Here is a 72089-nt window from a genome sequence, read left to right on the forward strand (position 1 = left end):
ATTAATTAAATTCAATTAAACTCGTATTATTATTTTAAAACAATTGTTTTCTACTGTGATAGCAAAGCTGAATTTTCAGTGTCTTCAGTGTAACATGATACAAAAATCTGATTTGGTGCTCAAGAAATGTTTCTTTTTATCATCAATGTTAAAGGAACCGTATGTAAAAAATGTATTTCAATTAATCATAAAATGGCCCTGATATGTCACTAGACATTAAGAAATCATGTTCATTTCAAAAACTTATATCACTGACAACAGTAGTCCGGCCAGGATATTGTCATTTAAAAGTGAAGTTGCAGCCCTCAACTGATGTTGATGTTGTCATGTTGTGTTTTGGCCTGATGCCCCACCCTCCACCTATCTACTAATCACAAAGTCAGTAGTGTTTCTGTGTATCGAGGTTGCCAGCTAGTTACCACAGCTGCTACAAACGTGTCGGATAAAAAATGTCTAACGTTACGAAACCTAAAAGACCTCGTTATGAATCCGAAATACGCAAAACATCTCTCATAAAGCATAAACATAATTAACAGAGAAAAAAAACTTGCCATTGGAAGCTCCTTGTAGCAGCCTACGTTCCTGCTGGATCCTGCAGCCTAACTGGCAACCTCGAGTCAGGGGGGAGGGGATACACCGCTCTACAGTAATTTGAAAGTGATTGCAGTACCAGTTTTGGCCACAATCTTACATACGGTTCCTTTAAAAACAATTGACCGTTCGCAAAACCCCGCCCTCGAACGGTCCTCGTCCAATCCTAGCTCAACATCTGTAACTAAAGAGAAGGACCCCCGTCAAACATTGCGATTTCAGCAACATGGTGAAACGATGCGCCTATGGCACCTGCAAGTCTGACACCAGGTACCCCAAAAATTTAGAGGGATGGGTTGTTTTTTTTGCCCAAGCGGAAAGATGCCGACAATGGATTAAGCAGTGTGGGAGACCTCACTCACAGCTAAATGCCTTGAAGATTAATAAGCATACATATGTCAGCGTATATAACATATACTGTATAAGCATCAGTCACGCCCGTTTCACATATACTCCGTAGTCCGTTTACAGTGCGTATGCGGTGCGTATTTTTTTTCCGCACCCATGTTAACAGGTAAAGCTTTCACACTGCAAGCGGATGCTGCAATCGTTAGGCTACTTTCCGTACCGAGTCTATTTTTGCTGTTCTGCACGCACTGAATTAAAGTGACATGAAAATATAATAATCTCACCATAAATGCATTTAATAAAATAAAATGTAGAAAACTCACCATAGCCTAAATTTATTTTTGGACTTGCAGACTTGGAGGAGTTCCTTTTGCACACAAGCACGCACACACACACACACACACACACACACACACACACGACTTGTTTAAATACATTTATATTGTTAATAAATAACAATAAATTGTTGTTGTACCAGCAATATCTCCAAGTTTTCTTTTTCACTGTAGAAATCTCAAATGTCATGATTTGCCAATGCAAGAGAGTAGCCAACCGGCACCTTTTTCCCCCCACTTCAAGCACTGGCCTCGATTGTTGTAATATTCCTGTCTTTGCTTATTTGAACATTTTGAACATATCCCTCCACTGCATATTGCAGCCCTTTTTCGTGCCCTGGAGGATATGTCTGCTGCATTACTCCAAAACCAATCACTTATACCAATAGGTATGGAGCTCAACCCAGCCATGGCTATGTGTCTGGTTCTCAATTGTTTGACGGGCGTAGTAACAATAACTAGGGGGCGTGGCTTTTGCGAACGGTCAATTGTGCTGCTTAAATATTTTTGTAGAAACTGTGATTTTCTTTTTTAAGGAATAGTCGAGGAATAGAAAGTTCAAAAGAACAGCATTTATTTGAAATAGAAAATATAAATGCCTTTACTGTTACTTTTGATTAAGTTAATACATGCTTGCCTAATAAAACTACTAATTTCAAAGAAAAGAAAAAATCATATTGACCCCAAACTTTTGAACGGTTGTGTATCAGCTTTATGAAATATTTAATTGTGCATACTCATTTCCCCTATTTTTATATTTAATTACCTTTGCAATCACGTAGCATAATTATAATAATAATTATAGATAATGTTATACTGTTAAATTTAATCTTAAGTAAATCTCAAAATTAATTTATTTTTCATACAGCACATTAATGTGCCTAAATTCACTTGATGCATCTGATTAAACAACTGATTATAGTTATTGTTTTACTTCAAATGTATTTAGTTATTATGTAAATAGCCATAACATACAAATAATTATCAGCTTTTTGGTATCGGCCAGAATTTTAATATCAGTGCATCCTTAAAATAAACATTAAATTCTTAAAAGCACAATCTAAAAGTTCTGCTATTTAACATTCAAGGCTATCAAAGGGGACTGACATTCTGATATCTGCCTGCTCTTGGGCGTATAAAATAATTTGAGTCACACCTATTAGTAAATAAAGTTGTCAATCAGTGTAAACAATAGAATAGAGTAGAATAGAACATGTACATATCGTCACCAACCTCCCCCCCAGTAGGATAATGAAAGATCTCATTGACCTCTGAAAGATATGCAATGCACATTGAAGAAACAGGTGTGTGTGTGTGTGTGTGTGTGTGTGTGTGTGTGTGTGTGTGTGTGTGTGTGTGTGTGTGTGTGTGTGTGTGTGTGTGTGTGTGTGTGTGTGTGTGTGTGTGTGTGTGTGTGTGTGTGTGTGTGTGTGTGTGTGTGTGTGTGTGTGTGTGTGTGTGTGTGTGTGTGTGTGTGTGTGTGTTATTCCCCCCCATCCGTGTGTAGAGAGATGATCTGAGGCTCTCAGGATGAAATTTTTAATGATTTGAGTCATTCACGCTTCAGCACGTCTGCTATGGGGGCAAGTGTAGTCTGTTTCATGTGTGTGTGTGTGTGTGTGTGTGTGTGTGTGTGTTTGTGTGTGTGTGTGTGATTCACGCAAATACCTTAGTAGACTGAATCTGCATTAGCGGCCGAATGTAAGGAATCCAATAATGCGTATATAAGAATACGTATATGAAAGAGAAAGAAAGAGAGCCAATGCCTAAGAGTGAGTCACAGCGTTTCTAAATGTGGCCACATATGCATATTGAAGGAAGTTTTTAAGCCCTGCTAGAATGCCTTATGTTGTCTCGTGGGAGTTAGCATGAGCTAACTCATACATGCATTTAGATCGAACTAAAGACTCTCTTTTTTCAGTTTTTTTTTAACAAGACTTGGGAAAATCTTTGTGTTTTGTTTATCAAAATACTCCATTAAATTTTTTATTGCATTATCAGAGGAGAGACTTGTTGCTGCTAGCATGAATAATTGATTATAGCTTGCGTGAACACAAGCCTTCTGTGTACCAATAGCAGTCACAGTGCTTCTTACGACGCATGGATTTTAGCACCTCAGACGGGGCGAAACACAGGCACGTGGGCAGCAGGTGACGTGGGGGAAAAAAACACATCTGACACTGATTTGAGTTCATCAGCAAAAAAGATGCTGGTGCCCCAGTTTTGTGAGGAAACCTCTCAAGTCTCTCTCTTTCTCTCCCCAGACACTAGCTAAGCAGACACGGGCCACACAGCAACCCTCGACCGACACCGACTTCTGCTCCACATCCTCAGCGTGAGATAACCTCAAAGAGCCTCTCCCCTCTTCCACCTCCATGATCACGAACAACCTCTTCCTCCCTCCCTTCAGTCAGGAGTGTGCCATCAATTATGGGCACCAGAGTGCTGCCACAATAGTAGCTGCTGCCAGTTAGCATCTGCCAGGTAGCTGCTGTTTTTCCAAGAGCTGAAAGAAACGGTTTGTTTGTTGTTGTGTTTGAGAAATTCAGTTTTCCCTCACTTTGAAACACATTCACAGATTTCACATTCACAATATGTTTCCCAAGGTCAGCTTGTTGCCGTTCTGATCCTGTGAGCACACCTCAGCTGCCGCCTAGCAAGCTCTCATTGAAACCATATCACTTGCATTCTGCCATGTGTCAAACTTAACCAGTCGACCAGACTGACCAATTGGCTCACAGGGGAAGTGTATGAGGAGCCCCGGGCTAGTGGCCATTTCGAATTAAAGATGTCGGTGTGTAAAAAAGGGGTTATGACCTTAGGCGTATTGATTCCGTTAATGCTATCTTTCTAGCTAGCTAGGGAAAGTTGGAAAGGCAGATATGAGATTGTTCGCATCTTGTGAGCTCATTGGTGGGTATCTATGGAAGACAGATGTGCAAGGTACTATATATGATGATGATGTTATTTGTGAGTTTCATAAAAAGAAAAAAAATGCAGTCTGTCACAGTGTTTTAAGGAATGCTGCAGGTTCAAACAACAGCCTCTATCAGAAACATCTGTGATGCTGGTGATTACCACAGACAATCATATTGACTTGGTAAAACTGGGTCGTTTTGTGTGTGACAATGTATGATTTTGATGCCCCCAAAAACTCGATTTTTAAAAAGTGGCTTTGTTTTGTAAAAACAAGCAAAAATTATGTTTCATAATGTTCTTTTAGTACAACGGAAGTCATGGGGGAAAGCATTCTGGAAAGCTTAAAAGCAGAAAAGTGCAGCATATATTTTTGTTAAAGCTCTTATATGAATTCATCTGTAAAAAAAACGTCTGCTATTTGTGCTGTAATATTGCCCAAATCATTTTAGTAGTGTCATCATCATTCTAGGCGGGTGAACTTCTGTTGTGCATAACCAATATAATTCCTGTGGGTGCATTTGTCTGTAAACAAGTCCCTTTCCTTGTATATTATGCAAAAGTTACAGAGTTTACTGGCTTTACATGTTGATGACTTGGAAAAATTTGGATATAACTAGGTTGGCAAGTGATCTGGTCATGCTAGTCATGTTAGCAGCAAGCCAAGTACAATGTGCCCTATAAACTTCCATTAAAAGTGAGATACTATACATTTTTACACATTCTCAAAATTACCTTGTGCAGTAATCAACAGCATCTTTTGCAATAAACCCTAGAAATAATACATAACATGACGTAAATGCTATTTGAAAAAACTTTGTCTTTTATGCAAATTGTCGTCATTTCATCCGCCACGTGGATAAATTAATGTCACAAATTAAAGTTAAATTATGACATAAACATACTTGCACAGACTACTATGTTTGTTCGCAATTACCTGTCACACTCATTTAAATAAAATACTTCATCATTAAGAAATTCATCAAAACCACGTTTACAGTCAAGAAAACAAGAGATATTCTAACGGGCGACTGACTCTCACTTGCAGTGTGGGCAGCAGTGCTTTCAGCTAACATCTGTTCTCATCTACTAGACATTTAACTATTTTTACACCAAAAATACTCCAGAAATTGCCAGTTTACAGATCCACAAGTACAGACCAGAGGAAGACATGTGCATTACTGCATTAAAAAAGATTATTGAACTTATGTTTTAATTTTTGTTGAACTCTCCAGTCATTTATCACTGATTTTTGTTTGTCTAACCAATCACGACACACCAAACTCAAATATGCACATGTTCAAATCTCACAAATGACATTTGATAGATTCAGCGGAAAGCAGAACATGTTCAATGTCTTATTTTGCATTCTACAGAGGAAAGAACGTTATACAGGTTTGGAATGACATGAGCGTGAGTAAATGATGACAATTTTAGAGTAAACTATCATTTTCCATTTGTGCAGAAGGAAGAACTCATCAGACACACTGTAAAAAGTAAATCACCCTGCCCCTACATAAACACATCTTGCATGTATACTCACACATGCACAGATATAGGGTATGACCTGCTGGCATAAACTGTCATACCCTCACCTTTATATAAGCTCCTAACACACACACTCATAATAGAAATCCACAGCAGGGGTTCAAGACTACAAGTTGTCAATCAATCTGCAGAGTTAGCTGCCAAACAGACATGGCAGCTGTGCAGTAAAAATGACAGATCTGGACCAAACAGAGAAAAAATATCAACATCTTACGGCCAAATGCTTTAGAAAACAACCTCAATTTAAACTTGATGTTTTCATGATAAACAAGCAAAGATATCACTTGGTTGTTTATGTCATATGATTATTTCACAGATGTTGTTCTATTCTATAACACAAGTGAACATGTTAAAGGGGTGGTTGAATATGATTTCACTTTTCTAACTTTAGTCAGTGTGTAATGTTGCTGTTTGAGCATAAACAACATCTGCAAAGTTACAATGCTCAAAGTTCAAAGCAAAGGGAGATATTTTCTATTTTTTTCTAAAAATCACTTTTTAAGGACTACAACAAATGGCTGGTAGGGACTACACGACATTCCTCCCGGGTTAGTGACATCACCAACCCTAAAATTTACATAAACCCAGCCCCGGAACACGATTTATAAATTATAATGACAGAATATGCTAATCAATAACTAGAAGATAACTACACATAAGCTACATGAATTCATCAACTAACCATTCAGAAATGTTGTCTACATGTTGTCACTTCTTCTTGAGTCTCTCAATCTTTCTGACTCCGGTTTGAACATAAAAGGCAAACATTTTTTGAAATTTCCAGTGCATGTTGGTGTGAGGCATAAGGACACAAGCTCTTGAACCTCCGCCCCTGTGCTGGGAGCAGCAGCTCATTTGCATTTAAAGGAACAGACACAAAAACGATGTCTAACCCTAACCCTCAAAAAGTCACAAATTTAACATGCTATATAAAAATATCTGTAGGGTATTTTGAGATAAAACTTCACATACACACTCTGGGGACATCAAAGACTTATTTTACATCTTGTGAAAGGGGCATTATACTACCACTTTAATGGAAAATTTCATACAAAAGTAAAAAGTCTGTCATAATTTACTAACCCTCATGTCATTCCAAAGCTGCTTTGTGGGACACAAAAAAAGATTTTAGAAAGAATGACAGCCATCAGTCAGCATTCATTTTTACTGAGGAAATGAAGTCAAACCAGTGAAAGGACATGAGGGCAAGTAAACAATTACAGATTATATTTTATGTCTCTTGTGTAGTTTTTAACCACTGTAGACTATTATGGCTGTTAAATGAGCAGATGCTAATAATATCGGCCTACATGTGTATGTGTTCAGCTTTTTTAAGTATGCCATATTTATTACATTTTTGGTTGGTGTTATATTTGTGTTGTTTATGAATGTTTACCAAGTGTGTATTATATTTGTGTGTACCTGTTTTCCATCAGCAAAAGCAGTAGAATGTCTCACACCGCAGTATTTTTGTGGCTCAGTCAACAGCTGAACTTCAAAAACCGAGACATGTGTCCCAATACAGCAATAATAATTAATCTGAAAAGTACAAAGGAAAAAAATAAACATTGTGAAAGTGCGTCGTCCTGGTAAACCCTACATTATGGGGACACAATGTCCCCACAAAGATGGCAAGATCCGAAATCCTTGTCCTTGTGTGGACATGTTTTGGTCCTCATGAAGAAATGGCTTATAAATCACATACAGTAAGTGATGTTTTTTGAAAATGTAAAATGCAGAAAGCTCTCTGCGGGTTAGGGTTAGTGGGTTGTGTGTGTGTGTGTGTGTGTGTGTGTGTGTGTGTGTGTGTGTGTGTGTGTGTGTGTGTGTGTGTGTGTGTGTGTGTGTGTGTGTGTGTGTGTGTGTGTGTGTGTGTGTGTGTGTGTGTGTGTGTGTGTGTGTGTGTGTGTGTGTGTGTGTGTGTGTGTGTGTGTGTGTGTGTGTGTGTGTGTGTGTGTGTGTGTGTGTGTGTGTGTGTGTGTGTGTGTGTGTGTGTGTGTGTGTGTGTGTGTGTGTGTGTGTGTGTGAAAGGGGGGGGGCGTCACTAAATAACTATTAAATAACTATTAGCCTAGATTAACAACATTTCATAATTGCGAGTTGATAGCATAGCTATTTTTTAAATCACGTGATTAAAAGTAAAAAAGAAAAGAAAGCTATTTTATGAAGTAGCCTAGTATAGGCTACAGTTGATAAAATGTCCAGCCTTATCTTACATTTTCCTAACAACCCGTGTTTTAAAATAGGTGGTTCCGGTTTGATGAACTGCCACTCAAAAGGACTGAAAAAAATAATTTCAAACAATAAGGTTGAGCTACAAATATCCCTTATCTATCAGTTTGACCAAATGAGCATTGGTCTTTGGATTGTGGGGGAAACTGGAGCACTGAGGGAACCCACGCCAACAAGGAACAAGCTACTGTTGTTGAATCACTGATTCAACCGATTCGTTCAAAATCTTCAAAGACTTGAAAAGTAGTAGCCTAGGCTACATCGTACAGCACAAAAATCTTTGTTTTGTTTGTTTAGAGGGTGAGATTGAGAAATGTAATGTAACTTGAAAAGTGTAAACACTAAAGCAATTGTTTATTTAATTTTATAAATATGGATCTCAGCCACATAACTGATGACTTGCATAGAGACGATCAAATATACATATTTTCACTGTAAAATAAAAATAAAAATCTATATTTTTCTTAATAACTTTATTTATTTGTTTATTTATACCAAACTGCATGACATCAGGGACTATGTCTTATTTTTATTTTTAATAAAAAGGATAGTTTTCTACCGGCCAATGATAATTCTGCAATATAGGCAAACATTAGCCTACTCCCATAATGCGCGCAAACCGTCATTAAGCGTATGAAAAATGTATAGCCTATATTTCAGCAATGGCAATGAAAAGCAATTTTCAGTGTTGTCATGGCAAGTGAGTCAGTACTAGCAATGCTGATTCGCAAATGAACAACTCTTTTGACACTCTTCTTAAACTGAATCACTGAATCCTTGAATCATTTTCTGCTCATTCATTCGTTTGAAGCGGTTTCTTACTCCGTAAAATGAGATAATTTAACACAAAGAACAAACATAGCGCTGGATTATGTGGATCTTTTTCTACAATCCATTGAAACCAAACATGCAAATTCATCTGATCGTTTGGCAGTGATGAAGATCGAAGGTTTTCATCGAGTTCAACACCTGCACGTCAAACGGCCCTCTTCCACAGGTAAAGACATTTCCGAACCAAAAAAAAGAATAGGCCTACATTTCCGAACCAAAAGAGAATCGAAACACTAACACTTTGCCAACACAAAAACCCCTAAAGTAAAATGGCATTACCATTGTTTTTGTAAATGTCCCTTGTATTCCTTTAAATACTTTGAAGTACCACATACCTAAGTTTATTTTCAGGTAGTGAACCACTTCCCTCCAATGTCGTCACAAGTGGGCTTTCAGCATGTATTGTTATATTTGTGTGAGGACAGTTGTAGTTTTTTTGCCACCACAAGTAGGCAAACATGAGCACACGCTTACAATAACTGCCAATATGGAGTTGTTGTTTTGATAAATAGCCACTAAGCATGTACAGTATTTGATTAAATGGGAAATATTCAATATGTAGAATACATAAATCTTAAATATAATTAGCTGCTCTTCATAAATAAGTTTCTGCTGGGCTTTTCTGTTGTTGTACTTTTGATTTTTGGAGTTTGTTGCTCAGCCCAACATTGGGTAATAGTGTGTATATATGTCATTTCTGAAAACAATAGTTTGTCCTTGTGTCTTGTAACACTGAGCATTGTCTTCTAAAACAATGTCTTACAAGCTTTCAGCTGTTAAACAAACTTTTTCATTTTTCTTCTCTCACACACAAACACCATCTCTTTTTCTCTGTCTTTTTCTCATAGGAATACATCAAATTTTTTAAATCTTAGCCAGTTTTGTTGTTGCAAAACTGCAAAACATTTTTTATCCTTGGCAGTTTTGTTATTGCACCATTAGAGTAATGATTATTGAAAGACAGAGAGAGAGAGGTTCAACAACATTCTGTTCTTCTAGATGTGTGTCGCTTCGTGAGCTTAACAAATTCTCAACCCTCAGCACAGGCACACTCTCTCATGAAGAGAGAATGTCATGCTGCACTCAGCCCCTCACTGAGATCCTATTCAATGAAGTCTCTAAACGCATGTTTCATAAGCAGGGATTTTATACAGACAGTTATATAAGACTCGCACACATCCACACTCGCTCTCTCTCGCGCTATTATAACAATAGGCATTGAGACTGTTTCCCATAGCAACGTGGCACAGACGTGAGAATAGTCTGAACTCTTTAGGGACTGACATACTCTACCTCGCACACACTCGTACATTAACCACCAAATATGTGCATGCTATCTGGATTAGCTTTATATACACACTCTTTCACACAATAACTCGCTTTGTCTGTCTCTTTCTCATTCTGTCCTTTACTGTCTGCCTCTGGTTTTCTCTCTCTGCCCTTCTCTCTCTCCCTCGGTCTCGCTGTGGCCATGTTCACACTGCAGCTTAAAACGGTTGTCACTCCTCTTTAGAGCGCTTAATCTGCTTCTGTTCATGCAGAACGTAGCAACGTCCAATGTACTGTACGTCCTCTTCTCTTATATTGAAATTCTTTAACATTTTTCTTTAAAACTTCTCGTTTTAGACTTCTAATTCGTGACTAGCGTTTTGTTTTGCTCTATCCTCTGCATCCCTGCGTCTGTCAGTTCTTAACCTAAGCTTACACTATGCCTACGTCAGGTCAAAGGTCACCCTGCCGAATCTCTCTTGAACATGCATACGGCCGGAGTGATTATAGTTTTATAACAAAATGTTTTTTTAACAAAATGTACATATTTTTGCTTCGCTTCAGAAGGGATTTATTAACCCACTGGAGCCACATGAATGAACATCAGAAGGTATGTTGAAAGATATAGAACAACTTATGGAAATGGATCATATCTCATGTAATCGCTTAATCAGTGTTTCAGCAATGGAAATATGTAAATAAAACAGCTTGTAAATAATGTCGTAATATTTACATCAGAAAATCCATTCGATTATCATAGCGTGATAGTTAGCTAGAAAAAGTAACACACTGTTTCAATAAACCTGATAACAATGGCATAAATTGTGCTTCTTTAGCTTAAATCATAATAAAAACTTTTAAATAGGTGCTGTAACCTAAACGTCAAAACTTTCATTACCAGTACAGCTGCCATATTGAGTCTCCTCCCCCTTATACAGTACTGTCTCTCTACAGTATATTACACCAAGGCTTTTTTTGATTAAAAAATCAATGTCAGTCATTACCCTGACTCTTTTCTGCTGTTAGGACAGTCTCAGAGACAGATGTGATTTCTCACGACACCTATCTCAGTGATATCTGTCAGGTAGTTGGGACGTGTGTGTGGTGATCCAAACAAATATCGCTTACAGCACCTTTAATTATCATTGAAGCTCAACTAGTTTGAAATATCACTACAAGCAAAACACAATGTCGATTGTATAAACATGGATGAGAAGGGCTTCAGAGAATTGCAGTGACTAAATAATCTGTGCAAACATAATAATTTAAGAGAGTTTAACATAATTTGACTTATTTAAAGGGGTCAAATAATGCCATTTTTGTACAAGCTAATGTGATTCTTTAGGGTCTAAATTAAAAGTTTGTAATATACTTGAATTAAAAATTCTCATTAGTATTGTAAGAAAACACTCATTTTACCTGGTCAAAAACAGCTCTGTTTTCAGCACGCTGTTTAAGTGCATGTGTCTTTAAATGATAACGAGCTTTGCTCACCCCGCTCCTCTGTTCTGTGCGTACACCGTTTGTAACACAATAACACAATAACCATAACGCGTTGTTCATTATAAACGTGGGATTATGAATTACATTGAGAACGTCCTACATAGAAAACATGCCGTAATGTACCCTGAGTGTAAACCTTAGACGCATTCATCGTGAAGCGTGCAAGCGATTTGCAAAGATTAATATAAAGATTAATATAAAGGTTAATAAAACATTACACTCACTTCTTCTTCTGGAGGTGCAGCAGGAACACGAATAGTTGGTACCGATCCTTTTTTCAGGAGCAGCTTCTTAGCAAAACCAGCTTTATACTGACCCTCGTTTGTAAAGCAGTCTGGTGTGTGAAATGATTCGCGCAAACATGAAAGCATTGACGTTGATCGTGGGGAATATTCCCTTCGAAAACAAAACTCAGCCACTGCATCTTCAGCGGTTCGGATTTAGGAACATCAAAATGACTGCTGTGTTCCTTATTGCACCCAAGAACAGAACACCACAATCGCTTAGACGGGTCTGTGTTGAAACGCTGCTGTCAATCAACAATCGTGGGAGGACATGATTTGAACGGCTTGATTTGAGAAAGGGGAAAACATATAAGAAGATTTAAAAAAAAAACATTGGATGGATTTTTATAATTTTATGATGGTTGTGTACAGGCACTGCCAACACACATTTCAGTTCAATTAACTTGTAAAAGTGCATACATATATGACCCCTTTAAATAAAAGTTTTAAATAGGCAACAGTTTGAAGGTCTTTCATGATTCAAATATTCATGAAAGTTATTCGGGCAAGAGCAGTAAGTGATTCTCTCTTTTTCTTTAGTTGTTTGATTAACTCTTTCCCCACCATTGACTGTTTTTTTTTTTGGGGGGGGGGGATTTCTGTATTTTCACTGTTATACAGTTGTAGGTGCTCTTACACATCTCTGTATCAAAACACAGGCAATAAAAAGGAGCAGAAATTCTCAGCTTCTCTCATGAAACTATTTTTTTTTATAAAGCAGAGGCTCTGTTCTTTCTTTTGATATATTACATGTTTAGATATTCATACAACAGAATATTTTAGGAGCATGAAATTTGTGAAAATGATCAAAAACGCTTTTGATGCTGAAAAAAAATGCTGGCAGGGAAGGAGTTAACAATAAAGGTATAGTTCACCAAAAAAAATTATAATTCTGCCATAATTTTCTCACGCTCCTGTCATCCCAAACCTGCAGGACTTTCTTTCGTCTGCAGAACTTAAAAAAAAACACACCTTTTTTAAGATTTTTAAGAACGTAGGTAACCAAATCGTTTTGGTGACCATTGACGTTCATGTGGATAAAAAACACTTGGCCATTTCTTAAATTATATTTCTTTATTTTCCAGATTTGCAATGAAATGAAGGTAAGTAAATGATGACGGATTTTGACAGATGACGGAGTGTCTCCTATAGTAGTGGCCAAAAGTGATGGAGGGGATATTTGCCAGCCCAGGCTCATTAGAAAAACGTACCTGTGGCTATATTTCTGCACAACGATATTACGTTGCGTTGTGCATGTTTCGCTGCAGTTTAAAAGTGAAATGTCCAGTGATTGGTGTCAAAAGCGTGTTTAGTTTTATCTGAAACAGATGAACATAAATCTGGCAACATTTTATTAGGTTTTTGTATGTATCACCGCAGTTCTGAATTGAAATGTCCAGTGAGTGGTGCTAAATGGTTAACACTAAACACTAAACCTACCCAAAAGTTAATCACATATATAACATAACAATATATACAATATACAATATAATCACAAAAGCAAGTGTGACATGAAAACGCAATTGCTGAAGCAACTATGCCATTTTAGCTTGTTTCAAGTCTTTGAGCTCTTTTGTTGTAACTCGTGTTTCACGGGACTTGTACCCAAGCGCCCCACATCACAATACAATTCTGTACCAGCTGAGCTACCGCGCAAGCTTAGTGTGTCAGAAAAGCCAAACCTATGGAGCTGGTTATGTGATACAAACTCCAAAATGTATTCGTTTACAAATCATGCACTATGGGGAAAAGTGTTTTGAGGTCATAATATAATATTTTGCATGGAACAGCGTGAAAAGTCTAACCCTGTAATTTAGTTTGAAAAGGATTAAAAGTGCTTTTTACTAGTGTTCATTTCTGTTGAAAACTGCAGTGATACAGTATGCCACAGTTATGTTTTTACAATGAGCCTGTGTTGATATTTGCAGAATATTTGCTTTTAATCATACTTCAGCTTCTATTAAGCAATCAAAATATGAGGAGTATGTTATATTGCAAAGAAGATACACTAAACATGGTTAAGGTATTAAAATGACAACATTATTTGGCATGAAAGGCAAACTCCAGCATATAATTAAATATGGGATTTATTTTATTACTATGCAAAAAAAGCACAGAAAAACAAAAAGCTCACATGAAATAAAGCATACATTGACTACAATGTAATCAGTTATTGTTGGTTCTCCCTTGTTTTTGATTACAGCAGCCATTCTTCTGTGCTTTGTCTCTGTACATAACTTTGTGCATGTGTCATGCTTAACTTCTTTCCAATCCTCCCCAAGTTCTTCTCTAAGTTGAGCTTCATTGGAAGACCTGCATGACTTATCACAATTCAGGTTTCTAATTTCCCAAAGGTTTTCAATGGCTTAAAAAAGGGTTAGTTCACCCAAAAAATGACAATTTTGTCAATCGTACATTGGGTAGGCTCACTATTGGCCAGCATCACACCAGCGTCGGCCAATAGTGAGCCTACGTTCTGATGTACAACAACCCAGAAGCGCTGCGCTGTTACACTACGTGAACTCACTCAGAGGCCCACAGAAGAAAATGAATAGTTGAATAAAGTCGATATTTTTGGGCGGTTTTGCACACAAAAAGTATTTTCGTCGCTTGATAAACTTATGGTTGAGTCACTGTAGTCACTTGGACTATTTTAAACATTGTCTTTTAACTTTCTGGGCCGGCAAGTTTCAATTACAGAGAAGCCTATGGAGGAGAAGCCTATGGAGACAGCTCTCAGATTTAATCAGAAATATCTTAATTTGTGTTCCGAAGATGAACGGAAGTCTTACGGGGTGGTACACATTTGATCTCCAAACATATCTTCCATACTTGGCAACATTGTGTTCAGCAAGATTCCCAAGTATTGGTCCGTTTTCAAAGTGCCAGCAACTTTGTAAATCCTTTCAACACCTGCTGCAGACATGCGTCCCCAACACCATTATGTTTCCTTTGCTGTGCTTAATGGCACCATGCACGCATTTGGTATTAAAACACTCCTTGAAAAGGTTGTTAAATTTTGACTTGTTGGACTGCAGTACACGGCTCTAATCGTCCACACAGTCCTTATTTTCTTTGGCAAATGCAAGGTGATATTTGCAGTAGATAAAACTATAAATGGTTTCTTTACTGGTACACAACCTCTCAACCCAGTCTTCGAGCCGTTGGCTTAGAATTCAAGATGAAATTGGAGGTTGTTTAGAAGCGGTTTTGAGGAGGTCCCACATTCAGGTGATTTTAATTCTCCTGTCACCAATGCTCACCACTCTTCCTTGACAAACCACAGCACTTTACATTGTCCATGGTAGTGGTCTCACTGTGCTTTTAAATAATTTTGTGGACATTGTTACCATTCACATCCAGCACATGAGCAATATCCAAAACCAACTGACCAGATTTAGCTATTTTAACAATATCCTTTTTGGTTGCAGAGGACAGCTCCTTCCATCTGGCCATTTTCACAATTCCTCAAAATAACATCTAATAATACAGCTAAGGCTTGCCACATATGGTCATTTGTTGAATTTTAGGCTGGGAATAATGAAGCTTGGTATAACCATTTAGCCAAAAAATGACATCCACACAATTCGGTATGTTTCATTGTGTCAATGGCAAATGATTCAATTGAAACGTGGAATGCATAAATTAATTTTACACTCCAGGCACAACTTCACTACATGCATATTAAATATTTAATAAAAAGTTTGAATAAAGTGTGAAGAAGCCAACTTTAAAAAAACATACTTTAACATAACCAGACATAACTATAAAGATTATTCACAATTCAATGCCGAAGTGAGTTGCGTATTCACCTAGATTTTAAGACTATTTAACTCAACAAATGATAAAATCTTGATCAAGAGATCTTTATTTTATTTGTCATTAAAATGTGACTGTTTTGTAAGAATATTTCTAAAGGCTATAAAAAATGGCAAATATTGTTAGTTATGGGTCCAATGCGTCACCCATCTAACAGTTTTACTCATTAAAATTGGACCTCACTATGCTAAACAATGTCCAATAATATTGTTTTTGTAAAATATTTGATTTTTTTTTTAGAATACCAATTATTATTTGTTTTTGTTTTTGTTTTTTTTGAATACCAATTATTATTACCAATTATTATTACATCTTTGTTGTGAATACATTTATTTATTTGCAACCATATTAGTAGCAGTCTGGATTTCTGTACAGTATATTCTGTATACACATAGAACAATCATTTAAGAGATTCACGTATGCATTTAAATCTAGTCGTCACTCCCAAAACTTTGCAAGTTTGTATGTCTGGAGTGAAAGTAGTTCTGTGTCTTTTTGCTGTTCCTTCTGTGAGACCAAACTGTGTGTGTGTAAGAGAGACAGAGTGTCAGATTTTATCTGCATCAGTCTGGGCATGTTAACATAAAACAGCACATCTCTAACTCAAATGAAAGAGGGGAACCCTCCATCCCTCCTTCCGACGAGAGGGGTGTAGATAAAGGCGAAGGACAGATGAAAGAGTTCAGCTGACAGAAGGGATCAGAGAGGACGAGAAACGGTGGAAGGAGAAGAATGGGGCGGTGGTGCGTGGGCCATTAAAAGGAAGGACAGACAGATTGAGGTATTTTGTGGAAGAGTTTCTGTGCAGAGAGAGAGAGAGAGAGAGAGAGAGAGAGAGAGAGAGAGAGAGAGAGAGAGAGAGAGAGAGAGAGAGAGAGAGAGAGAGAGAGAGAGAGACAAGACTAGAGAAAAGAAAAATCTCTCTAGTGAAAGAAATCATTGCAAAAGTGGAGAGAATTCCCAAGGCGGAGGGCAGAAAGAGAGGAGGTATGTTGTGAAATAAAGATGAGTAATTTAAAGAAAGATAGATGGATTCATTCAAGGCATAAGAGGATCCTCTCGGGTAAACAGGCTCCATTACTGTGGTTAATATGAGACACACACCCATATAACTACAAATGCTGATCATTTGTGGATTAAAAAGTGATAAACATTAGCTCTTATTGAATCATTCCTACAAACACACACACACAATTATAGACACTAATCACTCAGGAACACACACGAGAAGCTAGCCAAAACCTGCATTTAACTGCCAGCGCTCCTGTATTAAGTCTGTAACCACAGTAACCCAAGCATATGTTTGGCCACACCTGTGCTGTGTTTGCTGTTTACTGTTTATGTGTTTGTGTTGTTCCGCGCCATTGCAGGTGAAACTGATCTCTGTCCAAATGGAAGGCAAAATACACACATTTACACACGGCAGGGTGTGCTGCATAGACACACACTAATAGACATGCGTTGGCTCACAGATCACTGGAGCATGTCCAGCGTGGCCCTCATTATGACAGGTGTTCCAGAGTCGCTGGAGCGCGGCCACTGGAGTGGGACACGCTAACTTTTCTGCATTCCCTCTCTCTCTCTCTGTCTAAAAATCTGACTAAAAGGCTGTAGCAGCTGTTAGCAGAGAGCAACCACGTGGAGAGTGTGTGGTTTTCTATGAGAGACAAAGAATAACACAGTGGCTGCATCCCAACTGGCACTACTTATGCTAGGTGCCACTTTCCCTTTGTGTGATATTAAAATGTGTACTACCTCTGATAGCTAACACTAAAAGGATATTTCTGATGATCAAGAAAACCCTTGGCAAATGTGAGCAAATCAGGCCATGGAAAAGTGTCTTTGGTGTTTATCCTCTTTGTCGGTCATTCAAAATATTCACAAAAATGTATTCAACAATTACACCCCTTCATTTAATACTTTCTTCAACCCCTTTTGCCAAAATGAGTTGTCTCCTATAATGTGTAATAAGGTTGATAAATGTATGACAAGAGATCTGAGCCCAATGTTTTGGATTGTTGGTGACGGCGTGCCAATCATTGTTGCATACATATTTTAGAGAAAAACACATTTGTTTAATTTATGCCACTTTTTTCTCCGAATACTTTGGCATATAGATATCTTTTTCTTCAGGTAAAGCTTAGATATTTGAAAGGAAAAGGTAAAAACTATTTTTTTCACTTGTCTGTTTAGCTCATATTTACCAAGGTTGCCAATATTATATATATAATACTAAGAATGTATTACTAGATACTCACTATCTGGATGAATTGCATGTTATTTATAGTAACAATGTGTAAGTAAATGTAAAACTGGCTGGATATTGTATCTCAATGACAAGACAGCATGAAAATTTTATGGCTCATGAATATTAATTTCACATGAAAGAATACATAGCAATGTCGCTGCTAATTCATATTCATGAGACCAGTCTTCTTCATATAGTAACATAAGCACCCCATACTCTAAAACTTGTTACGATGCCGCTGCTAAAATTATATACTTCGCTGGTGAAGGTAAAGTGCGTACACTGGAGCGTTTAATAAAATCATAAAATTTCATCTTGGCTACCTCGGCTAAGAACCTCATCACATAAGTGTTTGCAGCTAACTAAATTAATTATGTGAAAATTCAAGTAAACTTACCTTTTAGGTTCTTTTTAAGAATGGATTTGGCCGTCGGCGCCGATGGCCTCGTGGTCAGCGCGCCGACATGTAGCGCCGTTGCGCTCGGGCGGCCCGAGTTCGAGTCCCAGCTCGTGGACCGTCCTCTGTCTCTATCCCACCTCGCTTCCTGTCCACTCTATACTGTCCTGTCAAAATAAAAAGGCAACAAACAAAAAAAAAATCACCAAAAAAACAATATACAGAAAAAATAAATAAACTCTGCTTTGTTCTTTGACTGGAAAAGTTGAATTCATTCCGTAAGTAGGTTACTTGCATGACTAAAAAATCACTGCCAGAATAGACGCTGACTGGAATGACCTTTGATATTAGCCAACATAGCATGCACATATGCATACTTTGAAGAATTATTTTATCTTACATTGAGATACAACCATTCTTATATCATATAAGTATTTAGGTATGAGTATTTAGCATAGAAATCCATGTGAATTGGACCTAGGGCATATCAATGCAAGTGCGCAGCTCAACCTGTGTTTCTTACTCTAGACATGGAGTGAGAATAAAAAGAATTATACTTTTTCACAAACTGAAGCTTGATAAAGACCCTTACTTTGTATGCAAAGATCAGCTCCTCACAAAGGTATAGTAACCAGTTTAATTACCCTAATGACTTGAACGATCTCATGGGTGAACGAGGTCAGAAAGACCTGTTTAACGGAGCAGATATAGTGCTGATCAGGCGCTGTTATAAAAACCCTAATCAGAGCGGCTCTTTAAGAAGTGAAATAAAACGTGATATTACAGATCTTATGAAAACTTTGTGTTGGTTAATAATTCGTAGCGTCGTGCTTGTGTAGGTTTGCACTACTTTCTCTAATGTCAAAGCAATATAAAGACGCTGTACATTCAGCATGAAAGATGCATTAAATTGATCAAAAGTAACAGTAAAGACATTTATAATGTTACTAAAGATTTCTATTTCAAATAAACGCTGTTCTTACCGACGTTCTGTTAATCAAAGAATCCTAAAAAAAATTTTTATCACAATTTCCACAAAAATATTAAACGGCACAAAAATATTAAACAGCACAACTGTTTTGAAATGATTCCTGAAAACAAATCAGCATATTAGAATGATTTCTGACATTGACGACTAGAGTAATGTTTTCAAAATGTTAAAGGTTTAGTTCATCCAAAAAATGTAATTCTGTCATCATTTACTCACCCTCGTGTTGTCCCAAACCCCCAAAACTTTTGTTAATTTTCAGAACACAAATGAAGATCTTTTTGATGAAATCTGAGAGCTTTCTGCCCTTCCATTGACAGCTACAACTAACACTTTGATGCATCAAAAAGTTCATAAAGAGATCGTAAAACTAACTTATGTGACTTGAGCGGTTTAGTCCAAATTTTCTAAAGAGACTCGATCATTTTACATGACGAACAGATTTAATTAAGGCTTTTTTTAAACAACTTTTAAATGGTAGTGTATAGGCCTACTATTTTTTATACATTATATTATCATTTACAACTTAAGTGCATATACAGAAATTGACTTTCAGAAACTGAAGTAAATGTGTGTCAACTACAATAGCCCCAGAATTCCCTATTCCACTTTGCTGCGTTTAAATCAGGCCAGTGACAAAACGCTTTTCAGATTAATTCACTCGTTAGAACTGCACTTTCGAAAGGAGTGTCAGCTCATCAAATGAAAAGGAGAAGAGGGAATCACTTTCAGTTCATTTTACTTCTCTTTTTTCCCTCCTCCTCTCCTTTCCAGTTTTTCTTTTCTGTCGGTGAGGTCATAATGGCAGTGTTTCCTCTAGAGTTATGTCATCACAGCAGGTCTAACTCTCTTTCATTCACACATTACTTCCATTTGTCTATCCATCCATCTTCCTCCTTCACTTGCAATACTTTCACTCATTCATCTCTTTTCAGTCTCTCGATCTGTGTTTCTCTCTCTCCCTCTAATTCGCTCAATAGAGAGAAAGAGAGAGACTTTGCTGATGCTTCAAGAACACTCTTCATCTTATTCCCTCCAATTCTTTTTGGCTCTTCTCTTTTTTATGCTCTCTGTCCTTTCATTTGCCCTTATCCTCTTGTTTTTTTTTTTCTTTCTTCTTAACATGCTTTAACCCCAATTCTCTCTCTCTCTCTCTCTCTCTCTCTCTCCCATTCTGTAGTTGTTCTTTATGCTAAGCTGAGCATATTTAAGTAGAGTGAGTTAATAGTCTGTGACTCTGGGGTTTAGATTTGGTAATATAAGCTCTAAGGATGACTGAGAATAGAGGATGAGTCTTTTAAAGAGACAGAGACCTCTGTAAAGCAAAAACCGGATTGAGCACCATTCTGAAATGAGAATGCCTTTAGATTCCTGAAATTGAATTGTAATTTGAAATAAGGGAAGTAAAATTGAAATGGAATGAAATTCAAATAAATTCAACATATGTGGCATTTCCATTTATTCAAAATATTGTAGTAATTCATTTAGACTAATTATGTATTTCTCGATGTGCAAGAATAGTTTTCCCCTCAAAAGAATAGATGTATATCTCCCTGTCCAATACAAAACAATTACAGCCATCCATTTTTAATTGTACAATGCAGGCTGCAGCAACACAAATTGATAAAAAGTGTCAGTGAAGACATTAACAAAATATTTATATTTCAAATAAATTTTCTTAAAAAATATTTTGTTTATCAAAATATTGCGACTATTGCCAGTGTGTGGAGTCAGAGCGTGTACCTGAGACGACTGACATCTCTATCTTTTCCTACAGATTATAAACAGAAAATATTTGTTTTCGTATCGAATTAGATCATTTAATAGCAGACACATAAATGTTTATAAAGATATTGCTTATGCCTGTGTGACTAGTATTCGCTGAGTTTTGTTTAAGTTTATAGACGTGCTCCAGAAAAAAAGTTCACGGAGACGCAGAGGCAGAAAGCACACCCTGTTTATTTTCTTTATTTTACAAAAGCACAATGTTTTGTTTTGATTGTAAGTGGACACATAAAAAAATAGATATTTAACAGTTTATTTTTTCATATTCCTGAAGTCTGTATTGACCATTAATGACAGAGTATTGTAAGTCTATTTTGCTGCTAAGTGAAAAAAATCCAGAAAAATGCGCCGGCGCGTTTGTCGACATTTGTTTGTTGTTCGTAGCCTTATAGGAAGGAACATAAATTGTGACTAAAAATATATGCTCACTAACATCAAGACGCCGCTGCAGTGATGGAGTCCATGCAGGAGGAGAAGTTTGGTACTGCGTCGCTTTTCAGCGCGAGCTGTACTTGAGCTGTTTGGAGAAGCTAAATAACTATATAAATGCTATGCTAACTAGATGCTAATATACGCTATCCTGATCATTTTCAATACTCGCAATTCCAACTCCTGACTCGCTACAGTGAGTTTGTCGAAACATGATGTTTTTATACCAGGGGCTCCAAAGGGCGTGGTGAGCTCGTACCTGCTTTCGTCACGCAGTACCACAACATCCAATGGGAAAATTCTACTACAATAGCTATTGTTGAAGCTGAAGATGGCAGCACTCGGACGTTTTTACACCATATATTGTAGAATTAAAACACTTTATATCCAAATGTCAAAAAATGTACTCGAATCAATGAACAGCACTAATAAAGCCCAAGTCTTACAAATCATTAACTAAAAAAAGTTGTTTTAGGGTTTAATTACCCTTTAATGGTCTAACTCCACAATTCAGTACTTCACAGTTCACAGTATTTGTAATGTTTTAGAAATACATTTCTAACATTTATAATGTTTTTTTTTTTTTTTTAATTGCCTTTACAGGGACTTTAAAGGAGAACTCCGGTTAATTTTAACATTGAGCTCATTTTATTGTACATTTGGAGTGCTGTCAATACAGAGAACAACGACAAAAATCGGTGTTGCCTACACCGAGTTATTCTATTTTTAAAATTTGCACCCTGTTGACTTCAATAGGGCAAGTACTAAACCTGCTTTTAGCCTCTTAACATCCTTGATGTGTCATTACAAGTGCACAGAAAATGTGAGTGATTCCTTCTGAGTGAACACGAGTGGATCTGACTGCAGTAGATGTGAAAGATATGTATAAAAATGATGTTATTTAAGCCAGCGCAAATACCTGTTTACATCCTGTTTTTCGGTTGAAGTCCAAAGTAGGCTAGTCGATTGCCGAGTTCACGCGCGTGATCATTGGTAACTAAACCTATGCGCGTGAACTCGGCAATCGACTAAAAAAGTAATATTTATAGTGGACATTTTGTGTTGCTGTTGAAAAATTCAAAAATGTTTGGAGAATTATGTAAATATATAATTATTAAAAATTAATGTTGATTACTGTTACATTGCTTGTGTTAGACTAATGAAATTCCTCTGTTTAGTGACTGCTGGATTTCTTGAAATTCCAGATCAGTAAATACCAGTTTATGTCATTCCAGTTACAATTAGAATTTAGCTGTCTTTGAGGAGTGGCCAAGTCAATTTAAATTCCAATTCATTCATTGAAATCCATTCTTATTCGGTATTCTACCTCATGTCCAGAAACTGTGTGTGTGTGTGTGTGTGTGTGTGTGTGTGTGTGTGTGTGTGTGTGTGTGTGTGTGTGTGTGTGTGTGTGTGTGTGTGTGTGTGTGTGTGTGTGTGTGTGTGTGTGTGTGTGTGTATGAATAAATGTACTGATAAAGTCAGAGATAATTTTGTCGATGTGGGCAGTGACAGTCGATACATAATTTTATCACATCTTTAACCTTTGTTTGTGTGTGTGTCAGTGTGCAAACATGTTAATCTGCCCTTGAATTATCTCTGGCAATACAATAGGGAACACAAAAGATTTCGAAAACATAGAAGAGCAGCGAGAAAGAGATGCATTCAGGAGGAGCAGAGCGCTGATGATGAATTCTGATGGAAGTCTTTGGCTGTAAGTCTGCGCATTTCCATTTCCATTTATTTTGTTGCAGACAGCTTCTTACCACAGCATCTTAAAAGGAACCGCATATATTGTGAAGTCACGATATTCCAGCAGGTCACAAAGGGCAGGAAACCGAGCTCCAAGAAACCATACAATAGCTCTAGGAAACCTGTACCAATTTTACTGCTATCAGTAGAATAAGGGCAGAGTTTGGTTGCAACAGTTAAAGGTTCGTGCATTGTTTTTCAACACTCACAATTTCACTGCCTTGTATATACAGATATATTTCACATCCGTTTCAAAAATCCTGGTTCCAGCGAAAAGGTCAGGACACACGGCGGGCGGGCTGCATCACCTGGCAACAGGAAATAACAATCATCAGACTGGTGCCGACACAGGTAGTCACGAACACAACAGCACTGCGCTGTAGAAAAGATTTGAGTTGAAAGCTTATACCATCGAGACTGAAAAGGATCTGTAATTGATTTTGCTGAATCAATGTTGATTTAGTTGCTGCATCAGTTTGGCCGCAAACTAGATTTGGCTGCAAAGTAGCGCTTGTTTGTGTAGCCATGACAAATCAGATGAGGACGGATTTGTGACTGTTATTGTTACTTCTACATAAATGACAATGAGACTTAAAGGGATAGTGCACCGACAAATGAAAACACTCTGATCATTTACTCGTTTATTGTTCCATCGTCCTGAAGGATTTTCGTTATCTTGCGAAACACAAAAGCAGACATTTCACATTTTATTCTGAATATTTTGCTGGCTTGCTGACTGGGTGATTGAGAAGCACCATCGTTCTTTTATCTTCTTTTGTTTTCTAGCTTGAAGTTTTAGTAAATTTTCAGTGAGAAAATGATCAGGATGTCTTACACAAAACTATCAAATGGCTTCAGAAGGCTTAGAATATAGGGCACGACTGTTTTTATGGTGCGGTTTTATACTTTCTGGAACTTGACAATCTGCAGCTATACGCTCGAACAATCTTATTTTGTGTTCCATGAAAGAAAGTAAGGCAACAACACGTGGATGAGGAAATGATGATCGAATTGTAAGTTTTTGGTGTGAATTCTTACCAAATTAATAAACAAAAAGTTTTCGAAATGAATCATCAGGAATCACCTTCCAGGATCACATGATCACAAATGGCAACATTTTTTCCTCACCTTCATGTTGTTCCAAATCAGTATGACTACTTTTGTGTTCTGCAGAAGAAAGTACAGGTTTGGAATAACAGGAGGGTGAGTATTTTAGGGTGAACTATCCCATTAGCATTCATCTCAGAGAAGAAGAACTGTAAAATTTCACGTGTGGTGTTTGGATGAGCAGGCGATCTGTTAAGGATTTTTTTTAATTTTTGTGCGTTTTTCATGTGAGAAGATTCATTGCTATGGATGGGTCTCATGTGTTTTTCTCCCTGCAGTAAAGGGTGGAAATGTTTCATGCTGTGTCTCCCGGACTTTAATCACACCTCAACCTACACAACATACGGCCCCTATTTGCGAGAGGGTGTATTCTGTGACTTGCTATATCAGTATTGATGTTCACTCATTTTAATTTCTGAAGCCTGTAAATTTGGGGATGGCTCAAAAAAAAAAAAAAAAAACTCAGCGTCTTTGACAGAGTGTAACTATGACAGTTGAAATATTTAGCTTGTGTTTCTCACCCTGCAAGAAAGACCGAATTCTTCTGTCATCCCACAGCGCTCTGACATTAGACAAAATTACACAACAGCCTGCCGCTTACCAAGCGTAATCACACAAACCAAACAACATTTGATAACCCAAATGGGTGTGTATGTGTGAGAGGCAGACAGAGAAAGAATTGAGGGGCTTCACAGTAAGAACAGACTGTTAGGACAGATCGTACAGAAGGCTTTGAGACCATCTGCTCAGATAGAAATCTTAACACAACACAGACCTGTTTGCGTTTGGATGTTTGGATGCATGTTCCTATGGACGAATGGACAAATACGTGCCTGAAAACAAAAGGGTAGAGGAATTTTCAGTATTTAGTCATTCGAAATGTTGACTTAAAATAAAATATAAATATAAGAAATAGTTTCTATTTCAGCTTTTCTAATGACGAAAATGGTTTTCAGTAATTTTAGTTAACAATAACAATAATGGTTAATTGTGCCAATGTTTATTTTTTATATCTTTTGGTTCAGCTGCTTGCATATTCATCTCAGTGTATAACACAATAACAACAGCTTCCCAGGTACATCTGTTGGCAGCGCACAGCAAACAGAGAGCAAGATGAGCATGTGAGGGAGATAAAAACAAAGAGGAGATGGAGTAAGAGGGTGGGGGGAGTATTTTAGTCCAAATGGGTCTCTCAATCAGCGCTATTATAACCAGAGAAATCAGATAATTAATACGCTAGAGCCAGGCACCCCGCATCATGTGATTGTTCCCTTTACTCTCCCTATACACACACACACACACACACACACACACAGTTGCACTGCACATGCCATTTTGTAAATTAGCCCATTATCTTGACTTGTTGATTCCTTCAATATTTGTTGAAGTGGTTACCATGATAAACAAACAAACCCACGCAGTAATTAAAGCTAATATCAATGTGTTTGGACGTGTGTGTGTGGACGTGTGTGTGTGTGTGCGTGCGTGTGTGTGTGCGTGTGTGTGTGTGTGTGTGTGTGTGTGTGTGTGTGTGTGTTTATAAGCATGTTTGGATTTGTCAGTACACAATCATCAACCTTTTGAAAGGCTTTTCATTCCAAACAGCACAAACAGAACCTTGAGGCTGTCCGAAGTGAATGCAGAAACTTTTGCCAGAACAAACAGAATAGGGACTCAAAGGAGTCCAATGCTACCGCAGAAGTTTGTTCTGGTATATATTTCACGTCAGCCCCTGGAAATATGTTTTTATAAATCATTTACCATGGTAAACATAGCTGCTGCCAAAATGACATTTACCTACAGACAGTTATTGTTAGAAGAAACAATCTTACATGCTGTTTAAAGGAAATTCCAAATACATTTGAAATTATTTTAAAGTACTAGCAACATTTGCTGTAACCATGGCATTTTGGCAGAAATCGTGGTTATTATGGTAACATTTTGTTGACAACAGTACTGTAAACTATGTAAGCCCAAAAAAAGTCATTTTAAGATAGTCAATAAGAAATACAGCCGTCTTATTTTAACTGTTAGTCACAATTATGCTTAGAAAAAAAAGATTTTTCAAACTTGTAAATAAAGGCTGTGCAAGAAAATACAATTTCAGTCATTCTACTTGAAAATCTAATGTTACCTGAAAAAAAAATCGAATTTAATGTGTTACTTGCCATTTCTTTGTAATTAATTATGAGATTTACTAGAAATATTCTGAGGGAAAATTGTTTCAAATTAAATCATACACCTTTTTATTTAAACCTGAATAAAGTGACAATTGACTGCTTGCCGACTGCATACAGTGTATGTTACCTCTAAAATCTCAGTGCTCTGTGAGCTTCCAGTACAGTATTCTCCCATAGAAAACTTTTTCTGTCCTATTTCTAATCACTGTTGATCACAAATAATGACATTATATTATAACATAGTATATTACATGTATTATATACATTATTAACTATAGTAGACATAACATTTTAGTGAATTATATTAAAAGGGTTAGTCACCGCTGGCAAAAAAAAGAGAGCTTTCAATGAAACTTGGTGGCCTGTACAGTAGAAAGGTGATTTAAAAAAAAAAAATATATATATATATATATATCAGTGTTACCCGACTACACTGTAAAAAGTGAACAGTTGGATCAACTTAAAAAAATTACTTCAATTGGTAACACCTAAAGAAATGAAGTTTTCTCAACATTTTTCACAATAAAACGTGATAATTTAAGTTAAGAAAACTTAATTTATTTAGGTGTTACCGAGAAAACAGAGGGGAAAAGGCAGTTGTCTTCCCTTTTGCCAAATAGGTAGAAAAACTTTAACTCCCATAATGCACTGGCAAGGCCACTCACACCGGTCTGCTATGTATACGCTTGACCAGAGTCAAAGGCCGTTTCTTAAATGCGTTCTTAAGCGATCTTGTGTCCTTGTGTAGTGTTCTTGTACTACATCATCATCAACCGTCGAAGTTCAATTCCAATAGGCCTACTCAATAAGTACAGAGGACGCATGAAAGTGCCCAGATGTGTTCTTGTTATCGAGTATGCATCGAAAGCAGACTTAAGAGAATCAAACCATTAGAAAGCTTTAAAATTCTCGTTTTTACACATGAATATATAATATGAAATAAATGTTTTAATAGGTTGTGACATTTGTGATGTTATGTTGGATTTATTGTGCATTGGCCGCTATAAGATGCTGGAACGGTCAGTGAGCAACTAGATCGCAGCACATCTCAATTCTCAAAAAGGTGCGATCTGTGTCCTCGCATTCTTCTGAGTTTGTTCTTTCAATGTTGCCTGTTAAAACCGGTCTCCACGAGAACGCAAGTTCGTTCTTTGCATTCTTGGAACTGAGAAACAGCCAAATACTGCCTTGCTTTAGTGGGAAATACTTCTTAGCAAACTTTTTGTCATAATGGTGTCGACTTGCATTGTTCCTGCGTGCAAGAATTCAAAGATTAAACGTTTAGCGGGAGTGAGGTATTTCGGTTTTCTAGTAAAGGATCCAGCACGTTTTAGGCAGGGGCTAAAGGCTGCAAAGAATTATAATTGTAGTCAACATCTCAAACTGGATGACCAAAAACACAGGGTTTTTTTAGGCCAAACGTAGGAGAAAAACTGAAAGAAACTGTCATTCTGTCTCTTCCGTCCAACCACCCGAAGCAAAATGCTGTCATATGCAGGTAAGAAAGTGGTTGCCATAGTGTCACATTTTCACCATAATGGGCGAAGTTACACTTTAAATGATAACATTTAGTAATACGTTTCAGAAGTTTTAAATTTCTTTATTATGAAGGTGGATAGTATCAATATTGCATTGTCCTGTCATGTAACACTTCTTAATTGTGTTTAATATTTTCCATACGCTCCACTGCACTGGAAGTTTTTGATTTGACTTTAAAACAAGTACAATCAAGCCCAAAAGACCAATTCATGCACATTTTAAAAAACTGTCGAGGATATACACAATAAAGCCACAGGCTTATTTCCATTGTGGTCCTCTGTATTCAAAAATGGACGAGCAGTTCATAATGGGAATGAAATCAAACAACACGCATCAACATATCACATAATAACTTCTAGAAACATAGTTAAAAAAGCCATTTCTTAACTTCTCTTCTAAAAGGACCTTCTTCTTGAATTTGTTAAGCAATCAGGCAATTCATTCCAAGCAACAGCGCTAGAATACAAAAAAGAATTCTTCCCAATTAAACTCTTAAACTGACACAAGTATATATTATTTATCCTTGCCCTTGTGGAAAAACCATGAACATCTCTTACGAAAATAGTAGTCATACAAGTACTTTGGAACATTTCTCTGTAACATTTTGTACACCATCATCAACTTAAGAAAAATTACCCTTTTGTCCACTTTTAAAAACCCTATTATTCAATTGCATTTGTGGATGAAGCCTCAGAATAATTCTACACAACTTGTTCTGAGTAGTCTGTAATTTACTTTTGACTCGTTTCGTAGAGCCACTATACCAGAACGTTGCCGCATAATCAAAATGTGCTTGCACTAATGCACCAGCTAACATTTTTAAGGTTTGTTTATCTAAGTAAGCAGCCTGTCTTGCTAAGAATTTTATTTGATTACATACTTTAGAATGTAGAACTACAACAGCCATGCTATCCCCTGTCAATTTATTATCCAAAGTACATCCTAAGTATTTCACTTCTTGTTTAGAAGTAATAGTCAAATCTCCAACCCTTACTTCTAATTTGGAACATTTTCTCAATTCAGCCACAGAACCAAATAAAATAGCTTCAGCTCTCCCTAAATGTAAAAACAGCTTATTTTGCTTATTAAGTTGCGGTGGCCACTGACACTAAATGTGAAAGCTATCGTGCATAGAGTCCATTACCTTATTATTTATGTATTTTACAGGCTTACTGTAATAAAGAGTTCAAAGCAGATACAATTTAGATTTACCTGCATGCACAGTGTGTGGAAAGGCAAAAAGGTTACTGACATTCAATCCTAATCTACGTGAAACTGCAGTAGACTAAACACTTGCTGTTTTTGTGCATATGAATGATGCACTGCTGTTCCATCGTGTATTTTTAGAATTGTTGTTCAGGATGTTTGTTGAAGCTGTTTAATGTTCAGGGTTCAAACGAACCACCTACTCACACCTACAGTATGAAAAACCATCGCTAAAGAGGAGCGCTTTTGAAGGGGAAAAGAACACACACCGCATGATTTTGTCCCTAGGATGATGAAAGTAGACAGTTGTTATTCTCTCTGAAGAGTTAAACACCCGGCAGGCAAAGCAGGAGAACTTCAAATCGTGTTAAAACATATAGGGCCCTATTTTAACGATCTGAAACGCAAGTGTCAAAGCGCAAAGCGCAAGTAACTTTGTGGGCGGGTCTTGGCGCTGTTGCTATTTTCCCGGCGGGATAAATGACATTTGCGCCAGGCGCAAGTCTAAAATGGGTTGGTCTGAAGTAGCTTCATTATTCATAGGTGTGGTTTGGGCGTAACGTGAAATAAACCAATCAGAGCGTCATCTCACATTCCCTTTAAGAGCAGGCGGATTGTTCTAAAGCGTATTCGTATTCTAACGGCGGATTTGCCAGGCGCGCGCCAGGAGCGGTTCACAGCCAAGGAGAGCAACGGACTCGTCAGGGACGTTGGGGATGGAGAAACCCACCCAAATTAACTTCGGTTAAAAAGGCGTATGATAATTTGGGTAAATGTGTAAGCTAGATGTATGTTTTTATAATAAATTATCTATCTATCTATCTATCTATCTATCTATCTATCTATCTATCTATCTATCTATCTATCGTAATAATGTATGATTTGCAAAAATGAAAACTGCTGCCTCTGTGTAGATGAGAGAATCAAAGTGCGCATTGTGCACACGCTACATTGATTATGGCCAAGCATGCGCCCTTAAAATAGCATATGAATAACATGCGCAACGCGCCACTGACTTTAAACTATTTTTTCCTGGTTTGTGGCGCAATTGTTTTCTAAACCTGCAAAATAGCATGAAGGAACGTTTGCGCCGGGACACGCCTCCTTTTTTGCGCTGAACCGCCCAGGGAGCGCAAGTTCATTCCCTAGTTTAACGACGTGCTTCTGTGGAGGGAAAAGCGCGCTTTGCGCGGGTGCAAAATAGGAATGATACGTGCGTCGGTGTACAAAGTCAATTGCGCTGGGTGCAAGATAGGGCCCATAGAGTGTTTTTAAGGGATGAGGCAAAAATGTAGCAACAGGAGAAAATGTAGCAGCTGAAATGGCAACCATGTAAATTAAATACAAAGATATGAAAATATCAAAACAATATTCCACTGTATCCCGCTTTAGAAAGCTGTGTGAGATGAGATGATACGAGAGACTAATATACAGAGCGAGAGAACGGTGATGGTGGAGTGTAAATCATCAAGTTTGGCTCATGCTGTTAGTGACTCATTGTGGTTGGAAATGCCCAGAATGAATAAATCTGAAACATTAATCAATTAAAACCAAAAGAGCTGAAAAAAACAGATGGTTTTCTGTTTGTTGACCATCCATCTTTCATATTCATTTGATCTGTGCAGTAAACTTCAAATAGTTTTAAAGTAAATATAATGTTGTGCTTGTGATACTACAGTATTTATACCACTTGTTTCTATATATGCTGTATAATTCATTTATTTCATTCCAGTTATTTATCAAAGCAGACTCTGTGTGGAAACCACAGGGGACAACTTATTCTCACACAAACTAGTACATAAATGCGCGCACAATTGTTCACACAATCCCCAGGTAGCAGTGCTGTCAAATTAGTATTCATTTACGAAAATAGTGATTAAAGATCATTAAACTTCATTCATTGTTAATTGCAGCATTAAATTAGGGAGCTGGTTGAAATGTATTGAAATTACACAAAAACTCAGTTAAACAGTTCCAAAGTCTCTAAAAGTTCATAAACACCCAACCGATCCATCTAAATTCACCAAACCTTTGTAGATAACAAAACGCATGCATTGTAAGAACGTGTGATCAAGACATAGAAACAATACACAAGAAGATGCATAGCCTGTATATTGTGTATAAGAGACAAATGCCAAAGATTGGAAAAGGATTCATATGGAATACTAAGAAAAGCCATTATCTACAGAACCTTGAAAATTCTGTTGCAAAAGACTATTTCATGGTAAAGTTGGTTGAATACAGCAGACATCAGACCTGGCGTGAGTCACAGGTCAATGGCAAATACTCTATACGTTTACAGGTACACTGAGAGAAACAGTGTGGGCCGTTCCCAGCATGCCGTTCCCATGGCGATGCCTAGGGGCAGCCGGTGAAAAGAATACGGTGGACTGAGAGTACAAATCAATGAGCATGTCATTAAGAAGATCTTCAGGGTTACCCGAGTAAATAAGTACATAAGTGCATATGTGAGTAAATATCAATTGTCCAATAGGAAGTAGAGATTGTACACCCACAAATGAAAAAAACCTTCATCATGTTGTTCCAGTGTGAATATTCACACTGCTTTTTTCTATACAATGCAGAGGCTGTAAAGATTTAACCATCATAAACATTAAAAATAAACAATTTTACAAGGTAAAGTGAAATCCTGCTTTTTATAGCTTTGTTCACCATTTACTTTCATTGTATTAAAAAGAGCAGCTTTGACATTAGTCATCTTATTTACATGAAAAAGAAAATCATGTTAGTTTCGAAAAACATGAGAGTAAATGACTTTTTCATTTTTGAGTAAAATTGTCCTTTACGGTGTTGATGGAGTCAATTTATGTTGTCGAATGGTTGCAGCAGAAAAGGTTTTGGTTAAACTAAACTGAGGGTACGTTTACACAACAATGATACGCTTAAAACGGAGAAGTTTTTCCTTTGAGTTTTCCGCGTACATTGTCAAAACGATCCACATTCACATGGATCCGCGAAAACAACTAAAAACGCTGTATTCTGCTGCCAGGCCATTAGATGGCTAGCCTGGGTTTCCTCATGCTGCCTTGCGCAATTTTATTCACGCTGCTAGGCAGCCTGGATACCATGGCCAGATTTTCCCCTCAAAAAGGGAACCAATCACAGAACGGGGAGGGAGCAGCAAGACGATGACGACGTCTATGCGACACACCAAAGCAGTTTGTTTATGTCTATGGATCCAACATGGCATCAGACGCGAAGTTACCTTTCGATGCAGCCTTAGATAGTGTTCTAAGTAATTTAGAACGCAAGTTTATTTCGTCTTCTTCCTCGTCGAATTTCTGTCACTCTATACGTCATCAGGTATAATTGAAACGATTGGCTAAGAGCTACGTACAGGCGCATTTGATAGACATTCGTAGCGCCCAATAAACGGCTCTGGGCATTCATAAACCACGTCTCAAATACGAGAAAATGAACATGGTTCCCAGACCACGTCTCAATGAGACGAGGTCTGACGTTAGCCAGGCCATTAGATGGCGATAATACACTATAGATTGAATATGGAATATGCATGTGCATGATGTCATCATTTTCACAGATTCACGTTTTTGTTGTTTACACGGAGACCCCTTTCAAAAACTTGCTCTTTGAAACCTGTTATCAAAAGTTTGCGTTTTCAGGCACCAAAAACGCTGTTGTCATGTAAAATGAATAGCCAAAACGCATAAAAAGTTTTACTTTTTTAGTTGAAAACGGTGTCATGTAAACAGCCCTTCAAACCCAATGTTTCAAAAACAATATATGTATAAAAGAATTCTGAAACTAACTTTTAAATTAAAATGCACTCGCCTATCTCAAAATCAAATGAACACACTCATGTAGAAGGGGGAATGTGTGCGTGCGTGAGCGTGCACAGTTGGTTGGTGACAACTGTTTGCTTTTTTCGAAGGACTGCCTGTATCTCAGTTTGAGTGTTTTTGGTAACCATGGAAACAAATGCCACAGTAACAGCGGGAAATCAAAGCCCAGATGATGAGCTGCTGAGAGGAATTGAGAGAGAATGCATGTGTGCGCGCATGTGTGATATAAACAGGCTCTCAAAACACGAATTTGTTTTATCTTCTGTTTGGTCCGTAAATGAAATTTGGAAAATCATAAAGTCGCTTTTTATACCACATCACTAAGCCTTTTATTTTTCGGCCTCTTTCAGGGAACATAGTCTCAAGTCTACTTTTCAAAGGCCGTAAAAGTTGCTGTGCGCAGATCTCTTGTACATCACACATCAATGGAGCTTTTCAATGTGATCCAACTTGTTGGGCTGAGGCATTGCTGTCTCCCTATAGGAGAGGGAATAGTAACACTGATCTTGCTGTTTATTTATTGATGAGACTTGTTTCTAGGGTATCAAGCTGTGTTTCTTCTGCACCTTACAATGAATCCAAGAACCTGTTTAAAGGTATATTCTGGGTGAAACTCTTAGTTAAAACAAAAACTAATGGTGAGATGTGCTGTACCTCATTTTATAGTATTTATTAACAATTATCAAAAAAAAAAAATAATTGGCAACATGACACAGGTAATAGAGCTTATCTTGTATTTAATCTACCATAATAATATATATATTTATTTATTTAGAACTGTTATCTCACCTTTAAAAGTTTAATGTTTTCTTGATTTATGGCCTGATTTAAAGAAAATATATTACTAAAATTTCTTAAAGGGACAGATCGCCCAAAAAAAGACAGAAAATTCTGTCATCATTTACTCACCCTCAAGTTGTTCCTAACCTGTATGAGTTTCTTTTCTCTGTTGAACACAAAAGAAGATATTTTGAAGAATGTTGGTAACCAGACAGTTATTCATTGATTCCCATAGTATATTTTTTCCTTCTATGGGAATCAATGGCTACTGTCAATTGTCTGGTTACCAACATTCTTCCAAACATCTTCTTTTGTGTTCAACAGGAAAGAAACTCATACAGGTTGGGAACAACTTGAGGGTGAATAAATGATGACAATTTTCATTTTGGGGGGATCTACTGTATCCCTTTAAATGGTCATGTCTAGGGATGTCCCGAGCCGATCTCAAAGATCGTTTCGGGGGCCAGTTAAGAATTTTTTCTCAACTGATCAGCATCATAAGCTCGATCCTTTATTTTACGTCAGCTGTCACACAGGTGTCATGCAGTAAGTGGCAGAATGCACCTTCAAGGTGTTAGCGTGACGCTCAAGAACCAATAAATTCTCTTCTTGCGAGTCACACATGTTCAAGCTTTCGTGTTTACCATGTTATGCGCTCTTTTGTAACGAATCGCTTGAAAGTCGTTTATTTACTGTATTATTCTGCCGTCTGACTGTCTGAGACGTTGTTGCCCTACTGCATTGCTAAGGCTTGCTTGACTGCCCTTACGAAAAAGAAGTTTATTTTAAGTGTTCTATTAGTATACTTCTTTTAAACTAAAAATAAGAAAGTATACTTTCAGTCTACATTTTATATACTTTATTTACCTCTCAGAAATATACTTAAAATTACACTTAAGTGTGCTTGACTTATACTGAGAGAAAAGTCCAAGTATATGGCCTGTACTTGAACTCAATCTTTTGCCCCGAGTATAATTAAGTATTCAAAGTAGGCTATACTTGGCTTGTAGTTGTGTTAACTCTTTTGATCAAGTAGCCTATTAAATATACATGGTTTTTCATATACAGTCTTATGAAACTTACATTGTTTGAAAATATTGATTAGAATATTGATATATAACAGATTTGTTTCTAATTCTGTGTATCTGAATTTTTGTGTAGGCTAGTCCGCTGGTAGTGTATAGGAATCTACTTTTCCCCACCATTGACTGAATTTTCCAGCTATCCATGTTTTCACTGTTATACGGTAGGGGGCGCTAGATGACAGAATCTCCAGATCAAAACACAGGGGAAGAAGAAGCTGAAACAATTGATAGAAGATTACTCACTCAAATGTAAAATAATGTGATCATCAAACATTAAACAGCTTAATGTTTCCAAATGAAATGAAGCGTAACCCATGAAGAGAAAACGACTGTGAAGCTTCGGGGGTGTTGGACTCGATCTACTCCATCTGTGTTTTGATCATCGTTCTGAATCTGACCAAGGCGCATATCTTTGACAAAAATGAAATTTTCTCAACTTTTTTGTTTAAAATGTTGCCTTTCTTTATGAAACTGTACCGACATTCAAGTGTTGATTAAAAAAGGATGCATGAAGCTAATAAAATGTTTTTAAAATTAAAGTACAGTTAAAGGTATTTTTCAAGTATAAAAAATAATACCTACATTTGAACATAGTAGTATACTGCAAATGCAAAAATAATATATAAATAGTAAACTATAAGTATAATATTACTAAACTAGTAGTTTACTAAGAGTACACTTCAGTGTGTAGGTTACTTTCATGAACTATAAAATGTACTACTTGTAATAAAATAGTAAACTGAGTAGTTTACTACTCTTACACTAATAGTAGCCTACACTTAAACGTATACTTTAATATACTAAAAGTGGGCCAATTTAATCCCAAGCAGTATTGAAATAGAACACTTACAAGTTTACTACAAGTACACATTGATATTAGTATACTTACTACATAAAGTATACTTAAAAATATACTTGAACATTACTTAAGTATACTTCATCAAATTAACTTGAAGTATACCTCTTTTTCATTAGGGTGATATTCATTCTGACACCGCAAGCTTGCTTTCTAACCTTATCTCCACTATTAATTTACTTTTTTTGCAATTATTATTCAAAATGTACATGTAAAAAAAAGTTGAAGTTTATAGCCTACTCCCATTATAATAATTTACAATGTCTACCATTAAAACAGATGTTTACATCTACTAATTTCTTTATACTGTATAGGGCTGTGCGATTAATGTAAATTTATTTTAGATTTTGGCTTCCAACAGTTTAGATAATCCAAAATAAGATAATCAAGGTAAAATGATTATTTTGGTAGGCCTACATTCCGTTTTGAGCACCTTCCTTTCCCTCACAGCGTTGAGAGGGATCCTTCGTTCTTCCCTAAACGCCCATGGCCTTGTTCCAGAATCAAATCACTGAGGGTGCTTCTGAAATTAGTGAGGATGCTCTAGTAAAGTGCAGATGTAATGTGTAAACAAGAATAGCAATGTACAGTGAGACATTTAAGATTATTTACAAATATTTGAATACTTTTCTATTAGGCCTACACTATTAGTCTGCATTTACATTGCTTAATGCATATCTATTTTGTCATATTTTCCATGCAATGGTTATCACTATGTCCCGCCGAGTCTTCTGCGTCTGAAGGCACTAGCCCACCCTCCAATGCTGCTATCGACATCCGGAGCCCCGAATGAGAAATTAAGCTTACGAGCCACCTAACTCGTCCGAGAACTCCACCAGGCACAATGTGCGTGATGAGGAACGCTGGGTTGGAGGGTGCCTCGAATTATATTTGTTATTTCTAAGGAGGGCGAATAAATAGCCTACATATTAACTGCACAAATCGAGCACAAACAAACAGCGCCGGTTTGGAGCAATTTAAACTGCATGGGGTGGAGGGTGACGTCAATGTCCAGAATTATATTTGTTACTTCAAAGAAACAGAAATGGATACGATGTTCATTTTAACGGCACAAATCGGCACAAACGTAGCAGAAACTAAAGACGTTTTCATTTGATATAAAAGGACCCCCATTGAAACTTAACGTCCAAATCAGCCAAATCATTTAACATGATTGCAGTCTACTGTTGCTAAACTGCAGGATGTGCTTGATATTAAAAATAATTATTAAAAGTGAATTATGAAGCCGTGAAAGAGAACTTGTGCATGCGATCTGAGACGGAGCGAAACACGGTCAAGCCAAAATTGTCTACTTGTCTACCTTCCTGGAAAAAAAGCATTTCATTTATATCTTTGTTGGTTTGTAATTAGTTTCTTTGTTCTTATTGTATTACTGACTGTTTACTTGTCTTCAATAATTGTTTGAGAACTTATAGCTAGTATTCATTTTGTATTGTGGTATTAAAACTGGTATCGATAATTGTGAAGTTTCACTGATGTCTAAAATTACTCATGTTGAGAAATAAGGTTTTGATCATATAACCCACCACGAATCATGTTAAATAATCATGATTTCAATATTGATCAAAATAATCGTGATTATAGGCCTATATATAATCCCTATAGTACTTATTGGAATTAGTCCTTAGTGATAGATGCCCCTATTTTCCCCTGAGGAGCTCTGTACATCCCTGTATACATTGGATTCGTTTTAATATCTTTAATGTACTTGAAGTGTGCACCAAGCACTAGGAAAAATACTAAAATCAGATCAGGACTTGGTATCGGCCAATACTCAATATCAAATGGCCAGGATCGAATCGGGGTCACAAAAAACATCCCTTGTTCATGTTTGTAAGAGTGTACCTTTCCTCTAGACCAGCAAAAAAAACTTTTGGGACCTAAAGTTCACTTCAAAATAATAATTAGTAGACAAATATATAAAACCTTTTCCTTTTGTTATATTTATCACAATCCCCCTGTTTTGATTATACTGTACAGCATGAGCGTTATGAATGTAAAATTGACCTTTGTGAACTTCTAGATTAATTGTATGCTGCTTGATGAAGTTATTAATTTAATCGTCATGGGTGATGACTGTTCAAATTTAAAAAAAAAATTAAGCTAATTATATTCTGAATAAATTATTAAAAAAGAGTTATGATTATTTCTGCTGTCCCCCATGTTTTGCTTCTTTTTTACCGCTTAACTGTTACTTTGATGTTTTTGCTGCACTTACATATAGCAGATGCTTGTTTGTAACTCAAGCTTTAGCATAAAAACTATTTACAATATAGTGCACAAATAATGTTATTGACAAATATTGGGAAAACAGAGTTTGCTAACAGCTACTTCACATTCAAATCTAATCATGTTGCTAGTGATATAAAGCTAAGTTCCTAAATACACATCAACGTGTATTGTTTTTCTACCTGCATATGAAGAAGATTTGGTGAGGTGTTTTCAGCTTTTTTTTGACATTTGACATTACATTTTTACAGATTTATGATGAAATCCTGAATTGAGCCATGGCACATTTACAGAAATAAAGTTATAAAAATAAATGTGGAAGCAATGATGAGGGAGTTAGTGAGTGAGCACATGTCATCTGAACTGAATTGAGACATGCAATAAAAGGACATATTTGATCACTGGTTGTCTATAGACATCAGTTTCTCACCCAGCAGATGGAGGGAGGGAGGGAGGGAGGGAGGGAGGGAGAGAGAGAGAGAGAGAGAGAGAGAGAGAGAGAGAGAGAGAGAGAGAGAGAGAGAGAGAGAGAGAGAGAGATTAAATAATTAGGATATGTTATGATCGACAGATGGCTGAAGTTTGGCTCTGTGGAAGTTTATGGAAGAAAGTTTAGTGTGTGTGTGTGTGTGTGTGTGTGTGTGTGTGTGTGTGTGTGTGTGTGTGTGTGTGTGTGTGTGTGTGTGTGTGTGTGTGTGTGTGTGTGTGTGTGTGTGTGTGTGTGTGTGTGTGTGTGTGTGTGTGTGTGTGTGTGTGTGTGTGTTCAGTGCATGCCGTATTTTAACTCAAAGCACAACTCCATCAGAGAGAATGCCGCTCTCTCCGAGGACCGCTATCGAACTCTGGAGGATTTGAGCGCCCGAGTCGCCATTAGCGTGAAGTTTAGCTCAGGTCTAGCCTTAATCTGACAAATGGATCTCTGCTGGTGCCGTCTTCTACAGCAGCAATCACACATACACGCTCACGGATAAACCAACTTAAAATGATATACTGCTGAGAGGTACATCTGAACCTAGTAAGGTTCTTAAGTGGGTGAGAGTGTGACTTTTGATAAGGCGGTGTGATATGTCAGTTGACCAACATTCATATACCCTGATGCAATTGTTCAACATTCAGAGAAATCTGTCATTATACTTTCATCATTTCTCTCCTTCTCTCTAATGATGGAAGGTAAACTGCCTGTGTGAGAATGGATTAAGCTTTAATTCTGGGATTAAACCTTGGCTTTGTAACATTATACCCACTTTGTGTCACCTGGACAGAAAAGCTGAAGATGAGTTTCAAAAATAACATATTAATTATTCAACATGTGTCATCCTTCAATCCCATAACTGAGAGTTTCTGCAGCTATAGTGTAGTCATTGTGGACTTTTAGAATATGAACTCTCTTACAATATATTTGACACATAGTTTGATTTCAGAATGTTCTCCACTGTCATTCCCATCACAAAAAAAAAAAATATATAATATATAGTGGTGGAAATTAAAATTTGAACTGTTTATGAAATAGGTAATGCAAAGAATAATTTTTGGCTATTTTTTGTTCTCTAAATACAATTAAAATATATATATTTTTAATAATTTTGCAAAATTACAGCTGCATTGGAAAATGACGCAGAATGAAAACATACTACATACATTACTTTTATTTTCTGTCGTTGTTATTTGTTTTATTTAAATTTCGCGTAATTTCATCTCAAGCACGCTCTTAACTCAAACTGTTGTCTCCTGGTAACAACATGTATAAGGTTTATTAAGGGCAAAACTAAGATGCAATCATGTTTTTTAGTTATTTTTTTATGTTTTGTTGTGTTTATAAATTGATAAATCATTTTCACACAAAAATAATAAAATAGTTTGTTTACTGTTATATTTGTGTGTATATATATATATACACACACACACACAAATATAACAGTAAACATATAATAACATATAATAATAATAATATTTTTTTATAAATTTGACCAAGCCCTGGGATATGAAAGTGCCAAAGTTTAAGAAACAACCAATTTGAACTTTGTTTATATGTGTGTACAGGTTTGGCTATACTTGTAAGGGACAAACTGTAGAAAGCTCATATTTTACCAGATCATGATTTGCTTCAAATGTCAACAGGTTTGTGTGAGGTTAGGTTTAGAGGTAAGGTATAATTAATATTATTGTGTTAGTATGAAAACCATTGTGTCTGAGAGACCTTCAGTAATATAGTTTCTATTTCTATTTCTTCATTTCTAAGTCTTTTTGTTAATGTATGTAGTTTGGTGAAATATTGAGGAATCACATGCAATGTGGAGGTTTTTTTTTATTTCTGCTGATGGTGAGAAAGCTCAACCTGAATGGAAAAGCAGGGTCTCTATTTGGATGAACATTTTGTATTGAGTGGACCAGAAGACCGCTGAGCACTAACTCTTTCTCTCTCACCCCATGTGTCCAGTCCCTGGTGCCAGCTCTGCTAACCCTACCGGCTGGAGGATGCAGGACTGAAATGGAGGGAACATTTAGGCACAAAAAGAAACAAAACAGCATGCAGGGAGGAGAGAAGAGAAGTGGGCAGGGGGCAGTATAATGAAAGGTCAGTGAATGGTGTTGTGGTGAGTTAATTAAACTTTAATTGAGTGAGCAATATATAAACAAAGTGGAAAACAAATGTGAAGAGCTCTTCAGATCTAAAGTACAGAAAAATGCTCCTTTGAGGCTGGCAAGTGAATACAGGTTGCATTGTTTTTTTGTTTTTTAGCAGATATGTCAAGCATGCACACGTCAAAGTCTATAACAGGCTTGTCTCGCTTTGAACCTTTATCCTTTAAATTATTGTCGAACAAGTCATTTGCCTGAGGTGAAGTGTGTGTGTGTGTGTGTGTGTGTGTGTGTGTGTGTGTGTGTGTGTGTGTGTGTGTGTGTGTGTGTGTGTGTGTGTGTGTGTGTGTGTGTGTGTGTGTGTGTGTGCGTGCGTGCGTGTGTGTGTGTGTATATATATATGTGTTTGTCTGTGTGATCATGTGAGTGTTTCAGATCCGTGTGTGTGTGGTGGGGGTCAAAATCATTTGGCCCCTGTCATTTCTGTTTAAGTATTTCTGCCATCTCTTAATCCCTGGTGGTGTTTGTGTGTGTGTGTGTGTGTGTGTGTGTGTGTGTGGATGCATGTGTTGAATAGCATAGATGATTTGTTTACTGACAGACACAAACCTGTTTGTATGCCCGTCAGAGTGTGTTTGTCAGGAAAAGCGAATCCACTGATCTAATCATCTTCAAACCAGCCGTCCCGACGCACGCACGTGTGCGAGTCACATGTTAGCATTAGTGAATGGTGTAACGTTTTAACATATACCTGTTTTCAACAGTCGAACCACTAAAGAGCACTGAACCCTTTCTTCCATAAACACCCTCCCAGCGACAAGCGTACGTATTTTTGCACTAATGCAAAAAGCACATACAGTATGTGTCTAATAATGATTGAGTTTTTCTGCTTCCAGCAATGTCAGTTCACAAAGATGTGAGCATTGGTTTTGATTAAATGCGTTGGATGATTTTTTCATTTACATGTGTGTATTTGACAGGTGCTTTTATCCAAAGTGATTTGCATTGCATTCAAGGACAAGTTCATGCATTCCCTGGGAATCACATCTTGGCATTGCTAGTGCCCTGCTCTACTGTTTGAGCCATATGAATGCTTCTTAAATGAACTAAAATAAATATATTGTTTATCATCAACTGCAATGTCAACCACCCATTGAACGCAAAGATAAAACAAGGCCGATCTAGCCAATGCTAACAGATAGTCTCAATTGTCTTTGACCAGTAAATGACCAACTTAGACAAATGCTGTTTGGGTCATTTCTGTTATGTGGTAGCTAGCTTCTGTAACCTTTAATATTTATAGTGAATATGCCTGTCTTAAAAGGTATACCAGACTTTCAGAAGTATTAACATATTAAAGGAGTGACTTACTTGTTCACAAAGTTTCCTTAACTCTCATTTGTGAAGCTTCATTGGAAGTTTACTTGTGAAGCCCGTAGAGACTCATTGGCAAATCATTGCTTGTTTCGAATGAAAGATGTGGGATTAAGGGAGGTCAAATGCAAAACAATCCTTTGTATCTCTTTGATTCGGTCTCTTAAAGTCACCATGAAATCAAACTTGATCATTCTTTTTTATTTATTTTATGGAATATTGCCTTTATCTTACCATTGCATTGATTTATCCATGCACAACATTTTCTGTTCAAGTTAAAGTGCCCTCATAATCTTTAATCAAAAACATTTATGTCCCCTCCCCGAGGACAACAATCCCTACCCTCTAGCAGCATTTCACTCACATAACATCGCATCAATTAGCAAACAACAATGATCCAACGATCCAATCAATTTTCAATGGTAAAAATGAAGTCCTGCCCTACATAATACAGAACCCTTTTCCTGTCAACTCTTTCAGCCAAAACAATGTAATGGTTCCCCATCAATCTAGGGTTCACACAGTGGTCAGATTGTCAGGAAACAGTCCTGGCATGTGAATGTTAGCCCTATTTGGGAGGATTTCTGTGGATCCGCTAAAAATTTGTCCATCTTAGAGGATCAGTTTATTCTGTTAATGCTGGCTTTCAGTAGATCAGCTGATGGTTCTCCTTCTCAAAACAGAGGCTAAACTGCTGGCACAAGGACAGCAATTCTGCTAAATACTTTATTGAATGGGTAAATAAGACACTCTAAATATACCACACAGATTTATTGAAGAAATTGGTTAAGATAAGGTCACTATGTCTCTTGCCCCCACAGAATGTTGTTTGGGGCTTGAGTGGACGTTGTGTAACCCTGAAGATTGACCAGATTTCTCTCCTGAGCTCAATTCACTTATTCTCTTGGTTGAAGAAAGAGGCTCTTAGTCTGTAAGAGAGGGAGAATGGTGGAGAGCTGTCTGAGGTGCTGAACAGAAGGACATAAAGTAATAGAAAGCACTTTATGCTCCTGAACAGAAAACTGCTGAATTCAATGGGCAGTTGTCCATGGTCCTGAAACTGGGACACTGGCTGCACAGTGGGAGGTGCACATACAAGGTTGCAAATTACAAGGGTGTTCCATCATTACCCTCTGAGTCGCCCTCTAGTGGTCACTTCTGTCATACAGATGTAGCCATGCTGTGGCTAAATAAGATATGGGGTTGTTGCGGAACTAAACTTTCTGACTGCAAATGCGAAATGGCTAAGTACCCTCGAGCAATGCCACAGCTGACCTCAATTATATAGTTTGTCTTAAAAATTGTAATTTTTCAATAGCAACAAAACAATTAAGGTTTGATGCAAGCTGTGAGCTCTGTGCCATACATAAGTACCTCAGTACAAATAGTTTTTTAATTTCCAATTTGAGAATCAATAAAGTGTTGTCTGTCTGATGTCCAATATACTGACCATTAAAGGGATAGTTCTCCCAAAAAAAGGAAAATTTTAATTTACTCACCCTAATCTTGTTCCAAACCTGTATGACTTTCTTTTTCTGTGGAACAAACTGTTTCTGAACTGTTCCAAATCAACATTGGACCTGACTTTCAGTGCATGGACAAAACATATTTTTCAAACAAAAAAGATGGTCATACATGGATTGCTTTGGCTGACAAAACTTCATTGAAACTCAGACTGGAAATTAAAGACCTATTTGAGTATCAATGAAGTGTTGTCAGCCAATGCAACGCTGCTCTTACTTGTCTGATGTCCAATTTAGTGACTATTAAAGGGATAGTTCTCCCAAAAAAGGAAGATTTTCATTATTTACCAACCCTAATCTTGTTCCAAACCTGCATGACTTTCTTTTTTCTGTGGAACAAACTGTTTTTGAACTGTTCCAAATCAACATTGGACCTGACTTTCAGTGTATGGACAACAAACATTTTTCAAATAAGTCATACCTGAATTGAATTGGCTGACAAAACTTAATTGAAACTCAATTTGGAAATTAAAGACCTATTTGGACTGAGGTGTTTAGCTTTGTATGGCACAGCGCTCACAGCTTGCATCAAACCTTCATTTTTGTTGTTGCTATTGTCATGTCTGGGCAGATGTATAAAGAATGGGTGCCATGCCAGGACAGCATCCTCATCCCCACTAGACATCTTTTGTTTTCTTGTTTTTAGACGCACCTCACATTGTTCACTGCAGTCTGTCAGACAGGTGGTGCACCTGCGTAACTTGTTATACAGTACATGCAATTACAGCACCCCATGAAAATGTTTGATATGTTTTTTGGGATGCTTTCTCTTCTTTAAAAGCATTGTTCCACTGCACAGTCCGACCTGTCTTTGCAAGTGTACCATTGAGAAAACGGGGTGGTTGATTTCCTGCTGTTACCTTTCAATGGCGTTCTGATTAAAGCTGAAAATCAAGAATGGAGATCTCTAACGTCCAGCTCTTGAATCTAATGCAAAAGAAAGCGATGCTTATGGTTTAAAAGGAACAGATAGATGGATAAATACAATATAGAACATAGAATATAAGATGCATGGATGGATCGATAAAAAAAAAAAAAAACTATTTTTTGATAAATTGTGATTTATGTAAATTAGGATGATTTTGTTGTATTTACTATAGGATGGATGGATGGATGGAAGTAAGGAAGAAAAGGTGTCAGTACCCTTGAGCAAGAGACTAGGTTGCTTCAGAGGGACTGTCCCATTGATTGATTGACTGATTTTAAAAAATATCCACACAAAAAATGATTGTGATTATGTAAATTAGGTTTTTGTTTTTGTATTTACTATAGGATGGATGGATGGATGGAAGGAATGAAGAAAAGGTGTCAGTACCCTTGAGCAAGAGACTAGGTTGCTTCAGAGGGACTGTCCTCTTGATAAAAGTGTCTTCTAAATGACAGGCACGTATGCACAGATGTCTTTGTGTGTATGTGCCAAAACAAATTACATTCAGGTGTGCGATAAAGCTTTGATCCTCAGGAGTGATTGATTTTGCTTTGAATACGGAGATCCTGAACCCAGAAAGACAAATTTCTCTTGATTCAGAGGGTCTCTGCTTTCTGTATGGTTTCTTCTGAGAAGTTTGAGCCTTTTGTTTTGGATCAGGGCGGTTATGTCGAGACTTTTTCAAAGCTCATGCTATGAATATAACATCAGTATGGACAAAGATCTAACAATCTTCCAATAAATTATGCAGAGCATTTTTTGGCAAGTCCTGTGTTCCAGCAGCATAGCCAATGGCTGACTTTCAACGGTAGACAGACAGTATTTTTGTATCTGTTTGTCTGCGTGAGTCTGTGTGTGTGTGTGTGTGTGTGTGTGTGTGTGTGTGTGTGTGTGTGTGTGTGTGTGTGTGTGTGTGTGTGTGTGTGTGTGTGTGTGTGTGTGTGTGTGTGTGTGTGTGTGTGTGTGTGTGTGTGTGTGTGTGTGTGTGTGTGTGTGTGTGTGCGCGTGCGTGCGTATGAAAGACCGTATGGGGGTGTGTTTGTGTGATTCGGAGGTGTTGTGTCTCTAAGCCGTCGTTAGGGGATTGCTCTGGAAGTAATAAGACTTTTTCATTTGCTTAGGCAAATGAAAGCACGGTTGAAAGGTGAAATCAGTCTTGGCAGAGTGTAAGTGCAGTTGTGCTGACTGCTGTCAGAGGCTGTGGCAGAACAAACTTCAACAAAATCCAGAACCCTTTTAGTTTTATAGACATTTTATTCATGACCTCAGAGTGTAATTTACTGATAGCGGTTCGCGATCACAGCAGCCCCGAGGACACCCTATGCCGTCTGTACTGTCACTGCATGCAAAGGGCCTCACTAAAGCTTTTCTCTTATAGTTTCTGATCTCTCCTCTCCAATTTACCCTCCCATCTCTCTGTCTTTCTCTTTCACTGTCTGACTCTCCGTTGCTCTCTTTTTTCTCTCTCCCTCTCTTAACTGGCTGGTGTGTTTGCAGGTCTCTGCCCCGAGGCAGCTGTTCACATCAGATTATGGTAGAACAGAAGTGATAATCTGCTCAGATCTTTGGGGACAGGACACATCAGGACCAACTGGACCCATTAATAAGCTCTTCAGCCGATGGATGCATTATGATGCATAACATAATGATTAAATGACATGCACTAGGACATATGCTGAAATTGTATCCTAACTATCAGGATGGTAGTGCCCGGTAGGTACATCAGCTCTTTTGCGCTGCCAATTTGATGCCTTTTGTGCTGCTTAACCACTAAACGTGTTTCAGTCTGCACGCATTACAAAAATGCTCTCATTTCCAACTTGAAAGTGCACTCTGTGGATTAGGCATAAAGAAAGAGGTTGTCACAGAGAATTAGCCTTCAAAACAAACTAACACAGTTCTTGTTCCACCTGACTTGCTGGTTTATTTATGCTGATGATTGACAGCTGTCATTTTGTATCAGTAATAGAGAGAGAGCAAGGGCTTTTGAAGATAGTGTCTGCAGGGTCGGTCCTCCCTATACGCAAAGACTATTTAAGTAGCATATCACTATATAATGTAAAAATAGTTTTACAACATTTATAACATTAACATTCAACTTTAGCAAAGTCAAGTGGAAATGTCTTAATGTCTTAAATGTTCAATGTATAAGAAATAAACACATTCCTGTTCAGTCATGCAAACTGTCCTGTGAGTCCTGTCAAGTGCTTTAAAAACAATGCTCATTAGTCTAAAGTTAGTATATTTAAAGAATTATTTATGTATTTTTGTATGTTTAATTAAGCCTTCTTGCGTAATCTATCACGCTTTAGTTTTGATAATGATTTCAGCTGGTTTATAGTTTTTCTGACAGCTAGATGGTGTCAGAGCGATGCTCTCAAATAGCATTTATTTAGCTGTCAACGAAAATTTTACACGACAATTGTGTACCAAATAGCAGAACGGCCATTGTGAAACCGAACACGTAGTGCATCCATGTTTGTCATCTGTTCAACACCAAGTTATAAGCAGAGAAACAGGATACTATGTTTGTAAACTTAAATCCATCTCTGCACTTTTGCTCATAAGAACAACAAACAATATGCGTTACTCTACACTGCACAAAACTCAACATTTGAACAGTCAATAGCAAATACTTTAACAAATAATAAACCATACTTACAGGCTCTGATTCAGAAGCGCCAGATTGCACTAGCGAAGTTGGAATTGCCCCATTTTTTAGAAATAGCCTTTGTGGACAGCCGGTCTTGTACTCTCCCAGGTTCAGGAAACTATCCTCCGTAAAATGCGCTGCACACACACAAACATTTGGGTTGTACTGTTCTGGAACAGTGTTGTAAATAAATCTTAACCACTGATTCCTAATTGCGTCCACTTTCGGAAGTACTTTTGCTTTCGCATAGAAACACACAGCGTCTCACGACATGACGGCGACAACACTACTACAATAACTGAAGCCACGCCTTCTTTCTTTGCGTATGCATTTGGGCGGCATTAATGCAAATATTTCCACCTAGTGACGTAGGTGTGTGAAGGAGAAATCGATCGAGGCGTTTTAGCTAGGTCTGGATCTGCCTTCTCTTTTAGATAGAATAAATCCTTTTGTGGGAGACTTTGAGCTTTGGAACTTTGCAGATCTTGTGCATGCACAAACAGCTACATAAAAAAGGAAAACGTGAAAATGCATCATATGACCCCTTTAAGGACGTTTTCCTGGAAAACAAGAAAAAAAATGTTTGTGTGTGTTGACAGCTCATCAGCCTAAACCTCAACTGTAAGAAAATGTTTAGTGTACATGTCACTGTATATATGCAGTTTAAGCACTGAAACATTACTATTCATGAGAACTACATACAGAATGTACTTCACCACATACAAAGACACACACACACTATTCTAGACTGTAAGACAGCGTTTGCTGGTCACAGCGTATTAGCGATTCAAGCTTTCAGACATTACAGTATATGACAACTACAGACAGAGCCACACACACATACACATACTGTAACATTTCGCTGAGCTTCATAATATATCCTGACACTTCCCAACAGCAAACCTCTTATCATCTAAAGGTCAATGCGAATCTTCCTACAGTTGTTTAGATTTGGAGTGTTGCTGCGATATCTTCCGACCTGCTTTTTTATTCTTGCCAAAGGGTCCGTCAGAATCATCACAGACGCATTCTTCCTGGGCTTTTTTTTTTCTTTTCTTTTTTCGCTGCGTTGTCATGGTGATATGATTATTGCCTACCAACAGGAGAGGAAAAGGATGTCGTGTTCTCTCTCTGTACAGTTTGAGCTGTGGGAGAGTCTCCAATTATATCTCGCTGTCGAAATGGTCAGGTGGCTCAAAGTGGAATGCATTTAATTATTTTCATGATTTACTGCATTATGTCAAGGATGTTTCAATTTGTAATTCTCCATTCAGATGGAAAGGATCCAGAATAAGGCTAAAGCTCATGCGTTCAGTCTTTTGGGTGGAGTGTGCCGCATACAGGAAGAGTGACACATGTACAATGCAACGACCCCGCCTGCTGTCTCCCTTCTCTCTCTCGCTCTCAAATTCAGTCACCTTTCCCCAACCCCTCATTTGTTATCCTGCTTTTCATTTTTTATTGTCCCCCTTTTACCTCCGCTCCTCCTGTCTTTGGCCCCAGTTGCCCCCGGCAACAGCAGCAGCGGGGTGAATTGGGGGGCTCGACCCCTCCCTTCACACTCGGGTGTGCGTCGCACAGTTATACTGTGAACGCCCCACACACACAGAGTTCAGGTATATAGAGGCTCATTCATCAAGGTGTCAGTGGTGTTTCTGTGGTAAATTAGCCATGTCTCCTCTCTACTCTGGATTCCCTCTTATAAACCAGCCTTCAGGGAAACCATCCCTCTCTGCCTCAACCTCTCTCGTTCATTCTCTCCCTCGGAAAGGGGGGGGGGGGGGTTATGGGAGGGGGTCGCTGAGGGAAAGGGGAACAGAGATTATTGGGTTTGTACTTAGTTTTCCTCACTTGATCGGACACATTGATGCTGTGTTGTGGCTTTCTGTTCTCGGAGTCGTTCAGCCAGACCTCAGTACAAAAGCCACAACCTGCTTCAAATTTCAGAGCTGTTTACAAGCTGTTTACATCCTTAACCCTCTAAATAAATTCACTTGAGTACGGCCTCATAAGGGGAAAGAGTAGCATCCCATCAGTGGTATTGTTTTCTTTACAAAAAAAGTACCAGATATTAGACAAAATCCTCTTAAACTTTAACACGTAACATGCCCCACATTATTTGTGCTACGGACATTGTAAGTACAAAAAAACAAAACAAAAAAAACAATGCCCTTGGCCCCTTGCAACCATCCACAACACCCCCACATCTCATGACGGTGCGTTTTTTTGCGTTAAAATACAAATAACGTTTTATGAAAATATTGGGCACTCAAATGTATGACCTGTTTTTCAGAGTTCAAGACAGCTCATCTCTTTCTGAAGAAAACCCCTGAGTTTGCAGGTATGAATTGATTCTACAAGAAACTCTTAAGACATTTGTAAGTTAATGAGACCTGTGAGTGTGTGTTTAAGCAGCTTTAATTCCCAGTGGGAAAATCCATCAGCCGAGGGAGAAAGCCAACAGCAGCAAACACAGCCAGACCTCTCTGAAACTCTTGAAAGAGACATGAATGACAATGAAATGTCCTTTAGTGCAGACGGCACATTATGGTAGTTTTGAATGAAATTCTTTGATTTTCTATAATGTTTTTTGGTGCATCAGCTTTGTTTATTTTAAGCATCCAATTAAAATATTGTACATATAAGGAGAGTGGGGTAAGATGCACCACTTAAGTTGTTGAGTAATAAGAGGATGCCTCTAATCAATAAATTAAATTATTAGGCATGAGGTGTGAAAAATACAGAGAAATTGTACTTAAAAGAGAACTCCGGTCAATTTTAACATTGAGCTCATTTTTTTGTAAATTTGGAGTGCTGTCAATACAGAGAACAACGACAAAAATCGGTGTTGCCTACACCGTGTTATCCTCTTTTTAAAATTTGCACCCTGTTGACTTCAATGGGGCAAGTTTTAAACCTGCTTTTAGACTCTTAACATCCTTGATGTGTCATTACAAGTGCCCAGCCAATGTGAGTGATTCCTTTAGAGTGAATGCGGGTGAATCTGACTGCAGTAGATAGAAAGATATGAATAAAAATGATGTTATTTCAGCCAGCGCACATACCTGTATTATCTTCCTGTTTTCGGTCGAAGTCCATAGTAATCAATTGTCGAGTTCACGCGCGTGATCATAGGTAACTAAACCTATGCGGGTGAACTCGAAAATCGATTACTATGGACTTCGACCGTAAACAGGATGTAAATACAGGTATGTGCGCTGGCTGAAATAACATCATTTTTATTCATATCTTTCACATCTACTGCAGTCAGATTCATCCGTGTTCACTCTGAAGGAATCACTTACATTGGCTGGGCACTTGTAATGACACATCAAGGATGTTAAGAGGGTAAAAGCAGGTTTAAAACTTGCCCCATTGAAGTCAACAGGGTGCAAATTTTAAAAAGAGGAAAACACGGCGTAAGCAACACCGATTTTTGTCATTGTTCTCTGTATTGACAGCACTCCAAATTTACACAAAAATGAGCTTAATGTTAAAATTGACCGGAGTTCTCCTTTAAGATAGTGTATGGGTTTTATGTCAATGGGTTTATGTATGGGTTTTGGTTAATGTTTTCATTTACAAGGCAAAGTATCTAGCTTAAATCTAAACACTTGTAGAAACGCCTCATCATTCACCAAAACCTAGACTTTGACTTAAAGCAATGTGTTTAATTATCATCCCTTAAGAATAAATTTGATTATCAATTACAAAAACAAAAAAAGAAAAGAAAAGAAAAGAAAAGCAGCTACTAATTAATTTAAAGCATAAAAATTTCAGGAAACCAGTTTCAGGATATTGGTTTCATTTAACTGTGGTTGTCCTAAAGCCCTATGCAGTCAGGACAAATTGTGTTTAAAGAGTCTTCTTTACAAAGTTTGTATACCAAAGTTACTTAAATGAGAAAATCCCCGTTTCTGATTGATTTCACCTCTCTATTTCTAATCTAAGAACTTTTAAATCTATGAGTGTATATATACCGAAATCTTTCAGTGAATCTTGTTTCTCACAGTCTGAGAGCCCTTTAGGTGCTTTTTTGTCAATTTCAAGTGGGTTTGCATGTCTTCGCTGAAGAGAGGCTTGAGTCTGGCCACTATGCCATAAAGGTCAGATCACTGGAGTGTTGCAGTGATGTTTGTCCTTCTGAAAAATCTTCATACACTTATATGATCATGGAGCTCGACCAGAGTGACCATCAGCTTCTTGGTCACCACTCTAACCAAGGCCCTTCTCCATTGATTGCTCAGTCTGGCCAGGAGGCCAGCTCTTGGAAGAGTCCTGGTTGTTCCAAACTTCTTCCATTAAGGATTATGGAGGCTACATGCTTCTGTGAACATTCAATACAGCAGAATTTTTTTGTAGTCTTCCCCAGATCTGTGTCTTGATATAATCTTGTCTCTAATCTCTACAGGCAGTTCCTTTGACCATATGGCTTGGCTTGTGCTCTGATATGCATTATTGAGAGGTGTGTGCCTTTTTAAATCATACCCACTATCTATAAATTACAGAAACATTTGTCTGTCTGTCAGTCTGTGTGTCTGTCTGTTATCGAACTGTTAGTCCGCTGGATTTCAAACTTGACAGGTGTCTCGCTACAGGCACGAGTAAGTGCAGTGCCAAGTTTGACGTTGTTTGGGTTAGAAATGCAAAAGATATCGGTAAATATATCGGTAAAAGAAGCATTTAGAAGGTTGTGGTTTAAAAATAAACATTCTGACATTAGAGGGTTGTATCGGTCAAAGACGAGTTCACTGAGTAGCCTGCTCCCTGAATCGTCAAGTTCACTGTGTAGCCTGCTCCCTGAATCGTCGCGCTTATTCATTTGTGGATGTTAACTGAATCTGTAAGTCAACTACACTGTTTACTTATGTATATTATATCTATCTATAAATTACGGGAACGTCTTTCTGTCTGTGTGTGTGTGTGTGAGTGTTATTCGCATATCTCTCGAACCATTAGTCCGATGGATTTCAAACTTGACAGGTGTCTTGCTACGGGCATGAGTAAGTGCAGTGCCAAGTTTGACATTGTTTGGATTAGAAATGCAAAAGATATCGTTAAATATACAGTAAAAGAAGCACACACTGGCTTTTGCCGCTCTAGCCGCTGGCCACTCCCCCTCTCACACACACACTGAGTGAGCACAGCTGGCCCCTCCCCCCTCACACTGCACACTGAGTGAGCACAGCCTAGTGCTGCGTTCCAGTCCACTTTTAGACACGCACTTGCGAACTTCCCTAAGCACTTCCCCTTGGGGGAATCCCTGCCGCCATTTTGAAGTGCGTTCCACTTCGTGAAGTGGACGAGGGAAGTTTATGGACAGACCCTCGTTCCCTCGATTTTGACCGAGGGAGCGAGTCTGCTTCAAATGTACACTTCAGGCACCTATATGTCCCACAATGCAGTACGATTGTGACGTCACCACATATCTCATCTAATCACCACCACAACAGACAACTCTATGATATATTAATTATATATATTTTTTGTTTAAAACAACCCAAACACACATAAACATTTGGATGCTGCATTAAACAAATTCTTAAAGGAAAAAAAAATGTAAATAATAAATCAACTCCACAGCTGATTCCAAGTGATCAAGGGCTTAGGACGTTCCAGTTCAGCCCATTGCAGTTTCCGCCAGTAGTGGGCACTCGCAATGACGTACATCCGAGTGAACGAGACGGAGGGAAGTTTGCGAGTGAAGGGCATGACAGTTTTGGACTGGAACGCAGCACAGGACCAGAGACAGAGAGGATCGAAGAAAGCAGCGGAGCTTAAGTAGCGTTTTCTCAGAGTTCACTGTGTAGCCTGCTCCCTGAATCGTGTAGTTCAATTTTCCACATTTATTGTATGTCATTTGTACCATGCACAAATAAAAATGTCACTGAACTTGTGCTGTGTAATTGTAACAATGAGCACTCAAACACACCAAACCAACAATTACTAAAAACACACACAAAAACTGATTTTGCATGGGCATTTTGCACTAGTTCAATTAAATTTGCCACAGGTTAACACCACTCGAAGTGTAGTAACATCTAAAAAAGAAAATTGAAATGCTCCTGAGCTAGATTTTTAAGTGTCCCAGAAAAGGGTATGAATACTTATGCCATGTAATTATTTCTTTTTTTTTTTTCTTTTTTTTTTTTATAAATTTGAAGTTATCAAAAATATATATTTTTGCTTTTACATTGTTGTATGGCGTGTAGATCAATGTGAAAAAAGTAGTTACATAAGGCAGCAACATAAAATGTAAAAAAATGAAGGGCTGTGTGTGTGTGTGTGTGTGTGTGTGTGAGTGTGAGTGTGAGTGTGTGTGTGTGTGTGTGTGTGTGTGTGTGTGTGTGTGTGTGTGTGTGTGTGTGTGTGTGTGTGTGTGTGTGTGTGTGCCTTAAAAAGAATGGAATAAGAGAGAGTAATCAGTTTCAATTGTATTCAAGTATTATTTCCCTTACTAAAAGACTACTTAAAAATGCAGTGCAATGGCACTACTTTTCCCAAATTTGTGGTAAACAACTTTTAGGGACTGTTCACCCAAAATGAAAATCTGTCATTTACTCACCCCTATGTTGTTCCCAACCTGTTTGACCTACTTTCTTCTGTGAAACATAAAATAATATATTTTGACAAAATGTCTGTTTTTTTGTGTGTTTTTTTGTTCTTACAATGGAAGATAATGGTATTCAAAACTGTTTACCAATTATCTACAAAATATCTTCTTTTATATTCCACAGGAGAAAGACTGATGAATAATCTTATAATCTTATAATTTGGAGATGGGAAGACGGCAAGGTTTTTCTTGCTGCCTGTAATGATGAGCCTGAAAGGATATGAGACCTGAAAGGGTTAGTTCACCCAAAAATGAAAATTCTGTCAGTAATTACTCACCCTCATGTTGTTCCAACCCCGTAAGACTTTCATTCATCTTCAGAACACAAATTAACTGATGAAATCTGAGAGCTGGCTCACTCCTTTTTGTGTGCTAGAATACTTTTTACGAGAATACGTTTTGTGCGCTAAAAAACTAAAATAATGGTTTTATTCAATTATTAATTTTCCTCTGTGTGGGCGTCTGATTGAGTTCACATAGTGTAACAGCACTGTTTTTTTAGCGCACAAAATGTATTCTCATCGCATGATAAACTTAAGGTTGAGCCACTATAGTCACTTGGACTATTTTATCGATGTCTTTACTAACTTTTCTGGGCTGGCAGATGAAATTACATAGAAACCTATGAAGGAGTGAGCCAGCTCTCAGATTTCATCAAAAATATCTTCATTTGTGTTCCGAAGATGAACGAAAGTCTTACGGGGTTGGAACAACATGAGGGTGAGTAATTACTGACAGAATTTTCATTTTTTGGTAAACTAACCCTTGAAGCTCAGTGCCCCCCTCCCTCACCCCTGGATAAATCGTACTGTTTGGGTGGATGAAAAAAGTGACTTTTACCAGAGTCAGAAGGACGAAATGTGCCACAGGTGGGTGCATGGCAATAACTCAACAGTTGCTGATTACAATTTCTTCACATTCTTCTCAGTTTGAGCTTCAGAAGCGTTCAATTGTTTATGCAGCCAGCCGTGATGAAGATCCCCTGCCGGGCTTAAAATTACAAATTTACTGTCACTCACAGTTTCAGTCCTCACAGACAATTTTTCACGTGTATTTACAAAATAAACATAATAGCCAAAAAAGGCATTAAGTTCTTAATGCAGACACAACCTACAAAAACACCAACAAGTAATAAACAATTTTTTTTCAATGTACATTATCATAGATAGATAGATAGATAGATAGATAGATAGATAGATAGATAGATAGATAGATAGATAGATAGATAGATAGATAGATAGATAGATAGATAGATAGATAGATAGATAGATAGATAGATAGATAGATAGATAGATAGATAGATAGATAGATAGATAGATCTCTTGTCCTCTTTTGTTGTTTCATGATCTCAGAAATGGCTGGCAGTTCTTTTGTTTCAGTGTCATATCTGCACTCGCTTCTACTTAATATTTGAATGTTTTGGACCATGTGGACGGACATCACATTTTATTTATGAGGAGCATTTATAGTGGCAACCTATAAGAAGATGGACTTTTAATGTCTGCACAATGGGTTCAAATGGCGAAGATTTTGTTTATATTCACCGCATGTGACAGCATGAAAATGGAAAAACTAAGCATCAGTGAGTAAGGCTATTCACCCCCGCTGAAAGAACATGCAGATTTCATTCTGTGTGTGTGTGTGTGTGTGTGTGTGTGTGTGTGTGTGTGTGTGAGTGTGAGAGAGAGAGAGAGAGAGAGAGAGAGTTGAGTAAATTGAGAGAGAGAGAGAGAGAGAGAGAGAGTTGAGTAAATGTATGGGTTTTTATTAGGCTGTATATTACTGTTTGTGGTTTTCATGTGTCCATGCATCTGCATGTCATTGTGTGTGTGTGTGTGTGTGTGTGTGTGTGTGTGTGTGTGTGTGTGTGTGTGTGTGTGTGTGTGTGTGTGTGTGTGTGTGTGTGTGTGTGTGTGTGTGTGTGTGTGTGTGTGTGTGTGCACTATTTTCCCCAGCATGCAAGGTGTATAGCTCTCCCAGAGGACAGATCTTAGAGAGAGCGAGCAAGTAAGAACCAGGCTTAGTGGAGATCCAGGGGAGAGAGGGGGATTTCTGACAACTCAAGCCCAGTGGGGAGTGAGGGAGCTGGGCTAAAAGAGCAGAAAGAGGGAGGGTGCGGGAGTCTGGATCTCAGCTTTACTGATGTACAGACCAGCAGTGCAGAGATGGATGTGAGATAGGAAAGAAAGAGAAATAAAAAGGGGTGATGAGACAGAGGCGAGGGAGTGAGGAATAGACTATCACTTTCTTGATGCTGCTTTTTTTAAAGGTTTTCTTTCACACATAGCTGTCTGCTCTAACACCATATTCAACATATGCAGAGAGAGAGAGAGAGAGAGAGAGAGAGAGAGAGAGAGAGAGAGAGAGAGAGAGAGAGAGAGAGAGAGAGAGAGAGAGAGAGAGAGAGAGAGAGAGAGAGATGAAGAATATGGAAGGTAGATGTTTTAAGCAGCATTTATGAAAAGCTGATTCACTGTAATTGCAGGGCAGAATTAAAGACCTGAGCAAAACGAAGGGATTACAAGCACGCAGACACACATTTGCTTAGGTGTCTAAGGACATATCATTGTCTTTAATCTATTGATTGAAAAGCACAAATTATAATTTCTACAGTCTAACCCAAACCTTAACCCGATCCTAAAAGAAACATTTTGCATCTTAAGAATAAAAAAAAAACATGGTTTATTTTATTTATTAATTGTTTTTCCAAATTATTTTGTAGCTGTTAACCTCAATCCAGTGTTTTTTTATTTTAGTTTTCTTTAAATATTTTGAATTACATTTTATATATATATATATTTTTTGTAATCATTTTAATTTGTTCAATTTATTTTATGTCTATATAGTTTTTATTAATTGTTATCTAATTTCAAGTAACAATTTTTTTTATGGTTTCAGTTTGAATTAACTATAAAAAACCTGCCTCACTCACATATTTGTCTAATAATGTGGGGACTTTTAAAGGACTTTTATTGTTTTTATGAGTAATGATAAAGTATTTTCTGTCCCCTGACTCTCAAAGAAACCTTTCTGCATCGTTCGATTTGGATTATTAGTTAGCATGCTTAAGTGTTTTTCTCTCTGGGACCGTTGGCTGATGAAGGCATGACAGAGAAGGAAATGAATGACGAACATGTGAACATGTTTAAACACCCATTAGCTTCTATTGAGTCAGTGTTGCATCACACAATCAAACTTTTCTGCCGCTGGCTGGCTGGCTGTGTGTGTGTGTAAGAGTGAGTGAGCAAATATCCACCTTGTTCTCACACACACACCAGCAAGTCAAAAGAGGGGGGTGAGAAATTGACTAATATAAAAGGCCAGTTTTTTTTTTTTTTTTGCATTTATTATTGATCCAACTTAAAGAAATGTAGAAACAACAAGCAAGTATTAAATGTCAGGGATACTGAAAAAAAAAGCTCTTTAGATTGAACGCTGAATCTCTTGCAGAGCTCTTTTACTTCTTTCTTTCAAGGTCTAGTGTGCAAGTCCAATATGTTAAGACTATAAGCAAAACTAAACAATTTAATACTGTGTGTGTGTGTGTGTGTGTGTGTGTGTGTGTGTGTGTGTGTGTGTGTGTGTGTGTGTGTGTGTGTGTGTGTGTGTGTGTGTGTGTGTGTGTGTGTGTGTGTGTGAGACATTATACATTTAAGAGTGAAGAAAGAAAAGTCTAATTTATCTCTTCCATTTTAACTTTTTCTCAGTGAGAAATTAGATCCATTCCTTATCCTGAACAAATGAAGTCAGTGCAATTCTCAGACATATTTGATGATGCTTACTGAACTCAGAATGAACTCCATTTGATGATGTTTATGACTGAAAATACTGACTCAGAGCTACAAACACAGATAATTTTTATCACATTTTTTAGCAGCACTAATGAGCAAAAGAGACATTGTCGGTTTACAAAAAAATCGTTTTTGGTTTTCTTTTATTTATTTATTTATTTAATGTGTCATTGTGCATGAGCTGAAATATTGCTGAGGATGTAGTTATTTGAATAACTTTTTATTTATACAAGATGTGACCAATGTGTTCAAATAAAACTGTACTGGATCATGTTTGGGAAGTTAGGGTATCTAAAATACAGACACAAAATTTTAAACATACCCGTTCAGGCTGAACCTGTGCAACGCTCTGCTAATTGACGACTCCTAGGTTTTGTACAGCGAATGTCCTGATGTATTATGCAGGGCTGTGATTCCATCAAAATCAATCGGAGGGTATAAAAATGATTGACGGGCTGGAGTCTCTTTAAAGTAAATCAGTTAGCTCAGCGGCCATCGTGACAACACCCCCCAGGCAGCTATTTTTTATCTAGACAATAGGCATGCAGGTTCAGATCTAATTCAATGGGGGAAAACAGAAATCTCTGCAAGTGTTTGTCAAGATTACTTTTCAATAACATCTCAAGGCAACAATCATAAATCAAACATTTGGCTGCTTTTTAGTTTAAATCACACTAAAAAAACAGGCATGCATATTCTGGAATCAAAAGCGTTGCATTTCTCCTATTCATTTTGCCACGAGTGGTCTGTCTTTTCTTCGTATTACTGTCTTGTGAATCCCACAGGGCCCTGGCTGGCATTCTAGTCAAGTCACATGAGAGTTCAGCTCTGGGCTTTGCTGTGACCCCTGCTGCAGTTTACTGTTAAATCACATTTACCATTACCAGACAACAGACATAATCTAACTAACAGGCGCCCAATGAGATTTCATCCATCGACAGAGTACCGAATTCACCAGACTGCCACCAACCAAACAAACGCACAAAAAAGCAAAATCCATAATATATTACATTCAGCCTCACCTACAAATTCTCCTTCAGACAAATCCTCCTAAAAAGAGAGTCTGGGTGAGGAATCACTTGCACACCAGGAAACCTTTGACTAGAGAATATATCATTATATAAATATATATTAATGCTTTTATTCAGCAAGGATGTATTAAATTGATCGAAAGTGGCAGTGAAGGCATTTGTAATGTTACAAAAGATTTCTATTTTATATAAATGCTGTTCTTTTGAACTTTCTATTGCCATCACAGGAATAAATGTCATTTTAAAATACACTACCGTTCAAAAGTTTGGGGTCAGTAAGATTTTTAATGTTTTTAAAAGAAGTATCTTCTGCTCACCAAGGCTGCATTTATTTGATTAAAAATACAAACAAAAACAGTAATATTGTGAAATATTATTCCAATTTAAAACAGCTGTTTTCTATGTGAATATACAGTAAAGTGTAATTTATTCCTGTGATCAAAGCTGAATTTTCAGCATCATTACTCCAGTCTTCAGTGTCACATGATCCTTCAGAAATCATTCTAATGTGACGATTTGATGCTCAAGAAACATTTATGATTATTATCAGTGTTGAAAACAGTTATTTACATTTTTATTTCATGATGCTATGATGAATAGAAAGTTCAAAAGAACAGCATTTATCTGAAATCTAAAGCTTTTGTAACATTAAACACTACCGTTCAAAAGTTTGGGGTCAGTAAGAATTTTAATTTTATTTTTGGGGGAAAGAAATAAAATAAATCAATACTTTTATTCATCAAGGATGAGTTAAACTGATCAAAAGTTACAGTAAAGACATTTATAATGTTAGAAAAGATTCTATTTTAAATAAATGCTTTCTATTCATCAAATAATTTTGAAAAAAAAAATTGTACACAACTGTTTTCAACATTGATAATAATAATGAATGTTTCTTGAGCATCAAATCATCATATTAGAATGATTTCTGAAGGATCATGTGACACTGAAGACTGGAGTAATGATGCTGAAAATTCAGCTTTGATCACAGGAATAAATTACAGTTTAAAATATATTAAAATAGAAAACAGTCATTTTAAATTGTCATAATATTTCACAATATTACTGTTTTTTTTAATAGTTTTTTATCAAATAAATGCAGCCTTGGTGAGCAGAAGATACTTCTTTTAAAAACATTAAAAAAATCTTACTGACCCCAAACTTTTGAACGGTATATTTAAATAGATGATAACTATTTTAAATTGTAATAATATTTCACAATTTTGCTGTTTTTACGTGTGTTTTTTTTTAATAATATAAATATAGCCTTGGTGAGCATAAGAAACTTCTGTCGAAAATATAAAAAAAAAAAAAAAAATGAACCAACCCTAAACTTTTACAGTAGTGTATATGGATGACAATTATGTATATGCATATTGAATATATATACATTTGTAGTTGTTTCTTTAGATTTAATATATTTATACATTTTAAATAATAACATTTAAATGCATTTTCAGAAATCCAGGAGCCAATTGTATAAAATTTTGTTTTGTAGAATTATTCAAATTTAAACATTTTAAATTGTAATAATATTATAGTTTTTACTGGTTTATGATCAAATTAATGGATGATCATAAGAGACGAATTCTTTAAAAAAAAAAATTTTAACTGACCACAACATTTTGAAGGGAAGTGTATAAAGTTCATTTAATTCCATCTAAGTGTTAATTTAATTATAATGGTTGCACTTTATTTTACAGTGTGTGCACTTATGTGTGTACATGGGGAACAGGACTGTAAAATAAAGTGCTACCGTTATAATTTTCAGGGGTTTATTGGTATTTTCATTGTGATTATTGGTGTTAATAGTGTTTGCATTAGCTGTTGCACAAAGTTTCTTCGTTGCGCTTGCCGTTGTACGCAAGTTTGGTAAGATCAGCGGTTGGTTCAGGGTTAGACTCTGGGGTTTGATAATGAATTGTTTGGGCGGTTGTATGATTACAACTCCTGCTGGTCTGAGTGTTCTCCTACAGAGAAACACTTTGTAAATCTTTAGTACTGAGTTTTAAAAGATCCGACCGCAGCAGGGAGTCTTCTAAGGGTTAACAAAGGAAAGTCGGAGCGAGAGAGAGAGACTCTTTCGGTTTGATCTCTTGCCCCATAGAGACATGTGGAATTGTGGGATAGCAACAGCCTCTTTCCCACATTTGTATCTCCATGGTAACGCCCCATGGGGAGGTGGAAGGGTGGAGGTGAGCTAATCTCTAAGTCGATACAGAAGAATGTTCAACTCTAACTAAACTCTGAGAGTGGGGAGAGTTAATCTATTCTCTCTTCCAACTCAATGAGTTGTGTGTGTGTGTGTGTGTGTGTGTGTGTGTGTGTACGTGCATGTGTGTATTTTGTGTATGTTGTGTTAAAACTAATAGACAGAAGATGACAGCAAATACTTAATCTACCATGAAGCTTTACACAGAAATAATTCAATATATATTTAAAAAGGAGTTATTTAATTATTTAAAGGGAATATTTATATTTGTTGCATTGAAGTATATTAAGTCTGCATATATTATCTGTATCAGATGTCTCTTTTACGGTAGTGTACTGAAGTATATTTTCTGTATTTTATAAATTTACTATTTCAGAGACTTTTACTTTTGCTTTACTATAATATAATTCAAAGCACAATATCTTACTTTTTACTCTACTATAAACATATTGTTCCTTGTTATTTCGGACTAAAGAAATCAAGACTTGGTCAGAGATATAATAGCGATATCTGATTCAAGACTAAATCATTCTTTTGAGATGATTGTTTTTGATGAACCCGTTGAATCCATGAATCGCACTGTTAAATGCATTCCCAAATTGGACTAAGAAACCAAGTTACTTTTGCCGAATTTTAGTATTGTTTATTGTGATTGAAAATAAATAAATAAATAAACTTGTGTAAGGTGCTTTTGAATGAAAAGGCTACTATAAAAAGACAAGCTGATAAAGGAATTGTTCACCTAATAATGGAAATCCTGTCATCATTCAACTATACCTTTAATAGCGTAGGACGAGTTTTGTTAATAAAAAGAAACATTTGCTTATTTGCAGGTCATGCATATTTAAAGTCTTTATCCACTAATCTTTTTTTTATTGAGAGCTGGCTGTTTGATAACTTGTACTTTTATTGAGGACTTATACTTTTACTGGTGTAATATTTCATTGGAATATCTATACTTTAACTCCAGTATTTGGTCCAGCAATCCCCTTTCACATAAGGCTGATTTAATTGCCAATATGCATGTTTTCCTTAGTTCTACTCAGTTATTTAACTCCACTCTTACCTCTAGGCTATACTTAGATTACTCAGATTAAAGAACTGTCGCAACATCTTTCAGTTCTAGGGGCAACAGTATGAAAGTTGTAGCGACAGAGAGAGAGAGAGGAGAGAGAGAGAGGGATGAGGTGTGCACTACAAGAAAAGAGTGGTAGCACTTTTACACTGCTGAGAGAAATAGCTAAGGGATTTCTTATTTTATTTTCTTTGCTTTTATAGTGCAGGCCAGTTTAGGGAGGAAAGTGGGGAAGGAAATTGAGACATGATGCTGGGCAGATCTGAACCTGCATCCCCTTGAGCACCACAGGTCTTTAAGTATTCTCTAACCTCATTCTTTCCTACTTTTCTCCAGTTTTCAGTGTATTCCATGTCGTATTAAAGTGCACCTTTTATGCTTTTTCAGATATTACCTTTCATGCAATGTAGCTGTTTGTGAATGTAAAAGATCTGAAAAGTTTTAAAGATCAAAGTGCTCAATATATATATATAAAGTTATTGTCTCGCAAAAGAAAGAATCCATTCTGAACTGCCGAAACAAGTCGTCAATAATTCTAGTCTCACTTCCGTAAACGTAACAATGTAACAAATTTGCATAATACCATTACCGCCTATGGTCTTTATTTGGCTGCCCGCGAACAGTTTCTACTTTGACCCACCCTCAAACACTGATTGATTCGTGTTGTGTACATGTCGAGAAGACGTTGTTATCTGCGCTGCAAAAGCAAATTCTCTCTGTATACACTTCCAAAGGATGAGGATGTGAAGAGTCAATGATTAAAATTACCACAGCGATACAACAGCAGTATAACCTTTTGTTGTGTTCACGTCATTTTACTGACAACTGGTTCTCAAATCTCGGCCAACATGGGATTTGCAAAACGCTTATCAATTAAAGATGGGATAGTGCCCACTTTACTTGGACCAACTACCTCCTCTGAATCACAACCTGTATGATTAATTATTGATGTACATATTTTCTACCCAGTGCAGCTGTAGGTCTCCGGCTAAGTCACGTTATTAAATTCTTACTGAAATAGTTCTGCTAATCAGCTGTGGGCCCACTATTACCTAAAATTGTACTTTGAGTAATGATGAAGGATGGAGCAAGATTTTGGTTTACAAACTGTAATGTTATGTCATTCACGATAGTGCTCGGTTAACGTGTGCAACGTTATTGATCCAACTAATAATACAGTTCCCACATGTGCACCACAATAAATTAAAAATATACACATTGGTTTGTTGATGAGCATACACTTGTCAATGCTGATGTAGATGAATTAGTTACAACCTCTCATAATGTATGATAAACCGAGTAAAACTGATCACTGAGAAATGTCCTGCAAAGTCATCTTTGCGATGGAGGTTTGAGTTGAATAACTAGTTATTCCAATGTTTTATCATTGGACTCGCGATCAACTTGATATGGTAAAATATACAGAGTGTACTATCGCTAGGGATTGAGGAAGCCTCTGGAGCTGCAATTCGGATATGGTAATGGCAGTTTCATAAGCAGTAGACCAATCACATTGCAGGCGTTTTTAGAAAAGATGTTGAGATAGATGTGGATTAGTGATCCAACGCTGGATACTCTTATACAGTAGGTTACGTCCGTGGATCACGGCTGAACGCGTCTTCTCAACACTCACTTACAAACATTACAAACATTTTTCGCCTATCGTGCGTCTACTCTAAGTTACACCCGTACCACTAAAAAAAAAAAACGGATTATATCCAAGACTTCAGTCATAAATTAGTATTAACATTGATAGCATCACTGGTAGCGTCGTTGCTAACTTACTGTTCATCTGTTAAAATGGTGAATATATCAGATGTAAGTAGTCTACCTTTTGGTGCAGGTGAGGACACATTTGAGCTGCACGCACTGCAGTCTGAGCTGGAAGCTGTTGAGAAACAGATCCACGACCTTTTAGTGAGACAAGCCGAACTGATAGACCGGCGGTTAGCTCTTGAAACATCACGCGCCGATGCACACAAATCAGTGATTAACGTTACTAACCCGCTGATTCCGACCTCGTCTACTCCGTGCGTTACTCAGCATCGGTCCCAAGCGCCGATCAGCGTCAGATCTAGACCAAGACCCTCTCCGACCCTCCCGGTTTTCGAGTTATCCACACAAAACCGCTTCTCCCCTCTTCGCGAAAAAGAACGCGATGCTGTGATCATCGGGGATTCCATCGTTCGGCACGTCCACGCTACATTAGGTAAAAGTAAGGTGCACAGTCACTGCTTTCCTGGTGCTCGTGTTTCTGAAATCGCTGCTCACGTACCCGAGATTCTGAACGGTGACGTGCACGTCGGAAACTGTGGTCTTGCACGCGGGAGTGAACAACACCAGGCTGCGCCAGACGGAAGTTCTGAAGAAAGACTTCAGGAATCTGATCGATACGGTACGCAGCACATCGCCTGATATAATGATCATTGTGTCAGGACCGCTTCCCACGTACCGTCTAGGACATGACAAGTTTAGTAGATTATTCGCGCTAAATGAATGGTTAACGTCATGGTGCAATGAGCAGAAACTGCTCTTTGTAAATAATTGGAATCTGTTTTGGGAGCGTCCTAGGCTTTTCCGTGCTGATGGCTTACACCCAAGCAGATTCGGAGCGGATCTTCTGTCGGATAACATCTCCAAAATGTTAAATACCTTTTGACTAGTAACCAAAAGTCCAAATCATAGTCTCTGTTGCACCAAATTAACTGATATAAATACTAGTGTAGAACATTGCATAGAAATTGTGTCTATTCCTCGTTTAGTGCGATCAAATAATAAATCTACTGCAGGATCTAGGAAAAATCTAATTGTTATTAAAACAGAAAATGTTGCTATTAGTAAACAAAAAAAAATTTCTAAAGCTAGGTCTTCTAAACATTAGATCACTCACACCTAAGGCAGTTATTGTAAATGAAATAGTTACAGATAATAGCATCGATGTACTTTGCCTTACTGAAACCTGGCATAAACCAAATGATTATTTCGGTCTAAATGAGTCTACTCCATCAGGATACTCCTATAAGCCCCGTCTGATTGGTCGTGGCGGCGGTATTGCAACAATCTATAGAGATTTTCTTAGTGTTACTCAGAAAACGGGTTATAGGTTTATTTTGTTTGAAGTACTTGTACTAAATGTTACGCTCTTAGATGCTAGAAAAACATCCCTATTATCTTTAGCCTTGGCTACCGTATATAGACCGCCTGGGCCTTACGCTGATTTCCTAAAAGAATTTGCAGATTTTCTCTCAGACCTATTGGTCAATGTCAATAAAGCATTAATTGTTGGAGATTTTAACATACACGTAGATAATCAAAATGATGCGTTAGGGGCTGCGTTTATAGATTTATTAAACTCCTTTGGGGTTAAGCAAAACGTTACCGGACCAACTCATCGTTTTAATCATACACTCGATTTAATTATATCACATGGAACCGATCCAACCGATATAGATATCATTCCACAAAGTGATGATGTAACTGACCATTACATGATAACTTGCATATTACGTACCCCAGTAATATATCATGCTGCGCCGAGTTATCGATTAGGCAGAACAATCCTTCCATCCACCATAGATAATTTTTCAAATTGCTTATCGGATCTGTCTCAGCTGCTCAGTGAACCCAAACAAACAGATGAACTAGAGGAACTAACCAGCACTATGAGCACCATTCTCTCTGGAAAATTGGATATTGTTGCACCTATTAGACTAAAAAAGGTCAGAGAGAAAATTAAAGCACCATTGTACAACAATACTACGCGTGTTCTAAAGAGAGAAACCCGTAATTTAGAGCGTAAATGGAAACAAACTAATTTAGAGGTTTTTAGAATCGCTTGGAAAGACAGTACGTCACGTTATAAAAAGGCCCTAAAAGTAGCCAGGGCTGAGCACCTCCGCAAACTTATAGAAAATAACCAAAACAATCCTAGGTTTTTATTTAACACCGTGGCTAGACTAACAAATAAGCAAGCGTCACCTGAACAAAATATTCCGTTACAGTTTAGTAGTAATGATTTCATGAATTTTTTCACTGAGAAAATAGAAAACATCAGAACCACAATTGTAAACGTTCGGTTCAATCCTCAATCGCGCCTTATAACTCAGCCTCGATTATCACCCCGCAAGAACAATTACAGTGCTTTACAACTATAGAACAAATAGAGTTAAATAAACTTATCACTTCCTCTAAAACAACAACATGTTTATTAGATCCCATACCAACTAAACTACTGAAAAAAGTGTTACCTATAGTGGAAGAGCCTCTCCTCAATATTATTAACTCATCTTTATCTTTAGGTTATGTTCCAAGAACATTTAAACTGGCAGTTATCAAACCACTCATTAACAAACCACAATTAGACCCAAATAACCTAGCAAATTATAGACCCATTTCAAATCTTCCTTTTATGTCTAAATTACTAGAAAAAGTTGTTTCCGCCCAACTACGCTCTTTCTTACAAGAAAATGACATCTATGAAAAGTTTCAGTCTGGATTTAGGCCGCACCATAGCACTGAAACTGCGCTCGTTAAAATCACAAATGATTTACTCTTAGCTTCTGACCAAGGCTGTATCTCAATACTAGTTTTACTTGATATTAGTGCTGCGTTCGATACTATAGATCACACAATACTCTTAGATCGACTACAAAATTATACTGGTGTTCAAGGACAAGCATTAAGCTGGTTCAGATCATACCTATCTGACCGATACCAGTTTGTCTATTTAAATGGAGAAAAATCGATCATAACTCCAGTAAACTATGGAGTGCCGCAGGGATCTGTGTTAGGCCCTCTATTATTCTCAATATATATGATGCCACTTGGAAATATTATAAGGAAACATGGAATTAGTTTCCATTGTTATGCTGATGACACTCAAATATATATTTCATCACGGCCGGATGAAAACGCCAAATTATCCGAATTGACAGAGTGTGTTAAAGATATAAAAGATTGGATGACGCGCAATTTTCTTCTATTAAATCCAGACAAGACAGAGGTAATACTTATCGGTTCAAAAAACCGCCCACAAAACCTCTCACAATACAACTTTAACATAGTAGGATGTCCTGTTACTTTATCCTCTACAGTAAAAGACCTGGGTGTTATACTTGACTGCAACCTGTCTTTTGAAAATCATATTTTATATGTTACAAAAACAGCCTTTTTCCACCTTAGAAACATTGCTAAGCTATGTAATATGCTATCTGTTTCTGATGCAGAAAAGTTAGTTCATGCGTTCATGACCTCGAGACTAGATTACTGTAATGCTTTATTAGCTGGTTGTCCTGCATCCTCAATAAACAAGCTACAGTTAGTCCAAAATGCCGCCGCTAGAGTTCTTACTAGATATAGAAGAAAATATGATCATAACACCAATTTTATCATCACTACATTGGTTACCTATAAAGTTCCGTATTAATTACAAGGTATTGCTACTGACTTATAAAGCCCTAAACGGCTTAGCTCCAGTTTATTTAACGGATCTTCTATCGCCCTATAATCCATCGCGCTCTTTAAGATCACTAAATTCAAGGCTTTTGGTCATACCTAGGATATCCAGAACCACCAAGGGAGGGAGATCATTTTCACATTTAGCTCCAAAACTCTGGAATAGCCTTCCTGATACTATTCGTTGCTCAGACTCGCTCTCCCAGTTTCAAACTAGATTAAAGACGCATCTCTTCAGCCAGGCATTCATATAATATTTTTAATCTTACAGTTAAATTTAACTGGTTAACTGGTTCTCCCAAGGTTTTTTTTTTTCTCCATTAGGTCACCTGATGGAGTTTTTTGGTTCCTTGCCACTGTTGCCTTTGGCTTGCTCAGTTGGGGATACTTAATTTAATTAATCAATCAACAATACTATTGATGAGCATTACCAAACGTGGACGTTTTACACTAGAAACAAACACTGATGTACTATTTTATTTAATACTGTGAAGCTGCTTTGATACAATCTGTATTGTGAAAAGCGCTATATAAATAAAGTTGACTTGATTTGACTTGACTTGACATGTGTTCAATGTATATTATGAGAAAATAAAAGTGTTTTTTGACCTTTGATCCATGTAAACCTATTGTAGGAGACCTCCAAAACAAAATTAGGAACCTTTAAAATAGCATAATCGGTGCACTTTACCATGTCAACAAGAAGCCATGATTGAAAGAACTTGTAATTGACATCTGTACCTGAGGGCTGAAAAGAATGTAAACAAAAACCTCCATATTCACATCCAGAAGGTATATGAATGCAAGCACAGAATGCAGGAAAGCTTGGGCAGTGTGAATGAACAAAATCTCACAACAGTTGCTGCAACAAATTATTTCTGTGAAAGAGGCCTGTATCATCTGTTGGAATAGTGTTCATTGTATCTCCCTCTTTGGTGAATGCTGGGAGTAGGTGTGAAATTCATAAGGACATATTTCCAGCATTCAACTGATGTTGATGAAAATAATCTGATGAATTTGTTTGTGAAAGTTGAGATACTCAACTAGAATGAATGAAGAAAACCAAGGTCAACATCTCAGATGTTCTGCCATTTATTTAGAATGAAGCCATCATGAAGCCTTTTGAGATAAGATTGTGTCAGAATCAGCTGCTCTGAATCATGCTCTCTGAAAACAGACAGGCGTACAAACTTTGACCCTCCCTAATAAACCCGTAAAGGTTTCTTTTTGTGTTGCTCATAGGGGAGATCTCAAATGTAGTGTATGTCGGCTCTGAAACTGCAGCACTTTGAATGTGTGGATATAGACGGCAAACAGCCTGTATTGCTTTCCACATACACAGCCAATCAGAAATGAGTGACATTTAAATTCCCTGAGCATAAGGCAACTGAAAATACTGAGAGAGGAAAAGACCACAGCAGGAGCAGGCAAGTAACCCGACATGACTCTTAGAGCTGGGAGTGTGTGTGTGTGTGTGTGTGTGTGTGTGTGTGTGTGTGTGTGTGTGTGTGTGTGTGTGTGTGTGTGAGCAGGGACTCGTGTCAGCAGAGGGGCTGGCTGATGGAACGTCAGAGGCTGCAGATGAAGGGATGAGAAATGACGATGAGCCGAGCTTGGCTGTGTGGCACTGGTCAAAAGCGTGTGAGGGAGATATGAGCTCTGTAGATCAGATTAATCTTTACTCAGATGAGACGAAAGGGAAAAGCATCAAGGCTAGGTATTTTTTTCCTGATAAGTTTGTTGCTGCTGTCCATTGGGCACAAAGATTGAGGGGCTACAAATTCAGTTCAGACTTTGTGCGGCACCTTTTGTGCGAACAGTGCAGTATGATGTGCTGGTAAATACGTAATAAATAAACACACGAGTAAATCCTTTATGTATTAAAAGAAACAAAAACTTTGGCATGAATCATTTATAGTTTCCAATCTAATTTACTTCAGTTAGCAGTTTTGTTGTTTTAGTCAAAGTTTTGCCTTTTGATGAAAATGTCCTTTATATTTCAATATTAATATTATTATGTTTTGTCAATATTTCATCATATTAATACATTTTGTTTTCCATTTTTGTTGACCGTTTAAGGTATTTTTCTTGTCATATTGCTGTCAACAGAAGCTTAGTAATAAAAATTAAAATATAATATTTCATTAATCTTATTAAAAACTTAATTAAATCAAAATCATTTAATTATCTTCATTATACATCTTTTTTTCTTTTTTTTTTTTTGTCCTTGTCAGCATGTTTGTTGGATGACTGTTGATGTAGCGGGATGAACAAAAACAGATATAACGGATGTGGTGTCAAGCCTTTGAGAGGTGGTTCATTTTAAATAATTCAACATCAATGTTAAAAAATGGGGGCAATAGTGTGTCCAAAGGGTTTGTGATGCAGAAAATGAAAGGGGATGTGTTGTCATCACAGGCTGGTTGGTGTGGGTAGGATCCGATCCGGGCCCAGCAGTGGTGGTTTAATCCCTCAACCCCAGGATACAGAGTTCAATATTTCTAAAAGAGACTAGTCTTTTCTGAGTGCACGCTGCCAGCAGTACACCTTTACTGTGCCCCTCCTCTCACACCTGCTGTAGTCAAGAGACTGACTACGAGGCGGAGACCAAAAGGATGGGGCGGCACTGACATAAGGCAAGGCGGTAATTTGGTGATGCTGGATAAGAGTGGTGAGACCAGCACATCAACATCCATGAGGACTAGCATCCATTACTCTGGCATGTTCTTCTCCATCGCAAGGCATGTTCTTGCACTGGTTTTTATGTCTTGTACATTGACAGTGCCTTTAAAATGTCTTTACAAAGGAGTATAAACATGAATTGAATGAAAGTAAGTAGAATTGTAACTGAACTGAAATTGCATGTCTTCAGTTTGACTGGCCTTACAGGGACAGGGAGAGGGAGAGGGAGAGAGAGAGAGAGAGAGAGAGAGAGAGAGAGAGGTTTTTTAATTGTATTTATATATACACCTTGCACTTATATATGTATATATCAAAAAAAATTCCTCTTTCTAACATTCAAATTCACTTTCTGTGCTATATGCATATCTTTGAATGTTGCTCTGTGTCTTTCTCTTATTTCAGCATTTTTAGCCATGAGCACTGTTGTATCATGTTAAAAAGTTTAACTTTTAAAAATGCATCTTAAGACACCGACTTCTTTGCATTGATTTTACTGCACTATGTTTTTGAGCGCAAGAAGGCATCCTCTGTGAACAACCCCTCAGAGAGCCTGATGTCTTCTGCAGGCTGTTCCATAGTTGGGGACTGAGCATCCTCATAAATGCTAGTTTTGACTGTTAGAACACGTTTAGAAGACCACAGAGACCTGTATGTAATAAACTTCACTAGCTTATTAGATATGGGCTGAGCTGCAAACACATTAAGAGATCTGAACACCAGTAAACCAAAATCAATTTAAGATTTACTAATCAAGGATGTGTAATGCGATAAAGCTGAAACATTTGGGGCCCTTTCTCATGAAGGCCAGCATGAGGACTGTCTGAAACAAAGATGAGACGTAATGTATTCTGTGTTAGGACCGAAATGCTGAGGGGAGGAAGAGCTAAATAAATGCTTGATGGGATTTACTGGAAATTTCACGCTTTGCGACATCTACCGCTTCTGCCACTGCTTCCTGTTCATCACATTTGTTCACTTGGAGATTTTATGCACGAAATAATGTTAAAGAGAGGAGGAAGAGAGGTTTCAGAACTTCCTCTCTCTTTCACTCCGTCCCTTTCGTTCCCTCTCTTCTAATTGCAATGCATACACACTAAGCGATCCATATTTTCAGACCTACTCGCTCTCTCTCTCTTTCTCTCTCTCTTTTTATCTCTTTCTCACCTAATTGCATGCGCACATTAACATATATTTCCATTCGGGCTAAAAGCAGTGGCTTTGTCTGCCACCGAATATCAAGAGAATGTTCCTGCATGTTTATGAGTGATGGAGACGTGGGACCATCTATGAACAGAAAATGACATTTTGTTCACATTGGAAACAGAATTAAAATGGGGAACTGATGTTACAAACTGTGTGCGTGTGTGTGTGTGTGTGTGTGTGTGTGTGTGTGTGTGTGTGTGTGTGTGTGTGTGTGTGTGTGCGAGTGAGAGTTTTGGCATTATTTATTGACATGGAACGAAAGCAGCCTTAAGAAATCCAGCATATTCTCTGCCATCTCACGATCAGGGATTAGCCAAGTCTGCATGGGCAAGCATACACACACACTATTTTTGTCACACACTCCGAAAAATGCAATCACTTAAACTCCAAGTAAGGCAAAGAGCTCATATGCATGCAAACACACGTTAAATTAATTAACTGAAGTAATTAGTCATCCCCATTTAAGGTATGACATTACTGAGAGAGAGAGAGGAGAGAGAGAGAGAGAGACCCATCGACTGTGGAAACAGAAGTCAACTCGCAGACACTCGGTCGCCATGGGAACCACTGATGCGCTCAACAGGGGGTCACACATGATCAGGTCAGCCCAGAGCCCCCTTATCGACTTTGTTTCTCCGTCTCACATCCATGCGATGGGGGGCCGCAATGTTTTTATAGGAAAGAAATGGCATTGTCCTCTAAAAGCTGACAAGCCTTTGATTTTTCTGACTCGCATTCTTTGTGGTCTCTCCTGATGAAAGGTCCTGCGGTGTGATGTGGCGCTCTGATCTAGGACCAGCTGTTGAGCCTAAACATTATCAGAGAAAGCACATGGCTGCTCTTAGACCAGTGGACATGGGTAGCCAGT

Source organism: Scardinius erythrophthalmus (assembly GCF_964197995.2).
Source record: "Scardinius erythrophthalmus genome assembly, chromosome: 5".
Lineage (NCBI taxonomy): Eukaryota > Metazoa > Chordata > Actinopteri > Cypriniformes > Leuciscidae > Scardinius > Scardinius erythrophthalmus.